This window comes from Rhinolophus hipposideros, assembly GCF_964194185.1.
Source record: "Rhinolophus hipposideros genome assembly, chromosome: 5".
Lineage (NCBI taxonomy): Eukaryota > Metazoa > Chordata > Mammalia > Chiroptera > Rhinolophidae > Rhinolophus > Rhinolophus hipposideros.
The window spans coordinates 46,010,770-46,071,717 of NC_138051.1; the positions used below are offsets into that span (position 1 = coordinate 46,010,770).

The 60,948-nt window shown below is 44.1% G+C and overlaps 1 protein-coding gene across 2 annotated transcripts; it reads left to right on the forward strand.

Annotated features, from left to right (window-relative positions):
• Positions 1–7,405: 7,405 nt before the first annotated feature.
• Positions 7,406–60,361, forward strand: GLDN (gliomedin). 2 transcript variants are annotated; one of them, XM_081048690.1, is made up of 10 exons: positions 7,406–7,794; positions 31,414–31,465; positions 38,595–38,612; positions 39,003–39,110; positions 47,517–47,654; positions 50,107–50,244; positions 52,954–53,034; positions 53,127–53,252; positions 54,303–54,453; positions 56,850–60,361. In XM_081048690.1, the coding sequence occupies exons 1-10, from the start codon at positions 7,432–7,434 to the stop codon at positions 57,325–57,327; spliced, it is 1,653 nt and encodes a 550-aa protein (XP_080904816.1). In that variant the 5' UTR covers positions 7,406–7,431; the 3' UTR covers positions 57,328–60,361. The 2 variants fall into 2 exon arrangements, with proteins under 2 accessions (XP_080904816.1, XP_080904817.1); XM_081048691.1 differs by lacking the exon at positions 7,406–7,794 and adding an exon at positions 7,884–7,993 and having other exon boundaries at positions 56,850–60,354.
• The last annotated feature ends 587 nt before the right edge of the window (positions 60,362–60,948 follow it).

Genomic DNA, 60,948 nt, shown 5'->3' on the forward strand with positions numbered 1-60,948 from the left:
CCCAACCTGCGACAATTGGCTACAAAGCACTAGAAGGGCAGGATAAGGTGAAGTGGGGAGGGATATGTTTGTTGTGAACAAAGGAAACAAAGAATGCACAGAAGAGATAAGGGGAAATTGAAGTAGTACTATGTACAACCTTGGACAGCTCCACGTCTAACAAAAACTTCAAGGTCTACAATAGGTGGAAATTTGTTGTCAACCTGCCCAACTTAGACCAAAATCATAAAAGGAAAGCAATATCATCTATTTTTATTCTCAGCCCTAGAGATAACCTGACTTGACATTCTCACCTTGAAGCACCAAAGGCTGACTTCTCAGAAAATGCAAATACCTGGTGGATATAACACAAAAAGCCCACCTAGTATTAAGATTTGTCAAATCATCTAAATGTTAGTCATAGTTCTGTTTTTCAACTACATTTAAATGTACAGTGAAAGACAAAGTGGCGTTTTTCTAAAACTCAATGCTTTCTTATTTCATTTGGAAAGGTGGGTTTAAAGGCTGAAATTTAGGTTTCTGAGTTAGACCCAGTCTGACCACAGGCCCAGTTCGATTTCTGAGTCAGGACCCAGTTTGACTTATACCTGATCAGGTTTCTAAGACCCAGTTTGACTGGCAGGTTTCTGGGCCGAGTCTAGGAAAAGAAATTCTCCAATGAAGTCTAAAAGCTCATGACTGAAAAGCAGCAGTACTGGGGTCTGAGAGGAACTTATCCATAGCTTCTCGAGGCAGTGAGGATGCAGTGCCCTGAAAGACACCTGATCAGGTTCCAGAAGAGCTGTTAATCCCAGAGAGAATTTTTTTAAATATATGTATTTCCTCAGGCAAGAGAACAGAAAAAATAAACTAACGGGAATACATCCAACTAAAAAGTTTTTGCCCAGTAAAGTAAACCATCAACAAAACGGAAAGATATCCTATTCAATGAGAGAATCTGGGATTACTTGGTTAGATCATAGGCTTCAGGAAGGCACGCATGGTATCTTGTTTTGCTCTCCATCCTATTCCTAGCAGAGTTCCTGGCAGACAGTAAGCACCCAATTTGTTGAATAAACAGATAAGTGAATGGATAGATGAATGAATGAGTGAGTGAACAAAGAAAAAAGAGAATTGCTAACTTGGTTGGGTGACTTGAAGTTTTGTGGGGTTAAAATGTAGAAATGGGGAGTTATAACAAAAAGTGGTTGGGTGGGAGATGCACATGGTGGCACTTATTAGAGAGACTTTCTCCCTAACAACTGGCAAGGAGAAAGGGTGGGGGTGGGTAGGCAGCAAACCACCATCAGAAGTCACAGCATAGCTGCCAACCTCATCACAGAGGACCAAAATACCCAAGTGCCAGGTCTTAAAGTAAATGAAAAGTATTCACTTCACAATCAGGAGGAAATGCTGTGGAATTAAAGTTGGAGTATATTCTTGAATTGGATTTCATTCTCCAGGGCCCTAAAGTTAACCAGCTGAAATCATTTTTTAAGGACCATTCTATTTAACCTTTGGAAATGGAGCATCTGCCTTTTAATGGAAAAACTATTTCTCATTGTAAAGATAGCATACAATGTTCTTGGCTTTTTTGGTCTCCAGGAAGGAAATTCAGATACCTCCCCATGTCCTCACTATATCTTGAACCCCTTATGTCAACAAAACAGACCAGATTAATAGCTAACTTTTTTTTTTTTTTTTTTTTTTTTACCAATAAGTAGAAAGTATCAGCCCATCCTGAGAAATACTAGTCAGGACAGCCTACATAGACATATATGACTCTCAAGAAGTAGCGGGAGGCTTAGGAAGCAAGAGATTGAAGGGCCCCACTAACCAACTTCAAAGCCTTTGTATTCATTTCAATGAAATAAAAGTAAATGTTATATAATGATCCAAGATGGTAGAGTAGATAAATGCTTGCCTCATCCCGTGAACACATCAAATTTATTATGCAACTAAATTATAGAATAATCAACCTGGAGAACCATGTGAAGTCTAGCTAAAGAGTTTTATAACTAAAGATATAAAGAAGCCATGCTGAGACTGGTAGGAGGAAAGGAGATATGAAATGGGCTGGCCCCAAACCTCCATGTGGCAGATGAAAATTGGGAGGGATATCTTCGCCACAGAGGTTCCCCACAGAGGAGCAAGGGATCCCAGCTCCACACCACCCTCCCCAGCCCAGAATACTGGGACCAGGAAGAGGAGCCACCACAATATCAGGCTATGAATAACCATTTCGGGGATTCCAACCATTTCGATGGGATGGAAGGCTGCGGAAAACCCAGCGGTCCTCTTAAAGGGCCCGCACTCACCTTGGACTCCAGCCGAGGGACAGTGACTCAGGGGCCGTCAGAGGCATGGGGGTAGAGAGCACACTGAGATGTGTCGCTTCAGGTGAGAGATGGAAGATAGTTGCCATTTTCCCTGTGTGAGGTCCTCTGCCAGAACATCCAGCAGGTGGGCTCCATCTTTCCTGCGTTGAGCCCTCCCCCTACACTTAAGAGCCAAATCTGAAAAAAAAAAAAGACAGAAACCATAAGAAACAACAATTCAGAAATGAAGAACACAATAATTAAAATGAAGAATGCACTAGAAGGAATCACCAGCAGACTAGATGAAGCAGAGGATGAATCAGTGATTAGAAAGACAAGGTAGCATAAAACACACAATCAGAACAGCAAAAGGAAAAAAGAACTTAAAAAAAATGAGGATAGTATAAGAGACCTCTGGGACAGCATCAGCATAACAACATTTGCATCACAAGGGTACCAGAAGGAGAAGAGAGAAAGCAAGGTATTGAGAATCTATTTGAAGAAATAATGACTGAAAACTTTTCTAAGCTGGCAAAGAAAATAGACATACAATTCTAGGAAGTGCAGACAGTCCCAAACAAGATGAATCGAAACAGGTTCACACCAAGACACATTATAATTAAAATGGCAAAGATTAAAGATAAAGAGAGAATCCTAAAAACAGCAAGAGAAAGGCAACTAGTAACTTATAAGGGAACTACCATAATATTGTCAGCTGATTTTTCAACAGAAACTGCAGGCCAGAATGGATTGGCACAAAATATTCAAAATGATGAAAAGTAAGAACCTACAAACAAGATTACTCTACCCAGCAAGGCTATCATTTATAATCAAAGGAGAGATAAAGAGATTACCAAACAAGAAAAAGCTAAAGGAGTTCATCACCACCAAACCAGTATTACAAGGAATTTTAGAGGGACTCCTTTAAGACAAATATATATATATCAAATATATGAATAATAAAATGGCAATAACTGCATACATATCTATCAACAATTACTTTCAATGTAAATGGATTACATGATCTGATCAAAAACACAGGGTAACTGATTGGATAAGAAAACAAGACCCTTACATATGCTGCCTGCAAGAGACTCACTTCAGATTGAAATATGCACACAGACTGAAAGTAATGGGATGGAAAAAGTTACTTCATGAAAATGAAAATGGGGAAAAAAAAAGAAAAAGAAAAATCTAGAGTAACAATACTTATACCAGACAAAACAGACTTTAAAACAAAGGCTATAAGAAAAGACAAAGAAGGACCCAGTAATCCCACTTCAGGGTATTTATCCAAAGAAACCCAAAACACCACTTCAAGGGGATGTGCGCATCCATATGTTCATTGCAGCATTGTTTACAATGGCCAAGATGTGGAGGCAGCCCGTGTGTCTATGGATGGATGAATGGATGAAGAGGAGGTGGTACATATATACAATGGACTATTGCTTGGCTATGGAAGGGAATGGGTTCTCACCATCTACGGCGGCATAGATGGACCTGGAGGGTATTGTGCTGAATGGAGTGTGTCAGACTGAGAAAGACAGATGCAATGTGATTTTGCTTATATGTGGAATCTAAAGAACAAAATACACCTGAAATTAATGCAAAATAATTGAATGTTGACTGTAATTGAAACATTTAAAAGGGGGGGGAGGTGAAGGGAAATAAGAGATTCAAATTTTCAGGTATAAACAAGTAAGTCATGGGGATGTAATGTACAGCATGAGCATGAGGAATATAGTTGATAATATTGTGGTAGCATAGTATGATGTCAGATGGTTGCTGGAATTACGGTGATCACTTCTTTAGGTGTATATAAATGTTGAACAACTATGGTGTACACCTGAAACTAATATAATGTTGCATGTTACGTATACTTTTTAATAAAAATCTTCAGAGAGAAAGAAGAGAAAGAGAGAAAGGAAGGGAGAGAGGGAGGGAGGGAGGGAGAAAGAGAGAGAGAGGTTCTGTATTCAGACAACAGGCCAAGTTTACCACTCATTCAAAAGTTTTGTTCCTTAAAAAGCATCAACAAAGTATGATTAGTTAATCAATCTATTAATCAAATGTTCCCACTTGGCACAAGCCCCTGTTGTGAGAGACACAGTGAAGAGAGGTCTCTTCTTAAGCATACCATAACCCAGCTAAAGAACTAAGATCTGGGGCCAGCCCGGTGGCTCAGGTGGTTGGAGCTCCGAGCTCCTAACGCAGAAGGCTGCTGGTTTGATTCCCACATGGGCCAATGGGCTCTCAACCACAAGACTGCAGGTTCAACTCCCGCAAGGGATGGTGGGCTGCGCTCCCTGCAACTAACAACGGCAACTGGACCTGGAGCTGAACGGCTCCCTCCACAACTAAGATTGAAAGGACAACAACTTGACTTGGAAAAAGTCCTGGAAGTACACACTTCCCAACAAAGTCCTGTTCCCCTTCCCCAATAAAATATTTAAAAACAACAACAACAAAAAACACACTAAGATTTGGAAGAACTGAAATGTTGGTCAACAGCACAAGTCACCATATGGGTGTCAGCAAGTTCAGATAGCTTATAGCCAACAGCATTAAGGTTCATTGAGCATTTACTGTATGCCAAGTGCTTTACATGTATTTTCTCATTAAATCTTCACAACCCTATGAGATAGATAAAATTAGAGAAGTTGAGTAACATGCCCAAAGTCACAAAGGTAAAAAGTGGTTTCAAGCTAAGTTCTTTCTGATTCTAAAGCCTATGCTCATAACCTCTGAGTCCCTGGGGCTTGCACAGTTCATGGAGAGAGAGAGAGATGGAGGCTGGCATGAAGCCAAGTCTTGATGAGGAAGAAGGCTCTGAGCTAGACCTTAAACAAGGGCAACTCTGAGATGGGCCAAAGAAGGGGAAAAATCGATGTGTGGTGGAGAGAGGATGTAGAGAGAGGACAGAGGAAAAAGTGGAAGGAGAACAGAGAAAGGCCAGCTGGAAAGGATACAGACATTTTGGAGTGAAGGATGAGTGAAGATAATCTGTGTTGTAGGTCACAGCAACATACCCCACCATCTCCTTCCTGGCAAAATATCATATTCCTACACACAAATACTTGGAGAAGGAAGTAGGAGGAGGGTTGGGTAGAAAAGGGTTGGGTGTTTTTCCTTCTTTCTGTCCCTCCCTTGGTCCCAGTGCAATATCTCGGGCACTCCACCCAGCCAGCATTATTATCCATGCCACAAGCTTTTGGAGTACTACATCCGAAAAGGGGTAGCGTCTTGGCCTGAGGTTGTCAGATAGAGCCTGCCTGTTCCAAGTGGAACTGGAACTCAATTCCTCTTATCGGCTCTGAACCGGAGAGGACTGGGGGTATGTGTGTCAGGCTACACTCACTCTCCCAACTATTAGACAGACAGCCTTCCAAGGAAGGTGGTGCTAGGTCTGTGGCATTAGCAGAGTTTCATACTTAAGCCCTACTACCACTACACACACCGTTTCACACAGAAAAACCCTCAGGCTACAGCCTTTCATTCATTCATTTGTTCATTCAACAGGTAATTATTAAATGGTCATTTCAAGCCAGGAACTGTGCCAGCTGTTTGGGGAGACAAGGTCAAACAAAATGTGATCCCCTAACCTCAGGAGCTGTATACTCCGTTGTTGATGGTGGGCATTGGTGACAGATGGTCAGGCAACAGTAACTGTCCTGTGTGTTATAATAAAGAGAAGCTCAGGAGGCTCCATCGTATTCCAACTGCTTACGCTGCAAACTGCTTGTCTTGTTCATTGCTGTACCTCCAAAGCCCATAATTGTGCTCAACACACACTAGGTGCTCAGTAAGTTTTTGCGAATGAAATGAAGATCTTACTGGGGCTGAACCCCAACTCGGACTCTCTGTGTCTTTTCCCCATTGGTCCTGACAATTGTCATTATAAGCCTGGATGGAAAAATGATAAGGGGACATGGCAATTCTTCAAATAAGTCACAGTATGTTAGAGTTGGGAGGACTGAACAAAGTTGTCTGTATCAGCTTACTCCCCTCCTAGCTATCATGTCCCCATAATTGGAGCTTTAGGGAGGCAAGAGCCATTCCCAGGGGAAAGCTGAGAAAGACAGGGAGTAAAGAGGCTGAGAAGTAACTCTGCATTTGGGGGACAGTGGCCCTTGAGGCACAGCAGGCATCTGGGCTGACCGAAAAGGGAGGGTGTTGTGAAGGGATAACTCAGGAGGCATGAGGCATCCCCTTAAGCAAGGCAGGCTAAGTAAGGTCCAGAAGGGGCCTGGCTACAGTCCCAACCCTTCACCCAGAATCAGTCCAGAGTTGTCTTGGAACATGTTCAAAGACTCCCAGCTGGGTAGTGGTAGAATGGGGCTAGAACCAGGTCTCCTGATTCCCACTCTCAAATGTTTTTCTTGTCACCCTGCCTCCTCCCAGATATGGGTCTCATGGAAGAGTTCTTGGCCTGTCAAATCCTGGAAATCTCCCTTCACAGATGACTCCTGCTTGCCAGGCATGGTTGGGATTTTCTAGTTCTGACCAGTGGCCTTCTTAACCCTCCAATGCCAACTGTCTTGCTGTCTCTATCCATCCTCCTCCAGGGAAAGACCGAGTGGGCTCTTCAGTGGCTAGTGGGGTCCTGTGACCTGGGGAGGACGGATGGGCAGCCTGGGACCCGGCGCAACAGTAGACCTTCCATGGACAGTCTGCACGTGCCTTGGCATCTGGGCATGCTGATACTTTTCTCCAGAGAGGGGAGTGTGGGGGAAACGAGGAGGAATCCAGGGACTTCTCCCGCCATAAGAATTCCTGCTGTCCGGCTCAGTCTGACCTCATCCGCGCGTCTGGTCCCCCGCAATGCCCACTGGCAGGGCCGCAGGAAAGGGAGGGAGAGGCAAGTTTGCTGGTTTGTCCGGGCACCGGGAGCATGAGCCCTGCCCGCCCCTCCTCCGAGGTCTGTCTCCACTCTCTCCTCTCCCCCTCTCCGCCCACCTGTCCCTCCGGGCGGCTTGGGCGCCACTGCTACTGTCCCCAATTCTTCCCGCCAGCCGGGCCAAAGGGCGGTGTGACTCACAGCACTGCCACCAGCCCACGGCTTGCCAGCAGTGTATAAAGGCTGCCCGGGCGGGAGGCGGCCCAGCACAGCCCGCCGGCCCAGGGCGCGCAGAGGATGGCCCGCAGCGCGGAGAGGGGCTGCGGCGGCGCAAGCTGGGGGCTGCGCGGCGCTCTGGCCGCGGTGGCGCTGCTCTCGGCGCTCAATGCCGCGGGCACAGTGTTTGCTCTGTGCCAGTGGCGCGGGCTGAGCGCGGCGCTGCAGGCGCTGGAGGCGCAGCGGGGCAGGGAGCAGCGCGAGGACAGCGCTCTGCGTGCCTTCTTGGCGGAGCTGAGTCGCGCGCCGCCACAGGCGCCCGCGCCACCCCTGGACCCCGCGAGCGCCGCGCGCAACAAGCGCAGCCACAGCCGGGACACCGCGCCGCACATCCGCGCTGAGAGCCACGACATGCTGATGATGATGACCTACTCCATGGTGCCGGTAGGCGGGGCTCCACTCCCCGTGGCGCCTCTGCCCGGGTGGGCGGCGGGCAGTGTGGGGAAAGGGCCCCGACGCCCTCTCCTCCCCCGGCCAGATGGCAAGGTGCTGCGGAGAGAAGACCCTGGGGATGTGTCCTTGGCAAGCACCTTAGCCTCTGGGATCAGTGTTCTCATCAGTTAAAAGAGGGAGGGGTGAAGGGGTAAGTCTTTCACTTCTGACGTCGTTGAGTCTGTAGGAAAATGAGGGGTATGGGCAGTGTTTTTAAGAGCCTACTTTCCTTCCTAATGTTGGACAAAATTTCACCTTCTGGTGTGCAGGAAGGGAGCCACAGCAGCCCCAGTGCACCTCTCTGGGTCTCCTGAGAGCACGAAGGCAGCATTTCTGAAAGAGCTCACACTTGTTCAATAAAGGGATTCTTCCCCGGCATAATCTAATGGTCTGGCTTTTCACCTGGCCTCAGCCCATCCCCAGGAGATTGCTGACCTAATTTTCTCGGTTTAAGTGAAAACAATCAGCCCTAATTTTACCAACCACCTGGGACCTTGATGCTGAGAAAGTTGCTCCTAGGCCTAAAGTAGTTCCAAATGGGAGAGATGATTAGAGGGCAATTTTCTTAAAATTCAATGTCAACGCTGGTGGTTCTAATGTGGCTCAAGGGAGTCTGTGGAACTCCAGAAAATGCCCGGGTGTGTGGTTCCCGGAGAGAGTGAGTAGCTTTTCATTAGGTTTTCAATGGGCCTCCATTGCACTCTCCCAAAAAGGTTTAAGAAACACTGCTCTAAAGAAAGTCTTTAAAGCAAAGGCTCAAAAATCTTTTTTCCCCCAGTTTTAAGTTTCTTTGCTTTTCCTGATTTTACCACAATAATTAACAATTACATTTAGATCACATTGCAGTTCCCCATTCCATTTTATTATCCATTACAACCACAATGGTCTTATTTCACTTTATAATTACAAAGATTTCAGTTCTATCACCTCAAATCAAGTGTGAAGAGTACTTCGGAATCCCACGTATTTAAAGATAAATTTACTTAAAGCGTCTGTTATCATAGAAGCTTTTAAATATATGAGCTGAAATATTTTTAAAACTACATAGAAGTACTACACACTGCAAACACATCTTTTGAGAGAGATCAATTTTTCCACTCCTCGCTTCACTTTTTTACTCTTAAACATTTAAAAACCTGGTAGAAGCAAAAATTTCAAAAAGACCTCTGTAAAATGAAGACATATCATTAGGGGAATTTGCTCTTTCTCTTGTGTCTCTGCTATGCATTTTGAGGGGGGGTTTTTTGAAACCCTCCAAGAAGGATACATCTGGGCATCAACATTTTATATTTTCAATCCTGCTTTTAAGGTACAGGCTTATGTATCCAAATTGCAGCCTGTTCAGTCACTAACCCAACAGAGAAACTCATTTCTATGTCATCTGAAAGCTGGATTGAACTACCATTACCTGCTCTATGACGGGTCAGAGAGCAGAAATGTCACATTTGTCAGGTTGAGAAGCATTTGTAGATTATCACGAACTCATCCCCCATTCGCATTAGGTATGCTTTGACCTTTTAGAGTCACTGAGGGCATTTCCATGCAGGCCAGAGAAAGCAAGCATAATATTGCTGGCTTTCCTTTTTGGCTTAGGGATTACCTAGAAGCACATTAAAAATGAAGGTTCCAGGGGCCCCACCCTCAGACTTATAGAATTGTAATCTCTAGATCTGGCTGTCTTCAAAAGTCCCCTAACCCCCATTTCCCCACCCTCCCATCCCCTTGGTGAGTTTGATGCAGGTGGTCTAGAAGCTACACTTTGAGAAACGTTATTCTGCTTCTCTAACTTTAACGTGCACACATATATCTTAGGTATCTTGTGAAAATGCTGGTTCTGCTTCAGAAGATCTAAGCTGGGACCTGAGATTCTGCATTTCTAATAAGTTCCGACGGATACCAAGGCTACCGAAGTGAAGTTCTGGAGACCACACTTTGAGTAGCATGGTTGTAAAGCAGTGGTTGCACACTGAAATTAAATGGGGAGCCTTAACATGGCTGATGCATAGATCCCAGTCCCAAAGAGTCTGAATTAATTGTAAGGGATGCAGCCTGAGAGAGGTGCCCACTCACCAGCAGGAAGGGCATTGGCATTCCTTTCAGATGAGAGTGAATTGCCATAAGCATCTGACTCTCACCACCACTGGGTCCCCCTTGAAGTCTCTGCTTCAGGCAGAGAAACCAATTTGATTACCAAAAAAGACTTTTTTTTCGGCAACATTCTCACCATTCACCTTTTAAAATTTTTCTCATCTTTACTGGTTTTCTCAGAACAGAGAATTATTTACATGAGAAAATAACTTTTAAAAAAGAGCTTTCCCAGGGCAACTCTAGTAGAAAAGTTGCTTAGAGAACTGTTTAGTATACAGCATGACTATCGGTGTGCACGCTTCTTATGGTTGAAGTTTCCACCTTCCCTTGCTCTTTTATACAGCACCAGTAGGTCTCGAATGAGGGTAAGCTCAGAAGGCCCCTCACTGAAGTCCCATGTCCTTAGAGACTCAGGAACAAAGAAATAAGCTGTACGCAGACTAATGTCAGCATTTCAAAAAGTCTTCCAAAATGGCTCATTTATCCATGATAAGCCTCCTCAAGCTGACAGATACTTCAGAGTTCTGTGCTTTTGGCTGAAAGCACATCAACTCAGCATGATAATTCTGGCTAGCACATTCTGACTAGAGACTGGTTGGCAGCTATAAGTGACTTTGTTAAAAGGGCAACATACTCTGGTTTCTCTTCAGATCGTATCAATCTTTTGCCTTTTAAAAAGGCAACATTTGGGGGGAGGGGAGTTCACACAATGACAATGTGAGGGCTATAAATGATAAACGTCTAAGTATTACTTTGTCTTGTGCACCTGAAACTAATACAAAAATATAAATAAATAAAAATAAAAACAAGCAAACAAAAAAACAATGAAAAAGGGCAACATAACTAATTATTACTCAAATACAGTTTGGTACAGCCAAACATATTAAATTTTTAAAAGTAAGTAGGTACTTTGGAGAGAAGCAATAAAAGAAGCCCTGGGAACCACTGAGCTAGACCAGTAATGGGAATCCAGCCAGGAACTCCTTCCTGCAGGAGATGTGCTTCTGTTTAGTCTCCACCCCTGCCCCTGCCCTCTCTCATGTCTCCTATCAGCTACTCTCTCTCATCCCATTTTCCAGGTCTAGCCTTACTGATGTTCTGGTAGCTTTATCATCTTGCCCCAAATCTAGGATTGAGCTCCCAGTAGAAAAAAACATTTTACTTCTCACAGTGTGAGCCTTAACAAGCTCCGAAAGTGTCAAAGATTCATCTGTTTAAAAAAGGAAACTCTAAAACTACTACCATGTTTCCCTGAAAATAAGACCTAGCCGGACCATCAGCTCTGATGCGCTTTTGGAGCAAAAATTAATATAAGATCCAGTCTGATTTTACTATAATGTAAGACCGTGTCTTATATAATATAATGTAATATGAGACTGGTGTTATATTAATTTTTGCTCCAAAAGATGCATTAGAGCTGATGGTCCAGCTAGGTCTTATTTTGGGGGAAACACGGTAGAAGAAAATATGAGTAACTTAATTTTTAATCTTGGAATGGAGGCCTGTCTTTCAAACTGTAACTCAAAAGCTAAAAGCAGACAATAAATAAATAAGCTTAACTATAATTAAAAAGCATAATCAACAAGAATATTTCTGTATGGCAAACAGTAACAAAAAAGAAACACACACCATAAACAACGCCAAAAGATAAATGACAAACTAGAAAAAAAAGATTTCCAACTTATATCATAGAAATGGGCTAATCTTCTGAATATATGTACATAGCGCTCCTAAAAGTTGATAAGAAAAAATACAAGGATAATAGGAAAATCAGCAACAGAAATAGGAATCCAATAGGAAAATGGAACAGATGGTTCTCAAGTAAAGAAATGCAAATGTCTCTTAAATATGTGAGAAAAGATTTCTTGATTTAGAAACGCAAATTACAACTGCTCTGAATAATTTTTACATTTTGTAGAATGACAGATCTACAAAAGTTTGACAACACATTCCATTGAGGAAGCTGAAGGGAAACAGACATGCTGTTTCTTGCATTGCTGTTTGGAGTGAAAAATGGTACGATCCATGTAAAAGGCAATTTGTCAATAGCTAAAAAGATTACAAATATATTTTCCTCTGACCCAGCAATCTCATTTGTGGGAATTTATCCCACACAACAGACTTTATCACCTATGAAATGACTTATGCACATATTCATTGCGCAATATTTGTTGGTTGATTTTAACAGCCCATGTCCATTAAACAAACTGACCTATACACCCACCGGGATACTAGGTAGCTGTAAAACAAGAATGAGGAAATTCTCTACGTACTACTATTGGAACAATCCCCAGGATATACATGTTTTAAGTGAAGAAAACAAGGCAGAGAAAAAATATATATTGTATTATCTGCGTAAGGAAGAAGAGAAAAAAATAAAGAAATTAACCAAAGTGTTTAGGGAGGTTGGGGATAAGGTAGAAATGAGGCTTTCACTATATAGCTTTGTGTATTATTTTGACTTTTGAACCACATGATTGTGTACTCTTATTGTGAGTGAAAAGGCCATAAGAACATGGCAGCTGCCATTGGGCTGGAAATAATAGGGCATGGAAGGGACTGCCAGCCTGAGGTTCATGGGCTCTGTCTAAAAGGGAGGCTTTCGGTGATTGTTGCTGTGTAAAAGCGATTATACCTGATCTTTTGATTTTTTTCAAGAGAAGTAAAAAATTTGACTTTTTTATGTGAAATCCCATGGCTTTTAAATATTGACAAGAATTCTACAGAAAAGTTTTTCAAACAACAGTCACATTGTTAGGGGCCATGTTAGGACTTCCAAGCTTAGTTTGCAGCGGTCTCGTCTTATGATCATGAGTGGTTTTGAACAAAAATGGCTTTATTTTGTTCAACCACAACTCCATGCACTACCGCCCACCAACCCCGCCCTGATTTCCCAGCCTGATTCTAAAAGGATAGTAGAAATGCTACCATCGTTATTGTTGTTGGTTGGTTGGAGATGGCATTATGGCATTTCGTTTGGTTTGGGTTTTGTTTTGTTTTTTGGCTGTTTCTAAAAATCAACTCCACATCCAGTGGAATGAGATTTCCTGTCACTGTGGGTTTTCAAAAACATGTGCTGAGGGTAGTTCCCAAGGAGGAGATTCCAGCTGTGTTTAGCAGGAAGACATTGTTGTCACAAACAGCTTTTCATGATGACTGCTGTGAAGTACACTTACATGGATCTAATGTTATCTTGTTTAAAGGGGAAAAAAATCAAATTATCTATAGTCACAGCTCCAGTTTGCATGGCTGCTATGTTTCCCTGAATGCCTTCAATTGGCTGTGCCAGGTTTTACCTCCTTTTCCCCCCTTGGACTGGGTCACTTCCAGATGGTGTAATAGCTGAGGATTAAGACCAAGGGTCAACATATGTGGCCTACAGGCCAAATCCAGCTTGCTACTTGTTTTTCTACAGCCCTCAAAGTCAGAATGATTTTTACATTTAAAAATGGTTAGGAAAAAAAATCAAAAGGAGAATAATATTTCATAACACATCAACATTATATGAAATTCAAATTTCAGTAACCATAAATAGAGTTTTATTGGCATAAGTTATGCCCATGTGTTACATATTGCCTGTGGCTACTTTCACACAATAACCACAGAACTGAGTAATTGCAATAGAGACCACATGGCCCACAAAGCCTAAACTATTTTCTGTCTGGTCCTTTATAGAAGTTTTCCAACCCCTCATCTAGACTGCGGCCCATCAGAGTGGAGGGACATTAGGGGTCATTCCTTTGGAAAGCCCAATCTACTAGATTAGGATTGTTCTCCCTTTGGTGAACCTTGGGTTTTAAGACCTCCCAGAAGGAAACAGAATACAAAACATAGCCATCCTGAGAGTGTGATTGCACTGTAGAAGGAGGCCATGGGGTGAGTCTGCCCTCAAGCCTTGCTCCTTCCAGGCCAGCTTCCCAAGTCAAGAGCAGTGAATGTTAAGTCAGCTTTTAACCATCTATTAACCCCATATCTAGGCCTTGTTTCAAACCCCATCTGTTCTCTTCAGTTGAAGGGGAGAAACTTATACCCCGTAGGTCCTACAGTATGCAGTAGGCCCTGATGAAGAGATCAGTGGCCTGATATAGCAAGACAAAAAAAAAAAAAAAAGGGCAGCCAAAGTCATAAACCTACATGCAGAGCCTGGGAGGTGTGTCTCCCTGGCCTTCCTCATAGCAGCAAGCGCACTTGGGCACTTGGGAGGTCACGCCTGACACTGTGTGCTTGGTTTCCATGTCAGAAGCTATTTCCATGTCAGTGAAGGGTGGGAGAGAACTTGAAGCCACACCTCTGCAAAGACTGTGTCTGTGTTGGTGCTCTGAACATACCCACAATCCTAACTCGTGCCTCAGGTCATGATGGTATGTTGAGGAAGACAGGAGAGAGATGGCCCCTTAGCTACATGCTTCAGACACTTGTTTCATCAACACCTATTTTGCACACATGAAATAGAACATTCAGTGTAGATATATAGTTGTCATAATTCTCCAAGGCCATATGCAAGAAATAAGTGGGTCAAGACTGAGCATCTGGACCCCTGAGAATAGGTTAGTTGTACTGACCACAGGAATGGCATTAAACCATTTGGACCTGCTCCCAGATCCTGGAGCTATTAACAAGCCCCTAGTCTCTTTCTAGCCAAAGCAGCAGAGGTGGGGGCAGCAAGAACAAGCCTACTGAGCCAAATTTGACAGCCTGTACAGGACGGATCTCCTGGGGCTTGGTGAATTATTTACTCTTTATCTACTATATCCCTGCCTCACCTTCAATATCCACTGCCACTATGCCAGGGGTAAAATGGATTTTCCCCTTGAAACTCAAAGCCACATTCCCGCACTCGAAAAGTGCTACGCGACTCTGAGGAGGCAGCAGAAACCCCCAGCCCAGCCCATTATTTAGTGGCACTTCCCACTAGATCACTGCCTGAGAGATCCTTGAGCAGACCGCCCTTTCTCAGCGACTTCCGGGCCTTCCAGTGCCAAGAAGAGGTGGTTCATCTCCTGAATGCCCGTATCCCAGCATCTCTCTGTGACTGGCCCAGGGTTATCGCCACATGGTGCTTTGGCCGCCTTTCGCCTTTGTGTGCCAGCTCTTTACTTGAGCAACCTGGGATTCCTTCTTCACTGTTAGGTTCCCAGCCAAGTTCTCTGTCCCTGGTGCTTCCCTGAGGTGTGTTATGGTGAGCTCTGTGGGCCTAGGAGTCAGACAGATTCACATCCTGGGCTCACAGCTCAGTAGCTGGTGGACCTCTTTTAACTTCTCCAAGCCTCTATTTCCTCATCTGTAAGATTAAGATAGTAATATACACTTCATAGGGTTGTTAGGAGATTTAAGGGAAACGCTATTGCTGAAACACAGTGCCAGGTATAGTCAGGTTCCCAATAAGCGCTCATTGTTGTTGTTACTAAGATTAATCACTATTACTTTATTATTAGCCCTGTGTGCCCCATGCTCTCAGCATTTTATTTCTGGGTTTACTCTTTACCTCCAGTTTTTTTCAGAATGCCAAACTGTCCGTTCATTTGTGCTTTGGCTGCTGCTTTGGGATAATATTTGGCATCTCAAAGCCTAGATTGACATCACACCAATTTAAATTATCTTGTCATTGAAAACAAAAAGAGAGTTAGCCTTGGTATGGTAACAGAGCTTCTTCAGAGGTTCAGGATTTCCTGGACCCTCACCCTTTCTGAATGGCCACTGATGACAAAGGTTGACACCCACTAACAGAGAGTCATCTTCACCCCCTTTCTGACTGGCTCAGCTGTCGTTAAATTCTGTTGATTCTTGTTTGGTGGCAGTCCTGAAAAAAGTTTTGGATGCTTTTATTTAGAAAATTAATAAAATGTAAGTGGAAGATAGAGTGAAACAACTTCTAAGAAAGAAGAACAACTTATTTGTTGGGGTCTCATGTTCTCGAGGATAATGTTACATGTGCGTGAACTATCAGAACAGTCTTTAGATCTGATAAAACACACTTATCTGAAGAAAAAAACACACACACACATATATTTTTTCTCACATTCCTCAAACTTTCTTTCTCTTCTCCCCTCAAAAAATAAATCCTTGGCTAAATCTAGTTGCCATTCAAGCTTAATTTACATGTACTTTATCTACAGACTAAAGGTCACTGTGTGAAACAAGCTGAAGCTTTTAGGTTGTAATTCTACTTACAAAGGAAGCATTTTTCAGCCCATCAGTTGCTTTTATGTAGCTCTTTGGGTTTTAACAGCTCTATATTTTAAGCAGGTATAATTGACTTCTAGTTTAACTAAAGTTCAACACAATTGTCTTTACTGAAAGGTAGAGTTAAAACAACAAGGGCAACTAATGATCATTTAAAGTGCAATTTTGGTTTGTTCTGAATGCAATAACTAGAGTAACCCTTTCGTGTACCACTAAGAAAAAGCTTCTTGTGCTCACCCAAGTGCTGGGAACTTTGGATACTCAGCCTGGAATGTATGTAAAAACTGTAAAGTGGCTGGGAATGTGCTGTGGATAACTGTGCCCAACCTAAAATGATGAGCTGGCAACTGCAAAATCATTCCCATGTTTCAGTAACTTAGTGGGTGAGTGTTGGAGTCTGGAGTCCTTTTCACTCAAAGGTGAAAAATGTCCTTTCCCTATAAGCAACACTTGAGAACCTTGGACTCAATCCCTCTGAACAGGAAGACCTTTAGAGGAAAGCCCATGATAGTGTGTTGTGTGATGAGCATCAGGGTCGTCAAGAAGAGAGAAAAATCAATCCTCACTAAAATGATGAAGGAAGGTTTCATGGAGGAGACAGAACTTGAAATGGGCAGTGTGGTTGGTGAGATTTGGGCAGGGTGAATCATTCCAAGCACAGGTGATAACTTGAGCCAAGATCTAGGGACTGGAATAAAAATTGTACCGGGCTGGAAGAGCAAGAAGCCAAACAGACCTTCCTGCCCTGGAGAGTTTGGGTGGCGGGTAGAGGTGGAACTACAGGTGACTAGGTGAGAATGACCTTGACTTTCCACTTTTGAGAAACGAATCTGATGGGCAGTTGGGGGTACTGTAGACCCTTTACCAGGGGGAGTCATGAGGACAGTGGTTTTGTAGGACTGATCTGGTGGTGTGGTGCAGGCAAGACTGGAAGGGGAGAGACCAGGGCAGGAAGAAAATTCGGAAGCTGTTGTGTTAGTCCAGACAAAAAATGATTCATTTCTGCCTAAGTGGTGGCATCAGAAATGGAGAAGAAGGTATATATCTTTGAACTATCAAGAGAGAAGGATGAATTGAACTTGGTAACTAGTAACTGGATATAAGAAAGAGAAATGGTCCATCTGGTCTGGACCCATCTAACACTGAGAGGATAGTGGCATCGTGGACAGAATTGAGGAAACACACACAAGGAGGTTAGTTTAGAAGTGAGGATGCTGTATTTGTCTTAAGACTGTATATGAGCTGGAAAGACAGAAAAAAAGGGAGAATAAAACAGAGGGATGAAAGAATATTCAGGGAGAGGAAAACATCCTGCTTCTAAGAACTGTCGTTTTCCTGAGAGACGTCTTCACAATTCTGAAAGGGCAGACCTCAGGGCCTTTATAATGAGTGCTGGAATCATAGTGTGTGCTCACTCTTGGCTCCCCTATTAGCTGTGTGACCTTTGACAAATTACTCAAACTCTCTCTATGTCTCGGGCCCCTCCTTTTTAAGAAGGCAGTGATAGCAGTGTCTACCTTAGGCGTTATCATAAGGATTCAATTCAATAATCCATGCAAAGTCCTTACCATGGTTCCCAGAACTCAGTATGTATTAGCTTATTGTTACTGATACTTGAGTATTTCTCAAATGTTTCCTTTCTGTGCTTCAGGAAATTTTGAAGGCTTATGATAAAAACAATAGAAATGGAATCAACAGAACTTGTCAGAGACAAGGATGACTTTAAAGATTGGAATCTTGGGTTCCTGGGGGAACACGCAGACCTCGGGTGCACATAGACCTCTAGAAAGAATGTTGTTTCCCAGATAGTCATTTTTTTTCTGGTTGATGGGTCCAAAAGGAAAAAAAAAATATTTCAGATATCGACTTCAGGGAAGTTAATTATACTAAGCATAATTTGCAAATATTTTTATTTAGGTCCAATGTGAACTCATGCATTCGTTGTTTCATTGACCAAATCATTTTGAACCCCACAGCAACAGCAAGTTTGTCAGACCAATGGTCACATTCAACCAGTGTTCTCGTGCTAACAGCATCAACGACTATTTTGTGAGTGAGCATCTCACCCTAAGGACCGCCTCCAAATGTTTTTTGGAGTAATCACTTGTAGACGTTCCCTGTTCTGAGGGAAGAGGGGGCTGAGCAGGAAGTAGGTTGACAAAACATCTTCACAAATGTTTTTGCTAAATACAAAGAATGCCACAGGGCAGAGTTTGGGGATAATGGTTTATTTCTTTGTCCATTCCCTCAACATCAGACGAGTCACTTAACTATCGTTAGGTACACTTTTCTGACTATAAGGTGAGGATAAGAATGCTTAGATAAAAAACAGAAATTATCTGAAGATGTTTGTTGAAAGGAACAATGTGAGCACAAAATATTGTTATTAACAGTTAGTGAAAGATTATTTCAGCAGCACTCCTGCTTCAGAAAAGTCCATTAGAGGCCTGGAGGAGATAAGTGATTCTCATCTCACTTCAAAACACTCATCTCTTTGTCCGCTAATTCCCTCTGCACTTATTTGTCTGCATAGCACAACTAAAACCTTGTTGTATACAATTTTGGTCTCTAATCTGTCACCTTTAGTCACCGTGTCCCTTTAAATATAGCTCCCTATTCTTTGCTGGGCCTCTATGAGGGATTTAATGAATACATCTTCACAGATGAATTCATCCACAACTCAACAAGTGTAAATACAAACTAAGCCCAGTTTTGAATCTAGTTTCTTTCCATGCTAAGAATTTTGAAGGTGGGTCCTAGAACACATTTTAAATTCCTTCCTCAAAATTCGTGCTACCCTCCAAATAGGAGATGGTGTCAGGTATTGGTAAAACTGACTTAGAGGCTTGCTCTACCTGTCAGAGATTCATTTATTCATTCAACACATAGTCACTGAGCACCTACTCTGTCCCAGGCACTATTGTGGGTACACGAGAAACAATATGAACAAAACACTCAATCTCCATCCTCTTGGACTTTATCTTCTGATGGGGAGGGACAGAAAAAAAAATGAAGTAAATTATTTACAATATTAGAAGGTGATAAACGTTATGTAGAACAATAAAGGGATGAGGTTTAGGGAGGGCGAAGGGGAAGATGCAATTATGTCATGTGGGTGGGAAAGGCCTCACTGAAAAGGTGAGGTCTGAGAAAAAACTTGAAGTAAGAAAAAGTGAGCCATGTGACTATCTGGGGAAGGGCCATTCAGGCATTAGGAACAGCAGGTGCAAAGGCCCGGAGGTGGGACAGTGTCTGGAGAGCTCAAGGAGCAGGATGGAGACTAGAGCAGAGTGGAAGGGAGTAGTAGGAAAGGAAGACAGAAAAATAACTGGGGGAGGAGGAATAAGGGAGTCAGTTCATGTAGGACTTTGCAAGCTATTGTAAGGATATTGGTCTTTATGGGGAGTCTTTACAGGATTTTAGGCGGAGGAGTAGCATGATCTGACGTACCTTTTCCAAGAGTCACTACGATGAGACTAGACTCTGTATATGGGCAGGGTGAGCAGTGAAAGCGAAGAGGCCATTAATTAACTCTTGCAATAATCCAGGTGAAAAAGAGTAGCTTAGACCAGGGGTATAGCAGTAGACATGATAAGAAGTGGACAGTGTCTAGATATGTCTGATGGTCAAGCTGATGGAATTTGCTCCTAGCTTTAATGTGAAGTGTGGTAGAGGAAGGAGTTAAATGACTTTAAGATTAGTACCCAAGCAATGCACAGATAGAATTGCCATTCACTGAGATGGTAGAACTGCAGATGGAACAGGTGTGAGGGGAATATCAAGAGTTCCATTTGGGACGTGTTAGCATTGAGATTTCTACTAGATGTCCCATGAAGATGTGGAAGAGGCAGCTGCCTATCAGCGTCTGGGAGGGGAACCCGGCTAGACATGTACCAGGAAGAAGTGGAGATGCTGAGCGTGAGAATAGTCATTACCTGGACACAGGGAGGCTCTAACCAAAAGTTTGTCTATTCCTTATTGAACCCAATAAGAAATTAAAAAAAAAAAAAGAGCTCTTTTCTAAACAACCAAATTAAATCAATTAACTGTATTGTGAGCCTTTTGTGCCAGAGATTTTTATCTTACTTTTCTAAGCCCAGGGCCCAGCTTATCAGGTGTCTGCCGATGAATAAATAGGTACTTCTAAATCAGTCAGAAATATCTTGGAAAGGAGTTTAAAAGAAAGCTTTTACCAAGGGAGCACTCTGTAAGTCAGTATAACAAACGATTGAGCGCCTGTTCTGGGCAGTGTGGGTACACTCTGTGGGTGGTGAGGAACAACAACGAAGGAGCCCCCGAGGAATGTATTGGCTAGTGGGAGGGAAAAGACAAATCCTCAAACACTTACGGATAATAGGACCCTAAGAGAAGTAGGACTAAAATCCAGTGGGCGATCAGGAAAGGTTTCAAGAAGGAGGCGGCGTCTAAGCCAAGCCTGGAAGGATTGTGCAGAACTTCAGGAGGAGGAAGAAGGCACTTGAACCGCAGGTGATTCATTTTAGATGGAGCATCGTTGATGTAAAAATGTCTGACAAGTCATTGCCTTCGTTCTTGAAAATTATTTTGAGTATAGAAATGAAAATATTTTTGTTTCAGAAATGTGAGTGAGATTTCCCCTTTATTGGCATGTTTTAAGCCGTTTTATTATGATATGCCTTAGTGTCATTTTCTTCATGCTTCTTGTGCTTGGGTTTGTTGAGCTTATAGGAGATACAGGTTTATGGTTTTCATTAATTTTTTTAACGTTTTCTGCCATTGTTTTTTCAAATATTGTTCTGCCCTCCCTGTCAGCCAGAGACTTCAATTACACATGTATCAGCTCACTCATAATCTGGGGTTTTTTTAAATCTTTTTTTCTCCATATGATTCATTTTGGCTAGTTTCTATTGCTGTGCCTTAAAGTGCACTAATCTTTCTTCTGCCATGTCTAATCTGTTCTTAGTCCAATTCACTGTACTTTTCATCTCATTGTAGTTTTCATATCTAGAAATTTAAATTGTGTTTTTTATATTTTTAATGTTTCTGTTTAACATATTCAATCTTGATTCTAGCTTCTTGAACATTAGGAACACAGTTAAAATAACTGTTTCATTGTCTTTGTCTACTAATTCCTTCATTTGGGTCATTTCTGGATGCGTTTCAATTGATTGATTTTCCCCCCTTCATTATGTGTCGTGTTTTCCTGCTTCTTTGCAGGCCTGGTAATTTTCTGTTGAATGCTAGACATTGTGAATTTTACCTTTTATGTGCTACTGCTTAATCAGGTACCCTTTGATTACCAAAGGAAGGAAACATACTGCCTTGGGTAAGTTCCACATGGCTGACCATCCTAGAAATGACACATTCTAACTTCATACCAAGAAAGTCCTACTGTTTCTTTAGCACTTATGTAAGAAATCAAAGGAAGCACAAAAAGAACAGAAGATAAATCCAGTTTGATTCCAGGATGCTCAGGAAGGGAAAGTGGTCATTTCTCTTTCCTAAGGAGGGACAAAGAATCTACTCATTGACAGCTTACTATGTGGAAGGTGTAGACTATATGTTGGTATTATAAAAATAAATAAGATGTATACTTCCCTTGCCCTCAAATGCTTACAGTTAGTAGGGAACAAACCAGTAACCAGGCAATGACATAAGTGCCCTGATGGGAATAGAGCAGGTTGCTGTGGGACCGCATAGGAACATCTCCAACCTGGGACAGGAGGAAAGAGTTTCCAGGAAAGCAACACCTAAGCTACAACTAGAATGATACATGATGTGAAGGAGTGACTAGAGTCTTGTAACCTTTTTCTGATTGTCAGTGTGCCCATTATAGTAAATTGGAAAACACAGAAAGGTTTAAAAACTGAAATTTTTAAATTACTTTATTTTGTAAATTAATAAGTTAATGTAGCATGTAACGTATGGAGAAGTTACCCTGTGATCCTTTTGCTTTGCTTTGTTTTTTTAAAACTTGTAAAGAATCATCAGGAAAAGAAAAAGATCCCCACCTCTTTAGGCAGGGTTCTGTTCTCGAGGTCTGAGCTTACATGAAGTTTTCTGGGGGGGAGGAGAGAGAGAGAGAGAGAGAGAGAGAGAGAGAGAGAGAGAGAGAGAGAGAGAGAGAGAGAGAAACTTGGAAGATGCTGGAACAGGCCTTTGTTTTGATTGGTACAAATAGAACTTCTCAAAGCATGGGTGGGGGCCATCTGCATCAAAAAGACCTAGGAGCGTCTGTTTAAAATGCTGATGTCTGGACTCCACACTGGATTTCCCGTGTGAGAATTGATGGAGGTCCCGCCTGGGAGTCTGCATGTAAATTGCTCCCTAGATGATTCTAATACACCCTAAATTGGAGAATCACAGGAATGGAATTAAGCCACACTGGGTGGGAGAAGGGACTAGAGGCTTGGTAGTTTGAGGTTTAAAAGAGCAGGGCCCAACTGACTCTGGGACAGGCTGGATCTCTAACACCAGGGAGGGGGCTGCAGGTATTTGATTATGGTGAAAGTATTTTTTCATATTTATTGGTAATTTGAAATTTTTTTCATTGTATGAGATTTGCTCATTCATGTTTTAGCTTATTTTTAAAAATATTTTTTCTTACTAATTTACAATGACCCTTTTATAGGAAAGTTATTAGTTTTTTGTGTATTACACACATATTTTCCCCTCAACAAAGATTATAACATTTATTGAGAACTTACAACTTGCCAAATGCTATCTTAAGAGCTGCAAGTATGTCAAAAATGTCCTTATATTGATCACAACCCTATGAAGTGATCACCATTATTATCATTCCCATTTTACAGACAGGTCATCAAGCCTTAAAGAGGTAAGTCATCCTGTTCAAGATCACAAAGCCAGTGAGTGAAGGAATTGGAACTCAGATCAGACAGAGCATATCTGACTCCAAAGCCCATGTTCTTTATGCCACCACTTTCGCCCTTACTGCCTTTTAGTTTTGTTTATAGGTCAGATCTATAAAGCCTTTTTTCTATAGGCTCTTCTCTTGCTTCCATGCTTAGAATGTTCTTCCCTACCTCGAGAATCTCAAGATCCAATAGTCACCTCTATTTTCTCATAGTTACACATAATTTCATTTAAAAGCTATTCCATTACATTTGTATGTGTTTACAATATAGAGAGAAAAAGAGCCTTTCCCCTTTAGGAAAAAATTGGCAAGAATAAGTTGTAAAATTGCTAGACTTGCAAATAGGCAATTCACAACAAAACAACTTAAAAATACAGACAGGAATTTGAAATTAGTAACTTGACATTTAGTGGCAATTTCTTCTTTTTGATGACTGGAGGAGAACTGTCTCAAGATGAGACACAGTATATGTAGATACAACACCATGTTGTTTCCATATTTGTGTCTATTTCCAACCTGGAGGAAGGAAGACCCAGCACAGGAGATGGTGGGAGACCGCGTCCTGAGCCTTTTCTGAAGGTAGCCCAGTGTTTTTGGTCCCTGAGCTGGGTTAGCCAGTTGCTGCCAGTAGGAATTCTTGCTGCCAGTGAGTCACAGGCCAGAGGAGGAAATGCAAAAGGACTGGCCATTCCAGAGAGGCAGCCACTTGAACTGCAGGCAGGACAAGGCTGAGAACCTGGGGTTTGTTGGCACGTAAGGTTCTCCCGGTGGAAGAAGAGAAAGGTTTAGGAAGGGGGTTGTAATGACCAATGGTGGCTTATATTTAGTGGGTTAGGGTGCTTATCAATTTGTATCGGTTATTTCTATAAATCCTCTGTATTACAGTTTGAATTTAGTTGCTAAACTGAGATAGTAAGTAGACTTTAGTTAACTACTTTTATTAAAATAGTATGCATTGATTTTTCAAAAAGCAGAGTCAGCTGATTTACATTCAAATCATGAAATAATATGTGTTTGTAACACCAGAGTTGTTTTTATAAGAACTTCATTTACTCCTCACAGTTGCTCCCTGGGGAAAGTATTGCCATGGTCCTACTTTGTCAAGGGGCGGGGGAGCTTGTGCAGGGCCCTGTGCAGTCAACTAGAAACAACAGTCATCTGCCTCCCCCTGTTTGACCCAGGGTCAGAGCCTGAAGAAAGCCTGAGGCACACCTGGGGGAGGACGTGCTCCTTCAGGGACTATGGTCGTGCATTTTCAGATGTGTCCAGTGTTAATAAATGTCATACTGGGCTGTTCCCCAAGGCCCTATCCCAGTTGCAAGTAATTTTCCTGGAGACATTGGGTGAGGGCGTTTGCTGGAACCACCCCTTGCAACTGGGATTGTTGAGGAGTCTTGAGCCCAAAGGAGCTGCCTCAGCTTCTGTGACTTCCCAGCCTTTGCGTGCAAGTGGGCTGGCCAAGGCTTGTGGGTAGACTCCAAATCAACACTCATTAGTTATTTGTTCAGCATTTTATTAGAGAATCCAGGCAATGACTGAGGCACGGAGAGAAGGACAGCCATGGGAAGCTGCACTCAGGCTTCGGCTCTGACAACACAGTTCAGCTCCTCAGAAACAACTCAGCAAAGTAAACGCCATAGGGATAAATTGAAACCCTCCCAGTCCCCTCCCCCACTCTCTGGAGAGTAGGCTGGCCTCCACTCCCATCCTAATGCACCGAGCAAAGGAGGAGTTGGTGAATACCATGTTTTCCCCATGGCATTGCATTTTCAATGATGTTTGAGCCTCCTTTACATGCCAGCTCTCCAGTCTCTGCCCGGCTGACCCAGCCCTAACTGGCCGTGGGTGTCACAGCTCATGCAGGCATGAAAGGTTTGTGTTATTACCCGGCAGGCCAGGGGCACCTCCATGGTTTCTGGTTTTGTAGTGATGTTGATATGAGGCAGGAGAAGGACAGCCATGTCTCAGAGGCCCTAATTGGAGAACCCTAGCCTCTGCAAGTGCCTGTTTTCTAGGGATTAGTGGAGTGTTTGCTAAAATAAAGTTATCCTAAGCAAACGGGCACAAAGAGAAACAGGTAACCACATGCTAGATATTCAGGTCCCATAAACAATGTTACTGCCAGTCAGAAAGGAATATCACTGATTAAGGAGCACATTTCCCACCCAGTTGAACTAGTAATCAATAATGAAGTATTTATTGAATACCAGTGGTGGTACTCATCCCAGTGGTGGGAAAGGGAATGGATAAGTGAATGGGGCACACAGAAAAAAAGATGAAACTGTCCCTACCAATAAGAGCCTCTCTGGTTAGAAGCCAGAATAACACACAAAAATGCGTGCCAACCATCAGCCACACAGTGACACTGGTGGGCTCAGGAAGGGGCAATCCGTGGGATGCAGGGTCTTTGGGGAAGGCCGGGCAGTATTTAGCTGGGTTCTCAGGATCCCAAGCAGGATGAACCAACACTAGCATAGGGCCCCCAGGCCGCCGATGTGGGATGGCCAGGGCTTGCTCCCTGGAGCTCACAAATGCCTTGACTTTTGGCTGACCCCTGTGGGGCTGCAAGAAGGAGATCAAGCCCCAGAATTTCACCCCCATACAAGGCAAACCTCATTCTCCTGTTGAGGTTTGCAGATTGTTGTCACCACGTTTTGGTCCCAGTGTGAATTCCTGCCTTTCCCAGAGATGAGCTGACCCCAGCTTCAGACAGTCATGAGGGACTCCTATAACACCTGCAGTCTAACCCTCAAGTACAAACAGCTGGGCCACCACACTGATAGCGCCATCTCTGCAGGCCAGGGAACCTCAGTCAATGGCAGGCTCGCTGGAGCTGTTTCTAAAAGATCATTTGCATGCACATAATAATAGCAATTTTCATAATTAAGGAGAGTCATAAAGAGTATTCAATTGTCTAAAAAAAATGGACTTTAAGTTACAAAATAGGTCAGATCTGAAAGGTGACTCAGACTTTAAAGTGTTCCAGCTAGCAGACAGGAACCTGCACTTAGGGACTTCCGAGAAACCATGGCAGGACACATTGTTTTAGCAACGTGCAAACCAGAGCAAGCTGGTGACATCGGGCAAGTTTTCTCCCTTTCTTTTTCATGAATCAGTCCTGAGAGTAAAAGGTGAAAGGAAGGGAGTTCAAGAAGGCAGCCAGCCAACCACCACCGCAAGGTTTTGTGTTCAGAAGAGCAGTGGCAGCTCACCACATTCAGCGCTATTCGTTCTGATGAGGAAGAAACGCTTTTGCAAAGAAAACCTTTCACTTCTGCACAGAAAAGATTTCTTGAAATGGATGCATTTTCAACTAGTAAAAATCTAATATTCTGTTCATATTCAAAGCAACCTAAAGGAAAAATTTGCATTTCAAGTTGAATTCAGACGATTCCTTTTGCCAAGTCTAGGCAGTATGGAAAAGTGTATGTGGGAGAAAGTAGTACTGAGCTCCGGAAGCTGTGGGTGAGCCTGGGCCAGCTGCTCCACTTGCTTTCTCTGGACCTCAGCTTTCTCATCCCTGACTCTAGCTTTCTAGGTGTTCCTCCCCACCACCCCCTTGGTGGGAGCAGAGTTTGAAATCATCTGTCTACATTTTACAAATAAGTAACTAAGGCCACTCAGGGTGACAGCTGTTGTTCCCATAAAATGTGTCCTCCAAGCTAGTGTGGCTGGAGTGGGAGATTTCCCACCAGGGCTCTCTGTGCCTCATCCACCCTCTTCCCAACATTATCGCGTTTTCACATCATAAACCCAGCTTAGCAATTCATTGTCATCTTCTCTCAAAGGAAGATCTCCCTGGGAACCCATTGATGTGCTTTCTGACTTGAACCCTATCTCCTCAGTGGAAAAGTTCTAGACCTGAAACTGTCACTGTGCGCAGAAACCGCAGGGATGGGGCGGGGGGAGGAAGTGAGGGAAATAAAGAAAAGAGGAGATGAGATCATTCTTAAGAAAAGGTGCAGCTACAGCTAATTTTAATGGATTATAACATTATTAGCATTGCGGGCAGGGAAAAATCTCTATCCTCTGTGTTACCATGACAGTTCCTACAAGGGAATCTCACCTCCCCATGGGAAGGAGTGGTCAGTGGAGTCCCACTCTGAGAATGCCCTGAATATTTCATGCCCTCATTGAAATGTAATCCTAAATTTCTTTGTTCTTTGGAGCAGTTGCCCTTTTTCCTGGGCCTGCCCACTTCCACATTTTTGGAGTATATTCTCTTTTTTTAAATAAACCCTCTGCTTGCTTGGGTTACTTGGCTTTGTTTACATGGATTAATTTTTTGGTATGTCCTGGAATTCCTTCCCGTGTTTACCAAGAATTCCCAGTTCCTCCTGCAACAAAACAGGGCGCATTTCTCTGCAGTGATACAGACAAAAGAGAGGGCAAGTTTTCCTGCTCAACAAAATGCTTCATTCTTTGGGGAGCAGGGACAGGTAATAAATAAATGTATACATAGGTATGACAATATTGGATAACGATAAGTGTCACAGAGACAAAAAGCCAGATGAGGTGATCGGGAGTAGCTTCTGGGACGACTTTCAGTCGAGGAGTCAGAGAAAGCCCTCCTCACAAGGTGACAGCCTCAGTGAAGATGAGGGCACCACACATGCACACTAGACACTGTAAAGACTGTTGTATGATAATGGCCAATGTGACTGGAGCAGAGCGACGGGAGAGAGTGGGGGGAGGTGGCCTCCAGGCAGGGCCACCTCCTGAATGGACTTGCCAGACACTCCCAGGACAGTGAGCTCTAAGGCTTCTTCCAACATCACCGTTCTCAAATCTGAAATCAAGATTTAGGAAGCCCTCTATGCCAGAAAGGGACTCCTTATTTTGACAGTCTAGATTTTGTGACTTTCAGTTTGGGGTTTTCTTATTTTCATCCAAATTCTTAATCATTATTATCAGGGGAAAAAAATGTTTCTGATTTTCTTGTGGCCATACCTTTTCATATCCGGTTTCACCTTGATGCAATCTTATACATCCCAAGTTTGTTAACAGAATATTCCTGAGTGAAGAGTAACACAATTTACTGGTAAATATCTAAGTTCACATTTAGAATATAAATGAAGCCAAAAGATCAGGAAACGAAAGCTTGTCCTTTTTTTTCCTTTCTTTACAGAATCTGGGCCTATCCAGACCAGTGATGAGTATAAAAGAGAAATGCTAATTTTCCCTATTGATGCTTCTGTTGTTTCAAAGTAATCTTTCTGTGATCCCCCAGGCAACAAATGAAGCATTGTAAAGTCTTTAATGGTTCTCGCAATGGGCAATTACACATTTTTTACACAATAAATTTTGTCAGTAGTGCAGCTGATTACATTCATTTATGAAAATGACTAAAAACAGTAGATAGAACATTTTTTTCTGTCTGGTTCTGTTCAGATAATCATCAGAGCCATAATAAAACGTGTAGTAGACCTGGAATCAGAAAACCTGGAGTTGAGCCCAGCTCATCTACGAGCCAGCAGTATGACCTTGAGTAAATGATGCCACCTCTCTAAGCCCCTGTTTTTATCTGTATAAAAGGGAGGATAATACGTCCCAATATACTTCAACCCAGAGAGTTGTTGAAGCAGGGAGGGAAGGGACACCTGCAACGTTCCCAGGCATTGGTAAGTTTCCAGCTCTTACCGTGGGGGTGGTATACACATGTTTGTTTTAATATTCATCTTTAAATTGTTCATGTACATTTCATATATTTGTGATATAATGCGATATAGTTCACAATAAATTGCTGAAGCAGTCAGTCAATACTCATTGACAGACTTGACAAAAAGTAAATATAGTATGAGTTTTCCTCTGGACCTCCTAGCAAAGAGAATAAACCTCAGTAGGAGACAAAACAATTATTCCCCTCAAATCAAAACATGTTCTTTTTAAAAAGAGTTTAATTGAAAGAGTAATCAGTGAAACGAATAAAACAAAAGGGCATATCATGCTCAGTACTGACCCATCCCACCTGGCCCTCCACCCCTCCTCACGTGAGGTTTTCGTAGATTTCTCTCCAGAAATAGTCTAGAAAGCCAAAGACAAAGAACCTTGATAGTGGCAAGAAAGAAGCATATAGAAGCATTTGTGTGTGCACCACTTTTTTACATAAATGGAAGTATGTTATACATGCTGCTCTGCACTTTGCTTTTTTTTTTTTTTTTTTTTTTTTTCATTTATCTTGGAGCCTTATGGCTTCAAAAAAATTTTTAAACCATATGGTTTAAAATATCAGCCTTATGGTTTAAAAAAATGTTTTTTCACAGTATGGTTTTAAAAAATTTCTTTTCACAGTATTTCCTTGTATGACTATGTTACACTCTATTTAAGCAGACCTCATGGATAAATATTTAGGTTGTTTTCAGTTTCTGCTCTGGCCCACATTTCCGCGACACCCATCTTCATGTTCAGATATTCTCACACATATATGAGTGCATCTGTAGAATAAATCCCAAAGTGTCGTTGATGAATCAAAAGGTAGATCCGTTTACATTTCAGGAGAGATTGCCAAAATGCCCTCCAAAGAGACAGTGTACTTCCATCAACAGGATGTAAGAGCGCTGCCTATCACCCCTGTCATATGTGCTCTGCTAGTCTTTTTTATTTACCTATTTATCAAACCTAAGAGGTGAAAATAGTATTTTGTCATTTGGATTTATTTCTTTAACTCAAAGTGAAGATAAGGCACTCTTTTTTTTTTCTCTGTATTTCCTGTTTGGGTCCATTGTCCAGTTTTCTTTTGGTTCCTTTACTTATTGCTTTGGAACAGCTCTTTATACATGAGCCCTTTGCAATTAGCCTCCAGGTTTGTGTTTCTTCTTTGTTACTGCTTGAGTTTTACCTCTTGCAGAAATCTTTAATAACTAGATAGTCAAATGCATTGCATTCCACCTACATATATATAGTATGAGGCTTATTTCCTTCTTAGAAAGTCTTTCTTACTCTAATTCCATTATACATATTTTCCTCCAGTACTTTTACTAGTTTTTTTTCACTTTTCAATTTTGAAGAATATCATTTAATCAACTTAGTTAGTGTAAAGAATGAAATCAAGATTCAGCTTTTTGCTTTCTCCCCAGATGTCTATCCAGTTGTGTCAACTCTATTTTTTAACTAATGCATTTTCTTCCCATAGTTCTGAAATGCCACATTATTTGGGTCTAAAAATTGCTGTATCTAGAAATTTTAAATTCTTGGATGGTAAATTGATAAATTAACCAAGTCTTTCCAGGCAAATTCAAGGAACCATCAAAACAATAGCATCAATAGAGTGTGCTTATCACGTGCTGGGCCCTGTTCTGAGTGTGTTGCATGTATTTGCTCATTTAATCCACATGACCATGCTATAAGGTAGGTGCTGTAAGCTTTATTTACAGACAGGGACACTAAAGGACAGAGAGGTTAAGTAACTTGCCCAAAGTCATACTTCTTGTGAGAGAGCAAAGTCATGATTTGAACACAGATAGTTTGATTTTCGAATCCATGCTTCTATCCAACACTCTGCTGCCTCCACAAAACGGAGAGCACTTTCGTGTGTGCTTCCTACATGCTGGGCACTGTTCTAAGAACTTCACATAGTGTAATTTCACTTAGTCTTTCCAACAATCCTAAGAAGGAAGCACTACTGCTATCTCCATTTTACGGACGAGCAAACTGAAGCAGAGTATAACTGGAGGATAGAAAGGGAGGGAGGAGTGGTGTGAGATGAGTCCAGAGAAGGAGCACTTTTGCTCTATCTTTGGAGCAGCAAGGAATCACGAAAGTGTTTGAATCGGGGCTGACCCGATCAGATTTGGTTTTTGTGAAGCTCATTAGGAGCAGCGTGGAGAGTGGAAGTGGGAAGGGGCTGCACAGTTGGTGTGGGAGAACCAGATATCAGATGAAGACCAGACTGCAGTGGTCCCCACCGCACACGGCCTTCCAGCGGTGACTAGGCAGTGTCCACATGGCATGAGGATTACTGCCCCTGGCGGCCAGGGACAGAGCCCAAGACAGGTGTTTATATTACTTACATTTTCAGAGAAAACCAAAGTGTCAAGAGGTTACCTCATCCCTGCTCACCCAGCTGGTGAATGCTTGCTCCTCGCCAGTAAGCCGACGACCCTCTTTACTCAGGCTCACAAATTGAGCCTGTCAGATGCTAGGGGGCCGGCTCATTACAGCCTCGAAAGTCAAATTTGGCAATTCCTTCGCCATCCTCTGTCTTTTCCCAATTGGATAGAAATCAAGGAAATTCTATTGACAATGTTGACAGATGAGCTTCTGATATCAAATGTCTTCAGATCTCTTAAGGGTTTCTCTTCTGTTTTAGGTGAACTTTTCCTCGGACTTCTGCATATTCTCCCAAAGTTACTTCATGCATTTTTATAATTGCTTTCTTGTCTGAATAAAGGGCAAGTTTGGGGCCCACTGCCTGCTGTGCTGCTATTAACCACCTTCTCTCCCTGCAGATCCGAGTGATGCTGGACCTGTGCAACAGCACCAAGGGGATCTGCCTGACAGGTAGGCTGGCCGCTCTGCTCACAGGGAGAACGTGTGTGCTAGCCCAAGGGCCGGGGCAGAATGAACGCCTCGCAACACTTTAGGTTATAAAAATACATGTTGCTTTACTTTTACCAGATGTTTTTAATGGGCTGAAAATCAATTGTAATATAAATATAAAAATGCTGATAATAATAATATTTTTGGTATTGCCATAGAAATAAAGCATGGAAAATAAATAGGTGTTGGGTAATGGGAAACGTGTAGTACCTTGAACTGGTGCCAAAGATGTTTTCCCTATTCCCATTAGTTTTTAAAAGGGAAAAGACCTTGCTAAGTGATAGAGTTCTTTTTACCTGAGAATAGTGTTCTTTTACCAGAAGTACTTATTTGCTTCCATCATACATATAGGATACATATAGCATCGATGGGAAGCTCTAGAAACAAACCGCTAAGTAGTCAAGAAGACACTGTTTCATTAGGACTGCGCTGTGTGGTGCCTGCTATGTGTTAGGTGGGACGGGTGGTTGGTCCCATGCTGCCCCCTTCTAGTCAATGAATCAAGAACAAATAGCCAGGAGGGAGGGAATCAATCTCAAGGCACATCAGCCTTGGAACAAGGAATGGCTGGTATATGGGGCAGGAGAGGAGGGGAGCGGTTTCAATGCAATTGTCTGTACCTGAGTCTCACCGAGTCCTGCATCCTGCCTGAGGGGAAGGGTGCCTGCCTCCTGCCTCCAGAACCTGGGGACAAAGTAAAACATAGACCTTGGAGCAATCACCCAATTTGTGTGTGTGCCCTTCTACCCCAGGATGGGCTGATACAGTCTGATTTCAGACACTGCGTTTCCTGCCTCTCCAAAGAGGGTATAGCATTCTGAGGAAACAGGGAGAATTTTTTTTCTTTTTTTTGCTTTAAAAGTCTATTATGGAGTAAATGCACAGCTCTCGTGGACTTTAAAAGGCAACCAAAGACTTTGGAGCAATCTGCAGCATTGTTGTGCCACCTTAGTCTATGGCTCCAGGCTCTGGGGAGGTCCCATTCACATTCCACTTGCACCCAGGGCTACACTAGTGGAGGCTGAAAAACCCTGCATGGTGTGTATCAGGTGTAAGAAACCTCACCCTTTTCTGCAGTATTTGCCCCAGTACCTCAGGTTACCTGCGTGCAGTAGGTGCTCAATGGGAGTGTGTCGAATGACTAAATCTGGGGGTTATATAAGTGATTGAATGGGGGTGGTGGGCTGGTAAGAAACACTTCCCTGAGGAACCCCGAGTCTGAGTCTGATTCTCCTTCACTTAGTTTGGCCTCAGAGAGAAAAGCTGTAATCCTGTGGCTTCTGGGGAAGCGCTAATTGAATTACTTGAGTCACATTTCAGCCCTTACAGAAAATTAAATATCTTGAGAACAGCTTGGTTCTTTATTCTGAAACTCTTGTAGCTTAAGCACCTTTCTTAAGTCCCTTTTCAGAATTCTTGCGTGTGACAGTAATAAATGCTAGAGAAACGCTCAGGTGGATAGAATTACAAGCACAAAAGCCCTGTTGAGAAGCACAGGAAAATCCTCTTCTTTTTGATGTTTATAGTGATAGAAGGAGAGCCTTCTATGTATCTAGTGAGAGAAGGAGAGCCTGTTCAGTGGATGGAGGATGGAGCTATGGAGACCACTTAGGGGAGATTGACAGGTGGTAGGGGATCCAATTCATACTGGAAATGGGTTGAGGAGGTTATTCTTTGGCACCTCAAAATGGTTTTCAAAAGCCAGCTCCTACCTTCTCCTTTCATGCCGGCTTGAAATTGGGCCTCCTTTTACACAGAAAGCTCTTCCATTAAAACTTCAGAATGAAAAGTACAAATTACAAAGTGAGGTGGTGGCTTGGTTTAGGCCAAGCTGTCTGGATTGGGGGTGAGGAGGTGACAGGACCCAAAACTGAATCAGCAACTGCGGGGGGTGGGGAGAGAGCTTTCCTTGGTCCAGAGGCCCAAGAAGACGCCTGCAGCAAGGGTTGCCAGGGCAGACCCTGGGCTTGGGGTCTGAGAACAAGGTCTAGCTTTTTACATTAGATTCATCTTTGAAAAAGTAGGCGCTTCTGACTAGTCCAGCTGTGACCATGAGACCCCATTCTTGTCCCTTTTCCGGGACTTAGCTGTGGTTGCTATGGAGACAAGGATAGATGCTGTGTAGTTTTGGGTAGCACGTGACATCTCAGGTGAAGATGAGGGCAATTCACTAGCTAGAGTAGTTAGGGGCTTTTACTGGTGCAGAGTTTATCAGATAACATATGCTTTTCTGGAGGTATCTTACCCCCTGAGCCCATATTGTCTTAGAACCCCAGAATACCTTCTGGGAGAGCAGGTATCTTGAAGAAGGCAGGTTCTTGAGTTATTCTTCATTTCTAATGGTTTACACATGTGGACTTGTTGGAAAATCTCTAAACCATAATGTTGCTGAACTGATTGTCAGGACTGACGTGCTTTAAATCTATAGTGCCCATTCTCCTTGCAGCCAGGTAACTCCAATCCAGTGATGGCACACATCACTGCTCCTTATCCTTTAACCAGGCAGACAGCAATAATGCATCACAGTTGCTGCTGACTATGGCCTCATGTCATTCTTTTCTGGTGCTCCAAAAAGCTGTACTAATTGATTAGAATTGGCACTTGAAATAAAACCTGTTTGCCATCCCTACTCTAATTTTTTAAGGTTACCATAGCCATAGTTCAAAGTTGAAATGCACCAAATAAATGGAATTGGACCAAAGCTGCAGTTTAACGGGGGCATGTGAGGGAAGATAACTTTTCAAGTCAGGTGTCCTGGACAGCTACAGTGGGTGTACCAGCATTCATAGGATGGGAACTGAGGCCTCAAAGCTGTAGCCAGTGCAACCTTTGGTAGCAAATGGACAGGTCCTTCTCAGCTAGTGCATGTGATGGGGTTCACTCAACTGGCCTCCCCAAGAAACTAGCTGGTGATCTTGGTGTTGGCAGATTCCAACCAAGTGTGAGAGCTTGCGCCCTCTCAGGCCATCCCTCCAGGAGAGCCACACATGCCTGACTCCCAGGGTGAAGGGGAGACAACACCCCCTCTGGCCAGGGCTCCTGTCTGGCCCTGAAACTGTGGCTGGCATGACCCTGAGCCCCAGGGAGTCTTTGCTGGGGTAAGAGTGGAAGAGACTCAGGACTCCAGACCTCAGACCTCAGATGTGCTTCAGGCCTGACTGTATCAGGTTTATGAAGTTGGGTCTTTCACTAGCTCTTTCTAAAGCAAATAGAACCAGACTTCACTTTCTGAAATGTTTCTATTTGAGGTTTTTTGGCTTTTTTTCTTCTATCAGCAAGACTTTGGTAAATGTGTAGCTACTTCCTCTGTGGTCATTGCTATGTTAAGCAGGTGCCTTGGATCATGCAACACTTGTTCTGACACCGTTCCATGGGACAGCAGGAAAGCACTCGGGCCTCAGTGGGGTGGAATCAGGAACTGGAAAGCCACCGAGAATCCACACCGAGAATCCTCCTCTCTCAGTCTATCTGACTTTCTTATGATACCCAGACTCTCATCTCTGCTTCTCTCTACTTCATTCTCTTCTCTCAGAAGACTGACATTTTAAATTTTTTCTTTACTGTGCATGGCCATCCAAAGATCTCTAGTTTACATAACTCGGAGCATTGTGGGTCAATTTTAGATCTCAAGGAGAAGAATCTAAGTGACTCAACGATTATCAAGCATCTAGCCAATTCTAATCGATGCTGGCTAGGAGTGTGGGGTGGGGATAGTCAGAGCCAGCGACATCATTTGCAGGGCCCAGTGCAAAATGAAAAGGGAGGGGCCCTTTAAAAGCAGGGAAAAGGGTTTCCTCCTTTCCTCCTTTCTTTCGTGGTCTCACTCTCAACCTGCTATGGAGGGGCTTTTTATTTGCTATTTAATGCCAGACTCCCTGAGGCATGGGATACTCACCTAGTGAGTACAGACCCTCATGGGCACAGGGGGCCCCACTCTGTGACTCAGGCTTGCTAGGCACACACCCAACCCTAGCCTTCCCTGCACTCATACCCAGGCCCCCAGCAGGGTGGAAGGTGGCAGCAGTCACTGATGGGGTGGGGAGTCAGGAGAACGCTCCACATTAAGGGGGCAGGGGAGCAGTCCAGGGGAGGCAGGGAGGCAGGTGGAAGCAGGAGCACATATGAACCAAGGCTCCAAGTCCTTGAAACACGTGTCTTTATCACATGGGACTTCATTTACAAAACACTTTCAAAGATAAAATTATTAAAAATTTCTAGCCGGCAACCACAGAGCGTTAAACCCAAGCACAGGGCCCACTTCTGAGTGTGGGGCCCTGTCAAGCACCTGGTGACTCCAGGAAACCAGTCCTTCATCCAGTATTAACAGAATGTCTCCGTCTACAAGTATTCCCAGTGGGTCTGTCATTCAGAAGGGGACGGTCAGGAGTTTTCTAAATGCCCAGCTGGCCCATATAAATAATGTGACATTTAACATTATTATAATGCCATATGTCAGGGGCTTTTTCCAGGTATAAGGACCCTTAGGGAGATCAGATGGACTCCTGAGAGGACAGTGGGACAGACGCTGGTCATTGTTATAGCACTCTACTTCTGAGCTCTTTGGAACTGTCTTTCTCTTCTGAACTTTTCTTTTCCATTAGCTTCAGGGCCTGGGACCTGCTGGATTCCCTCGTACGACTTTGGTCCACTCTCTCTCTTTCCTGGTGCCTCTTCAATCACCTGCCTCCCCCCAGATGGGGTGTGTCCCCTTCTCTCTCCATCCCGAAATTTGGTTAGTCCAAACATTTTAATTTTGCTTCAAAACTAATAGCTCTCAACCTTTCTTGGGTCAGAGACCCCTTTAAGGATTTGCTGATGGTGATTGACTCTTTTCTCAGAAAATGTTCACATCAGATGTGAGTGGGGAGGGGACCCAGGACCATCTGCATCCCAATCACCTGTTGTGCTTGGTAAAAATACAGGTTCCTGGGCCTCTAAATCCAAACTGAACTAGAATCTCCAAATGGGGCCCAGGTAGCGGCATTTGAACAAGCATTCCAGATGATTCTGTAGACTCAAATGACTAAGAACTGTAGCCATAGGGTGTAAGTGGATCTTTGTCAGGGGACCCTAATCGAAGTACTTCACCATAGTGACACCCTTGGCCATGGCTAATGTGTCCTAAATATATAGCTCCATCCAAGACTTTTCTCCAATAGTCCTACCACATAGAAATGGTTATTGGACTGTCCTGGGAATTTTTGAAACCTATTGTATACAGTTGATTCTTGTTTGTTCACCTTTTTTCCTACCAATCTGCACTTCTGAATTTGGTTCCATCTGTAGTCAGGAATGATGATTGATTTCTTTGGACCTCTGTCAACTATCCACATTACTCCTTTACTAGTGTGCGCCATCTGGTGGTGAAGTCATGTGGCCACAGGCTACCCAGACCCTACAAAGCATGCCATTTTCAGCAAATCACGTTTGCCATAAGAAGGGCTATACGTATCGAAAGCATACCTTCAAACACGTATTCTTCCAAGAGTCCTCACGTCTGTAAAATAGCCTCTCTCCATCAATATCCTAGGTTCCAAGCCGTCTCAGAGGCCTTCTTTGTCTCTTATCCAGTCAGACATATTGCCCTGCTCATTCTTCTGCTGAAATACCTCTTGAATTTCTAGCTTTCTCTATAATTCTACAGTCACCAACCACATTTATCCATAATCTTGTCCCTAATTTTAACTACAAAGACCCTCTGGGTATTTTCTCCCCACACCCTCATTTCTATCGCTCTCTTTCTCTCACCTAATTCCCTAGTTCTCTTCAATATCTATCTACCGAGAGGGTCTTGAATACACACTAATTTCACAGTGTCAGCCCCTTTCTTAAAAACCTATTGCCTCACAAGTACCTCTCTGCTTGGTATTCAGGTGCTGCCGCCCCACCAAGTACTTATGCAGCCTCATCTCTATACGCACCAGCTTGGTCAGTCTTCTTCCTTTCTTGTCCTGAGTCATGCAAGGTCCCACCTCTGTACCTTTACTCCTGCTGGTCCCCTGGGTGGGATGTCCAGCCCTCACCCCTGCAGCCATCTCAGGCCCATTGTTTCTTTAGTGCCCCACTTAAGTCCTCCTTCTGAAGCCCTCACAGACTGCCTCAGTACCCCTTTGGGGGGTTGCTTCTCTGTAGCTTTCTCACATTTCATTGTGATTTCAAAGTGTCTATCTTCCCTACGTATATTGTAAACACAACAGACACAGTGACCAACATTTCTGCTTCTTGGCATGTTTTGGTGCACATACATAGTAAGTGCTTGGTAAATAATGGTTGTTTTGAAAGGTCAGAAGCTTGGACTTAGGGCAAGACCTTTCCATTGCAATATTGGTCATCATTATATGTGGCCTGGAGAAACGAAAGGACCTCATCTGCTCATGTTACAACCTCATTAGTTTGTGTTCTCGGATAGAATAATCGATCATAAGATTCCTATTTGTGGAAGCAAAATCTTTTTGTTAGATTCTGTGTAAATGATTCATCTGAACCTCTTAGATTTTCTGGGTAATTACACACTAAGGAAGGTATCTGTTACCTGATCTGGGTCCTCAGTTTTTCTCAGGCTATTTCATGCAACAAAATAGAGACCCAAAGAGCCAGCTTCTGACCTTGGCATCCTAGAGGAGACACGCTGGCTGGATAAAAGCACTTGGGACTCCTCTCATGACAGCCGGACCTCAGCCCTATAATGACAGCACTACCATTTGCTGACATTTACCTATGCTAGGCTGCACTAGCTCACCTGCATTGTCACTTAATTAGTCATTTAAATTGTCATTTAATTAGGTTGATTGCTTGAGAGGTGACTGATTTCTGAATCTATAATGAAGCCAGCTCAGAAATTATTTTTGGTCTGTTGAAACTTAAACAGAAGTGTTTTTGACTGGCAAGTTGGTCTGTGTTGAATTTCTTTTAAGAATTTTTTGGGCAAATATACTGAGTTCTAAGTAAAATGCATGGGGTGGTTCCTTGGTGCCAGTAGGTGATTAGTACTTTTTAAGAGGGGGAAGGTGCTCTTTGTTTTTTGGGTATGGAGCTGGCTTTGGTTTCTTTCATCCATGGTGTCTCATCTAAATTTATTTTTCTATTGTAGGACCACCTGGCCCACCAGGTAAGAGTCCATGGATTTTTCTACTTCATGGGGTGAGAGGGATTATCTGGGTGTCTGGCTCCCCAAGATCACTCAGGAAGGACTGAGGTGGGGAAGTGGGGAGAATCTAGAGGTAACCCTGACTGTGATTGTGTTCCCCTCCTCTCTCTAGCCCAGTCACAAGTTCTCCTGTCCCCTCTCACTTGAGAATCTGCCATCACCGTTCCCCACCTTCCCCCTCCCCTCTCCCCCAGCTTCAGGCAGGGGCAACCAAGGTAGAGAAGGAAGGGAAGAAGCAGGAAAGGATCTGGAAAAGGATCTGCCCAGTTTCACTGGCTAAAGGAAATGACCTTAACTTCAATGAAGAGACTTTTGTTTTTTAATGTTCCTGTTCCCCATGTTTTGATGCAGGACCCCCAGGAATTGATGGGTTACCAGGACACAATGGATCAGATGGACCACCCGGTCCCCAGGGCCCAAAAGGCGAAAAAGGAGCAAATGGGAAAAGAGGAAAAATGGGTATTTTGTCAATTCTTCAATTACTTTCTTGTTACTTGTCTCTGTTAGCGCATTTGGAAGGGGCCAAAGTGTGTGCAGTGGGGATAAAGGGTTGCATCTCTGCATGCAAGACTGGTTTACCTCTTGCCTGGAAGCTGCTATGTTCTGCAGGGCCAAACACATACTTTTTGGTCCAACTCTCAGGACAGTTTATTTCCAACTGAAGAAGTATTGTCCCTGGGAACTGACTTCCACTCTTCCGCTTGCTCTGATGCAAGCTGACAGATGGAAGGAGCAGGAGCGGTGGCCATGGGGAGGGGGTGGCCATGGAGAGGGTTACTCCACGGGTTGTGTGATGGCTGTGTGTGCAATGCCAGTTCTTTGGAGGGACAGTTCCTGCCTTTCCTTTTCACTGCCTCCTCCTGCCCAGAAAAATCTTTGTGTTTGATTAAAAATCAGTGACTACGTCAGCTCCTGGGTTTTCCTGGCTAGAGGAATTGAAATGATTGAAATGATTCGAGAAGAATGGCACTCAGGTTGTAGGGTCCCAGATGTAGACTCCTGTCCAGGGTTCACAGAACGATTACAAAGATGTAGCTAGCATCTCCAAGGGACTTCCTCTTCCCTGCTGTGAGTAGCAGCACTGCCCTCATCCTGGCAAAGGGCCCAGAAGCACCAAGGTGTCAGGTGTGTCCAGAGGGTAGTGAGAAGCAGGGGCTCAAGCAGGGCCTGGCAGGAGGCTGAGGGACAGGCAGGAGCGAGTTCTGAAGGGCTCTGAGCACCAATCCTGGGGAGTTGTGGAGAAGGCATGAGCAGATTTACTGAAAAAAGCTGGCACATGGCATGGTGGAAGCTCGAGTGCAGGGGGTAGAGACTACTCAGGACGCTTCTAGGAAGGCCTGGCTCTCGGCCGCTGTGGAGGATGGAGGCTCCTTCACACCCTCTTGTTTATTTTCAATCACTTGGCTCTGCTACCCCAACTCACTTGAACAGGCCCTTGTCTAGAAGGTACAGGAAATTATTTCAGACAGCACAGTAACTCCTTCCAGCATCTCTGCTCTTATTCCCATAAGCAATTAAACTGAGAGCCAGTGAAGAAGGAGAGAATTGTTCAGGGTCTCTGCCACTTGGCAAAATCTACATACTCATGTTCCTAGGGGGCAGCCTCTGTGAAAATGGGCAGCATGGGCCACGTCAGCTCAGTCCTCAGAAGACTGGCAATTATAGCCAGAATTACAGAGAAGTAATGGATTGTTACACGTCCCATAATAATTATAATTATGAATGGATATCAGCGTGGAATAATGATGACCATCAGTGTACAGACATTTGGTTTATTCTGGGAAGCCCCCAGAAATGTGATCCAGTCCCGAGAATTCAGCTATGGGTATTATGAATATTATGAGGGACAACTATGAGGGGAGGGACCCACCATGCTAGCACTGGGGGTGGGGCAGATGGGAAAGGGGTGGTTTTCACAAGGGGTTGAAACCGATCCCTGGCTTTGCAGAGATGTGCTTAGCATGCAGCCATAGCCCAGTGAGAGGGGAAAAGGAAAAGCTCATTCATTTAGGTAACATGTATTTATGTGGCAGGTACTGTCCTAGACGCTGGAGATCCAGAAATGAGAAAGCTGACAAAAATCTCTGCCTTCATAAAGCTTCCGTTCTAGTCTGGGCAGATGGACAATAAACAAGATAAATAAGTAGACTATATCCTCTGTTACATGGTGCTAAGTGCCAAAGAGAAAAAATAGAGCAAGAAGAAGGGGTGGGAAGTGTGGGTGGGGTGGGGGAGGGTGACTGTAGAGCTGACTGTAACAACAGGGCGGTCCCCCTGAGAAGGTACCTGGAAGAGGTAAGAGAGGGAGTTCTGGGGCTTCTGGATGAGAGGGCTCCAGCAGAGCGTGGGAGTCCAGCATGTCCATAGAGCCTGAGGAGGCCACAGCGGCTGGACAGAGAAAATGAGAGGTGAATGTGGCCAAGTTAAGACCAGAGAGGTAAGAAGAACAAATCAGGTTGGGCCCAGACATTTGAAGAACTGTGGTTTGTACTCAGAACGAGATGGGAAAGGTTGGCAGCACAGCAGAGACCTGCTGTGTCACAGGGATTGCCCTGGCGGCTGTGCTGAGGGCGGCTGCAGGAGGGAAGGGAGAAGGCTTGGAGCAGGAGACAGCAGCAGATGAGGAAGAAGTCTTATCTCTAGGTTTGCTTATCCATGGATGTTGACCACGTCCTTGTTTTCCTGGAGATCCCATAGGAACTGCAGCAAAGACACAGAACCTCCCCTGCAGCAGTTGCCCAGGGATAGGCCTCCTGGAGTCAGCAACGTAGAACAAGAAGCTTCCACTAAGGTGGAGGTTAGAACTTAAGTCACCAAGGGCCCAGTAGGGCGTCCTTGCCCCAGGCCCCAGGAAGGGGAGACTAACCACCCTTGTAGACATATAAGGACAAAGGCTATTTAAAGAGCCTGGCTGTATGGAAGGAAGTTGTTGAAAGCATTGGTCATCCCTGGGCCAGCTCAGACTCCAGAGCAAGGGGTGGGACGTCCAGGTTACCCTGCTAACGGCTCCGGAGCTGTGCTTTCCTTCCCTACCTGAGCCTTAGGATGAATCCCATCCTACCCAGAACTCAGCCTTCTTGCAGAGGGACCTGAGCTGGCAGGGCCACAGAGGGGAAATGGCTTCATTCTGAAAGCAGTGAGTAGCCGCTGAGGGGTTTCAAGTAGTAGAGAGTGATATGATCAGCTCTGCCTTCCAGAAGCACCACTGCCACTGCTGCATGAGACCACATTGGACAAAACACACAAGAGGAGCAAGAGAGGAGGCAGGGAGACAGGTCAGAAGCTTTTCACAGTTGCAGGAAGAAAGGAAGACTGGTGGGGATGTGGAGAGACCAACCGATGGAGTTGAGTGATATTTGGTGAAATCAGCAGTCCATGGCGGGATGAATATATGGAGGAAGGCAGAGGGAGGCACTGAGACTGGCTCACAGGTCTCTGCCCTGCTTGACTGCTCCTCCCTGACTCAGGTTCAGGGAGCTTGTCAGGAGCGCAGGGTGGGATGTGCTGAGATTTGAGATGTCCCGGGAGAGGGAATCAGGAGGCCTTGGGGATGCAGGTCTGAAGTCAGAGGAGACCCTGGGGCTAGAGGTCTACATCAGGGAGTATCAGAGGCCATGGGCATGTGGGCGTGGCTGTGTGCACTTAGAGAGGGAACTAACAGGAGAGGAGAGCCTGGGTCCAGCCCTGAGAAGCAACAGCATCAAGTGACCGAGTAGAAGCGGGTGAACCGGCAAAGGAGGCTGAAGATGGGACTGAGCAGAAGAGGGTGGGAATGTTCATCAGCAAAGATTTATTGTGAAGGTTCAAAGCACTAGTGGGGAAACAAAACAGATGCAACCCCTATTCTGGAAATTTCCATCCTTGGTAGGAAGGCAGATGTTAACAGTCAACAATCTAATACATCTGTAATCATGACGTGAGATACATGTTTGAAGGAAAGAGCAGGGTGTTACGAGCTACAGGACAGAGAGAGAGAGAATCAGGAGGTCATGTCTGAGGTCCGACCTGAAGGATGAAAGGGAGGGAGGGAGTGGCCCAGGTAGAGCGTAGGACACCTGCCAAGGCCCTGGCAGCGTGACCTTGTGTTTGAAGTAAGGGGAAGTATTTTGAGGGGGATTAATGGCACTGTGTCTTTTACTGCAATATATATATATATTTTTTTATTTAAACATTCACCATATTGTTTGACCACACCTCGTAAAGCATTTAGGGTAGAGCCTCACAAATAGTAAGTGCTATATTAATGTTATTTGTTGTTGTTGTTTCCAGAAACAGGGACGGAGAAACTTGGTTTTAGACCAAAAGTAAAACTACGTGGAAATACCTGTATTCATTTGAAAATTCTGACTTAGATTTGAGGAGAATAATTGAGCCTAAAAGAGACTTAAATGTTGTCATTTTGCAACTAGCATCTTCAACTAGAAGTTTGGCATTCTGTTGCCTCAAAACCAAACATTTTCTTTCTCTCCATCTGTCTCACTTTCTCACTTAAGAGTTAATGCTACAGTGTCTTCTCTGAAAATGAAAGCCCCATAAAACCAAAAATAAACACCCTCCTCTTTATTCATCCCAGTCTTGGGGCTGGGTTTTATGCTACGCCCTCTCTCTAGTCCCCTTGCCCCCTGCCTCAGTCTGTGATAGATGTCCTGCCAAAAATAAGCTGTCCTCCCTCACCCCCTGCAGGGAGGAGGCTGGAATTGACCCGCACAACATCACATAACCCCCAACTGTAAAGATGGTGAAATGGTTTGTTTTGAATGGGTGCCATTGGGGAAGAAAAAGAACAGAGAGCCACTTCTAGTACATGAGTTAGGCAAGCAGAATCTGGCCCTTCTTTGGCAGAATGCGCTGACAGGCGTCATGGGACAAACAATGCCTGCGTCCAGGCCACACAGAGTGATAGTGTGACTGTGGACAGCTGAGTCAGGGCAGGGTGGGAAGTGCCTCACAGGGGACTTCTGATGGTGAATGTGATTAGGTAGCGGTGCCACCTGAGACCAGTGCATCTCCAGTGTGTGGCCGAGGAAGTTTCATCAACAAAGACAAGGGGAAGCTTTGTCAGAGGCAATGGTCACAAGTTAACAGATTATATGTAGACAAAACGTCCCCCACCCCTTCTTAATGAAACCTTAAAAATAATGATACACACCCAGATGAGCTTCAAAATACACCTTTAAGGAAACTTCTTTAATATCGGCAGCTGTAAACACCCACCCCTGTGGGCGCTGCCTTACAATAGCTGCATTACAGTAGGAACATTTTCCTGTTTCACACATGGTCTTTTTGAGAAAGAAAATCAAAGGGATAAGAGGACAGAATAAAAGAAGGGGAAATAGGATGATGATGCAGAAAGGCTTTTTGTGACTAGAATAAATGCCTGAAAAAGAAAACCCTGAAGTAACTAGAAGATACCATTTCCCTGAGCTTTGCTAAATCTGGGCATGTGAAACCTTTAGGCAGTATCAGTTAGACTTGATGCATTGTGCTGACTGGACGCTATGGCAACGGTCTCGGCTTTTCTGTCCTGCAGATAAGGTGCCAAATTGCCTATTTAAAATACTGACAAAAGAACGCCTTCTCATGCAGAGATCCCTGATTAAAGGTTCCTCTTCAGTGGGCAAATCACCCTCTTAAGTGAGCAAACCACTTTCCCTGCAAGATGTCTTGATGACCCTGGGCAGGGATGACCCAGACCCATGCGTTGCCAGGGCTGTTGTGAGGCGTGTATCACAAGCCATGACCCACCCAAGAGGCACGATTCTCCCCCGTGTTACTGAATCCATGGCAGAGCAAACGCTGAAAATGGACGGGCTTCCGCTCTTCCTCGCATCCTCTTCTGTTATGTCCCTAGCTCCTCTCAGTGCGTGACACCTGCCCGAGACCTCCACTGGCAGGGGCAGGGGACCCAAGACTCCCAGCTACCGCTGAATTTCATGGTTTTTACTGAGATGTTTTCTCAGGTTGGCTGAAATCTAGCAAATGTTTCTTTGTTCACTACATTTTCTAATAGTGATCAACCTTTAAAGATTCTTTTGTACACTGCTGTTTTCCTTGGGATAGTCTCTACAGGGTCCCTTGAATATGGAAGAGCAGAAACCATTTTGAATATTTACTCTCCTTTGGCATAAAGGAAAAGGTGCTGAGAGCTCCAGATTTGTGTTTTCGGGAATAATTACCTTCAATGGCAATGCAGGATATTTGAGTACGATCTGTGACGTGCTATGACATAATGTGATGCCATAACCTCCCTGTTGCTGAAAGGGTGTGAGAAGAACCAGCTGGGGGATAGAGAGGCTGTGAGAGTTGCATGGGAGGTCGATATAAATGACCTCTAGGTGCCTTCCAACCCAGAATTCTACGAGTCCCTTGGGAAGTTATATTGAATCCTATGGTGCTCGCAGGCAGTGAGGGTCGGGGCAGTCCCGATTTGGTTTTAAATCTGGAGGGAGGACAACTGCAATGCCAGAAGGATGACAAAGGGTGGGGATTGTCCAAGTTGATAGGTAATAGGACAGGGGTGAATGGGCACTTACTTAGCCACAGCCTATAAGAAGGGACATGGGGACTGGCAGGGTAATTAGAAAAGGCAGTGGATCCTAAGCCCTCTTGGTTATAGACTTTGAGAGGAATTAAAGTTTTGCTTGCACTAAAACATGCCTCTGGCTCTTTCCTGTTGCCTGAAATCTCTGCCACTTTGAGCCATCTCTCCATTGAGCAGTATCTCCAGGAGGCTGTCATCAGAAGGAACAGATGTCTCCCTGCAATAGGAGATCATTATGATCCATATTAGTTAATCCATATGGGGCAGTACCTTTGCACAATATTAGGCAATCACTTTCTGTCTCAGGGCTTCAGGGCGCCCCAGGGTCCTCATGAGTTCTAGTAGCTTTTAAACAGATGCCTTGAAATTTTCTACATAAATAATCACATCACCTACAAATAAAGACAATTTTAATTCATCATTTCCAATGTGTCTTTTATTTCTTTTTCCTTGCTTTTTAGCACTGGCTAGGATCCCCAGTAGTGCGAAATAAAAGTGATGAGAGTAGATAACTTGCCTTGTTTCTGAGCTTAGAGGGAAAGTATTCAGTCTTTCATTATTAAGGATGATGTTAGCTGTAGATTTGTCAGAGATGGCCTTTTTCAGGTTGAGGATTTTTCCTCTGTTCCTAGTTTGGTGAGAATTTTTTTTTTTTAATTAATTTTATTGGGGTGACAATTGTTAGTAAATTTACATAGATTTCAGGTGTACAATTCTGTATTACATCGTCTATAAATCCCATTGTGTGTTCACCACCCAAAGTCAGTTCTCCTTCCATCACCATATATTTGATCCCCTTTACCCTCATCACCCACCCCCCACCCCCTTACCCTCTGGTAACCACTAAATTATTGTCTGTGTCTATGAGTTTTTGTTTCTCATTTGTTTGTCTTGTTCTTTTTGGTTTATATTGGTGAGAATTTTTATTAAGAATGGGTGTTGAATTTTATGAGATGCTTTTTCTGTATCCATTGAGATAACCGTATGATTTCCTCTTAAATTGTTAATTTGCAGCATCACATTGAGTGATTCAAATTTTGGACTTTATTCTGGCATGCGATTAAATTACTTGCAGATCAGTTTAATCCTTTCAAAGATCGTTTGTAAGCATTGCTATGATGGATCCACAGCAGCCCCGACTCTCGGGCTAATTTAGCCCCAGTACTAAAGCAAGACTTTTCCAAGGACTCTCCCCCATATCCTACCATTTTCTGAGATCTCTCGGCCTGGAGTGGCGGGAATGAGAACTTTCCCTGTGCCGGCTCTGAGAATTGTGCAGTGAAATGCTGTCTGTTCATTCCTTTCCCTGTCTTACACCCTGTACAGATCATTACTCAGCCAAGAACTCAAGTTCTGAAGTTCTCTAGCAGTTTCTACACAACTATCTCCTCTCTCATGTTCTGTCTCACAAATTCCAGCCACCTCTATATCCCTAAATTCTTGTTTTTGTTTCTTCAGAACCGTGAAATTGCCAGGCTGTGTTTGGGCCCCCCTCCCTGTGCTTCTGGCTGGAAACTGCCCACCAACAGTAATCTGTGACGACCCTGTGAACCTAGCTCGTGCCCCTTCTCCCAGGGACTGGGACCCTGTGCTGCCCCGAGTGCAATGCTGAGACAGGTCATGGCGTAGATCTTGGCAATTGCTAGCTGTGTACGGCAGGACTGTAGTCATGGCACCTGTAGTAATGGCACCCCAGGAGCAGAGGCACAAATTTCACCCACTGCAATTTGTTCACACTATAACCATCCCTTTTAAATCCTGCCCTAAAGCAACTTGCTTTGCTATTTTGATTAAAAGCATTTTGCATTGGAATGTCAGAAAAGGGCACTGGTGATGGAATCAGAAGATCACTTAGCAGCATCAGTTATAACAACTGTCGATCTTAGTTCCAACTTCTACAAAACGAGAGTAAGGATTAGTGCCCAGAGTACACTCCAATATGTTGTAAGGAATAAACCAAAGAATGCACAACACAGCACCCACCGTTTAGCATCAAGCCAACCCCTCGGAGTGCTCCATCCAACCTGTGTGGATAGATCAGACTTCTGATCAGGACTTACCTTTTTCTCTTTCTGTGACTGTCCCTTCTTGTGGTTCAGTCCTCTCTTCATCCTGTTGTCCCAATCAAATGTCTAAAACTGTTCCAAAGAGCCACTTGGAAATACTATTCCTTCACGATGGTTACACTGCTGTCCTAAAATGGTTATATGTGTCAAGTATTTGGTTTTTGAAGCTGCATCACCTTGAAAGTACACAGTACGATATCACAAAGAAACATGCCAGAATTACTTGCACAATAACTAATAAATCATTGTTTTTCTCAGGGCTGCCTGGAGCTATAGGAATTCCAGGGGAAAAGGGAGACACTGGTGAACTGGGCTTGACCGGAAACGAGGGACCAGCAGGGCAGAAGGGTGAAAAGGGAGACAAAGGGGACGTGTCCAATGATGTGCTACCCACCGGTAAGAGGCTGGCGCTTGGGCCCTCTTCCAGGGTGAGCAGGCCCCGAGCCCTCCCTGGGCTTTAATGCTTTTTTCTCTTTTATGCTTTTAATGGGCTTTTTTCTCTCTTCATTTGCCTTACGAGTATGTGGTCACCCATTTTGTAGCATGTTTCAGAGTTCTGCGTTTTCAAAAAGAAGGAAACTGTGCATGTTACCCAATGTTGGCAAGACCAGATGTGGGATCTAAGCAAAAGTAGGTTAAAGAATTCAGAGCTAAACATTTTGGTTGGATTGAATTAGGATAAAGGAAGCTTCATTTTTCCAAATATTAATATCTGTTAAATCCAGCACAATCCAGAACAATACAAGTAAGCAAGCCATTTAAGATACTCGGAAAACAACTGATAGGAAGCACAGGCATTGTCTTCACATCGAAGTCGGACCATCCCCTGGCCCTCATCCTCAGCCTTTGACATAGAATACCAGGGCAAACAGCACTGCCGATCTTTTTCTGGTTTTCAGTCCTGGTTAAAAGCAGACAGTTGGTGTCTGTGGGGGTGAAGGTGGAGGTGCAGTGAGCCACAGAAAGACAATCACATAGTGGGAAGAATAGGTGATAGCTGATGGTCATGGAGGAGGAAGAGGCAGGAGAATTTTAAAAGCACAGTGCTTTGGAGACCATTTATATCATAAAAACGTCACTATCCTATTAATGTATTCAATAAATGTCTATTGAGTTTCAGAGAGCACCATTAATGAATTATGGGCTTTGCTAAGAGCTGAGACTAGGAATATGAAAATGACAGACATGACCTCTGTCCGTAAGAAGCTAAGATGATAGGTATTCAGAATGATGACCCTGAATCACTTGCCCATCCATCCATTGAAAATATACTGATCACCTGCTATTTGCCAGACACTGCGCTAAGACCAAAGCATCAAGGGAAGATGAAATTGTGTCTCGTATGCTTCATTTCATAAACAGGAGAGGTTGCTATGCAAAATACATAAAATTTAAGAAGTGTTTTGACAGGGTAATGTATGTGAATATACTTTGAAAATATAAGATTGTGTTACACTTCAGTTATAAGGGAAGTCTCTACATCTAGAATACTGCATTCTCCAATATTGAACAAGTGAGGGGTGATGACAAACCTTTGAGAAAAGCAACCTCCCTGAGTGTACCCCAATTCAGGAGACCAAGCCAGAGCTCAGTGGTCAGAGAGTAGAGAAGGCATAGGAGGGTTGATCATGTCTGCCCTGCCTACAGATCTCTGCCCCTTCAAGAGTGGGCACAGACCCACCTCCAGCCTCTGTGATCCCTGCTTGCCCACCCTAAAGAGACTGAAAACGCTTATTTGGTCTGACTGGGAAGAGGCAGCGAAAGAGACCTTAGATCACCAGTGTCAGCCCCAAACAGGACGGTAGAACTAAAGAGCTGAACAACCCAGCCCAGTGGCATCCTTATTAAAACTCCAGAACTAATGGCCCCTGTAGAGGGTGCCTCCACATTAGCTACCTGAAGTTAGAGGAATGGCTGCCTGCAGATGTGTAGGGGTGCCAGCTGTCAGAGCATTCACCCCAGTAACCTCAGTCATCCTTAAAGGGGAGGGCAGGGAGTATGAGACTCAATTTGAAGGTGGGGAAGCAGGCTCAGCAGGATTAAACTGCTTGCTCAAGGTCACAGAGCTGGACAGGAGCTCCTGATATCTGGCTGCACAGTTAGAGACTTTAAAAAATACAGATGAATAAAAACAATCACAGGGATGTAAACTGCAGCATAGGGAATATAATCAACAATATTTTAATAACTATGTATGGTATCTGATGGGTACTAAACTTATTGGGGGGATCACTTTGTAAGTTATATAAATGTCTAACTACTATGCTGTACACCTGAAAGTAATGTATTGTATGTCAACTGTGCTTGCAAAATTAAATAAAAAATAATACAGATGAGCAACATCCCCACAATTCTGATCTAATTGGTCTGGGATGGGGTCCAGGCATTAGAATTGTATTAAAGCTCTTTGGGCAATTCTAATAAGCAGTCAGGGTTGAGATCCACGGACGTCAGCCAGTGAAATGAGGATGAGCTTTGGAGTGAGCCCCACGTGAGGTTGAGTTCCAGCCCTATTCAGTTTGTGACCTTGGGCAAAGCACTGAATTTCCCTCAGACTCAAGTCACTGAGGGGTTACTACTGCTACTTCACAGAGTTGCTGGGAAGAACGACAGGGAGGAGATTTGTAAAATTCGTGGCACACAGTTCCTGTCATGTAGTTGGAACTCAACACTTGCTATGGGTGCTTCCTCAGCTCTGCGCGGACAGGCTAGAGCAGTCACTTCTGGGAGGGGTTGCTTAGTGAGCCTCCCTGCAATTGCTCATTCTCCTGTTCCCTGGTGTGAAACCCATCTCTGATTATGACTCTTTAATCAACCTCTCTCCCCTCCCCCCTTTCTCTCTCTCCAGGTGCCAAAGGTGACCCAGGCCCATCAGGTCCGCCTGGCCTACCTGGGCCCCCCGGCCCTCCAGGTCCCCCAGGGCCCCCTGGAAGCAGAAGATCTAAAGGCTCTCGGCAGCCAAACATGTTCAACGGCCAGTGCCCAGGTCACCAAACCTGCCCCAGGGAATCTGTCTTTTCTGCTTATGTCCCAACTCTTGGGCTTCACCCAGGTTTTGTGACCAGATTTTTTAAACAGCGGGAGGAGATTTTGTCCAAAGTGAGAGTTTTCTCTCACAACATGTTTATGGAAAGCCTAAGCAGTCTGTCCTGGGAATGAGGACCGGTGGCAAGTTTAGAATTCGGCCTCCCACCCCGCTCTCTTATCCTTCTCCCTTCGCTTATCACCAGACTATTCCTCTTCCTTGCCAAATCCACCATCCTTCTCCCCTGAAATCATCTCAAAGGCTAAGCTGTTCACTTGGGAGCTTGAAGGGCTCAACCGATGCTTGAGGAGATGACGGGCAAGTTCAGTTTGGTTAAATCCCCACAGCACTGCCATTGCCACTTTGAGTGCTAACAATGTGCCAGGCATGGTGCTAAGTGCATGGTTCACTTAATTCTCACAGCAATCCTAGGATATATGCATTGTTATTGCCACCAATTTATAGAACAAAATTGAAACCTCCAGTTGCTAAATAGCTTGCCGAAGGACACTCAATTAGGAAGTGACAGAGCCAGGATTTAAACCCAGGTGTGTCTATGAAACCTCTGCTCTTAGAGCGTTTTCCTTTTGGAGATGGAAATTCACACTTTGAGACTATGCCAATCAAAGGCAAGGAACACCTGATCTCTGGTAGACCAAGAGGACTTGTTCTTTGGCCAGTTTGTAACAGAGGTGGCCACAGGATTAGAAATCAAGAGCCATATTAATGGAAAATACTTCGAGGGTGATGCTAAAGCTTCTCCTCAAAAGCGGTGACCTGGGACCTACTCACCTACTTGGGCCATGAGGAGGCCCAACTTTGATGCTCTCGCTTCCGTGGCAGAGAGGAGGGCCCTGCTCGAGTGTCCCTCACACTTGCTGTGGATTTCACAGCCACTTTCCTAAACAGTCTTTAGTTCTGTTTGGTGCACTATTCTTTCTGGAAGGCATTTAGGGGGCATGCACTCAGCTGTCAGAGTGGGCGAGTATGTACTTTCAAAGTGTGCACACACACACACACACACACATACACACACCCCTAAATGGAGCCTGATTACAATTCTGCTCAGCAGTTAGCTGCTCATACGCTGGTGTTCAGCACCACCCCTTCCATTAGCGTCAGCCCTTTGTTCAGCTTCCCTCGGAGAATGAACTGAGGGGGAACCTTAGCCCGAGAGGAGGGCAGATCTGACTGAGCTTGTGGAATTCGACTTTGCAGGGCTCTGTCAGCCAGTGACAATTGGTGCCCGCAGAAGCGCTCTCCTCTGCCTGCCTGTGGACTGAGAGGCTGTGGACAGGAGTTGGGCTCCACAGTTGTGAAGACTGCTTTAAATGACAGGCCATTATCTTCCACTCTGCCCCCTAAAAATGAATCCTCGGTGGCCAAGCTTCCTGCATCTGACCTTGACCCTCTCTCCAGCCAAATTCCATTTCTTTAACCCCTTTCCTGCCCCCACAGCTTTAGAAGCAGGTTGGCACAACAGGAATTAATGAGAACCTTGTCTTCAGACTAAGAACAGGAGGGTCTCCCTGTCCCTTTCTTGTGCAAATCCCAAGTTCCTAAGTAGGAACTCCAGATGAAACTCAGAGGCAGCAGCACTGCATGTGGGGGAGTCCAAACAGATCCCTGAGACTGCTCTCATTGGGTGACAGAAGGGCTTCAGAGAAACACGGCTCCTCCAGCTAGGAAGAAGCTTGGAGATCATGGAGGGTCCCGCCCCCTTATTTTACTGATGAAGAAACCTCTCCAGATTATTCTGTGAGCTTCCTTACTGACAACAGAGCTGCTCCTTTCTATCCAGCAACCACAAGGTGATGGGAACCCATCAGACTTGTCTAGGCAGTAGGCCTGGCCTTCCCCAGAAAGCTTGATTTGCCTCAACCTGCTCCAGACCAGGGCCTTTACCCCAGTCAATCCACTCCCTGTGTCTGCGCTGACCATGTTCCTCTCCTCCTCCCATCGTGCCTCTGCCACCCTGAGCCACCTCTTTGCCAAAAGTCTGAATTCAGCTTATTTGGGAACAATGGGAACAATGACAAGAGGAAGGAGATGAATTCCAATTCAGGTGTAGCCTCAAACCAGCTATGGATCAAGTACCCATCAAAGACTTGAATCCCATAGGCCTTCAAGCAAGGCAAGTGCGGAAACGGTGGTGAGGGGCTCAGATGTTTCTGGGCCAGGCTGCCTCAAGTCTCTTCCTCTGTGATTCCTCCCACAGCAGTCCTGGAAGAAGGGGTAAAATGGACCACCGACTCATAAGGCTGCTCCTCACACCTCTACGTCAGCTTCCCTGAAAGTGAAAATCCTTCCAGAACAATGCAGTCATGATAGTAGTAATAATACCACCTGCCCAGAGAGACCAGGAAAGTGTCAGGAAACCTCTCTTTCCCTCCAATGGCTGAGGGCTTGAATGGGCTGGCTCAGGCCACTTTTTCCCCTTTTACTGAAATCCTTTTGGCATCGTACCATCTTTGCAACTGTAGTCACCAAGGAGGGGGAAAATTTGTAAGTGTATGACTTGTTTAAAAGCAAGGAACCAGAAAACTTGGTGGGCCTATTGTAAGGGATGCTTGGGCCTAGAGTCTGTATTGAGGTGGGGAAAGTGCCAATCATAGAATTACACAAATCTCACTGTGCCAACTGCATGTGCTCTGATTATTGTTGTTTTAGGTGAGACATGTGCTATCCCCAATGACGATACCTTGGTTGGAAAAGCTGATGAGAAAGTCAGCTTCTCATCCCCACGAGCAGGTACAGAAACAAAACACCCTATTTTGAAATTCAGAAATAGGATACCTCAAAATCATGATTGGTGGGCGAGTAACTTTCTCCTCTTTTGGTAGAATCCACGATCACTTCCATTGGAAATCCAACACAAGTATTAAAAGTTACAGAGACATTTGGGACTTGGATAAGAGAGTCTGCTAACAAGAGTGATGAACGGATCTGGGTGACTGAACATTTTTCAGGTACTTTCACTTGGCACATGATCTGTATCAGTTGTCATGGTATCTTTCATCTGTTGCCTACCTTCAGGTTGATTCTCTTCCTGTGTGTCTGAAATCCCTGCTAATTGGTGTAACTGCTCTCCGTTTTAGAAAGCACAAATGAGTGGGCAGAATACTTTACTCCTTTGAACACACTGATGGCTCATGACTGGGCACCCCTAATGCAGCTTATCCAATTGTAGGCAAAGTATCCAGAAGGAAACAACATAGCATTATGACTGATGGTCTCATAAACCCCAAAACCATAATGGGGAAGAAATGTCAGAGACAAAATCTCTTGCACTGTTCATCTATCTCTGAGGTTGGCACCCCCAGGACAGTACTTTTGACCGTCTTCTCAGGTATTTGGTGGACAGAGAGCCCAGGGGAAAAGGTGAAGGGCCATCTTGCAGAGACACTGCATTGGAGCATGATTCTAGTCATACTGCCCCAAAAGGATGTGGTCAGGAATTGCTGGTCGTGGTAGCAGTGATCTCATTCCAGAAAGGGTCTGGCCATACTCACTGGTCAGAGCAATACTGAGATATGGTGCTTCATTTCTTTAAGGCTAACTGATCAGCTGGTAGTGACTGCCCAGATTACCAGCTGAGCAGCATTCTGGGGCTCAAAAGGAAAGAGAAATAGTAATGTGAATTAGCAGTGGCTGCTGTGGAAGGCAGGAGGGACTGAACAACTGCCAGGTATTTGCTCTTCCTAATATAGGCCTATGTCAGTCTGACAGAACATTTTATAAACAATCTGGAGTGGGGTTGGGAGGGGGTGACACAGTTTTCCTGGGAGGGGCAAAGCTGACTCTGTGGCTACTGCATTTGAAAGGCGCTTCAGAATCCATAGGAGAGAAGTGGACTTTTGAGTTTGGAAATCTGAGACTCTTCAAATTGGACAAGGTGGCTTGCAGGACATCTCACTCCAACTTCCCTTCTTTTCACCTTCCTCCCTCCACTCACTCCCAAGCTGTGACTGCCAGACCAGAGCAGTGGTAACAGCCTTTCCCTGACTTCCCTCCTGCAGGCATCAGGGTGAAGGAATTCAAGGACCAGCCCTCCCTGCTGAATGGCAGTTACTCGCTCATCCACCTCCCGTATTATTTCCACGGCTGTGGGCATGCCGTTTACAACAGCTCTCTCTACTACCACAAAGGAGGCTCTAACACCATAGTGAGGTGAGTCACTTGGGGCCCCTCGGCACCTTCTCATATGTCCCAGACATCACCTACTGTGTGGCGCTGTAGTTATCCATGAGCTACGTGTGTTTCTATCACTTTATGTCGCCAGGGCCTAGCACACAGTCAGAGGTCAATCAGGGTTTGCTGACCGAATGAACCACAGGACAGGAGAAGTGAGTCCTATGTCCCAGCCCCTGCCTGGGATTTGCACTTATTGCTGGTCTGGAGTCAGGTCAGAGTCAGACAGAAGTAGACCGGAAGTGGGAAGGAGTGCAGCTTTCTCATCCTTTGAGAAAAGAACAAGAGCTACCTCTGGCAGGAAGGTGTCAGACCCCGAAATCAGTTTTGTTCTGAAAATCTTTGAGTGAAGAATTTCACATCACAACTGAGATCATTGTCAGGGGCCTCTGCCTTCAGATGGATCTGCCATCCTGAGGGCTCCCTCGCTAGGCCACCTCTGCTTTCCCGAGGGGCAGGGAGCTGTCACCTCGGTAGCAGGTGCCCAGGGCAGCAGCCGAGTCTTCCTGGCTCCCCACATGAATTGCTGAAGTTTTGTCATTATGGCTCGAGAAGAAATCAAGTTCTGCGCTTTAGAGGCAGAAGCAGGTCATCTTGGGCAAATCAAAGCAGTGACCTCGGTTTTGACTCTTCTACCTACTCCCTCCATGGGCTTGGACGAGAGACACCATCTCCTGTGGTCTGCACAGCCTCAGTAGAAATAAAGAGGTGGACCAGAGCCTCTGCAGCCTTCTAGCTGTAGCCCTGTTTGAAACAACAGTCCCAGTATGACGAAAGCCATGGTCCTAGGCATTCAAGACAAGAGACAAGCTCCTTGAGGGAGGCCTAGGATCCTTCTCCCTCCTTCCTTCTTCAGCCTCAACACCCTCGATGGCACTGGAGTGCTCAGGTTAGGGTGGGGACGGGCTTTGTAGTATAACGGGCAGTTAAACCAGCCACATGAGACACGTGTCAGCTGTGGCTGGAAATGCCCTCCCCTTTGCCTCTCAGCGCATCATTTACTAGCCTGCCCCCGCTTCCCAACATGTCCCCAGCAACCTCATTTGGGCAAGAGTCTTGTGCTAATAGAAAAGGACAGCGGACCCACCTCCTGTTCCAAAGTCATCATTCCACAGACATACTCTTTCCTCTCCATTTCACCTCATTTAACCCTGTGGCTCCCTCTTGCCATTTATATAGGGCTTTTACATGGGGGTGAGGTGGTCGGGGAGTTCTGGGGTGAATGAGCCCCGGAAAGAGGATTAGCCCCGTTAAGAATGAATCTTCTAACGAAGCTAACCATGCGTGATGCACTGGTTCAGAGACTTGTACTGAGGCCCTCTCTGTGCCAGGCCACAAGCTGGGAGCAGAGGGAGAGACACACCAAATTAGATCCTTTGTGTGTGGGGAGAGAGGAGCCTCATCAGGGACTGCCGCTGCTGGGTGCCAGTGCCAGGCAGGGAGCAAACGGCAGTCCTGAATTCCAGGCGTTCAGGGGAAGGCGAGCCCCAGGAGCTGACATGGGCAGGCAGGGCCTTCTTAAGCCCTCCCTCTTCTCTAGTTTCTCTTCAAACTTACTTCAGGGCTTCTTAGTTGGCTTCAAGTTTTTATGCTTCAATGCATATCCCCAGATTCACATGCTTCACATTTCTTCTGCTGCTCAATGGCACCCTCTAGTGTTTTCCTTTTCTTTTAGCCCATGTCCCTGAATTTTCATTCCTGGAATCGGGTACCTTTTGAATCATAATTCACTTTTTGATATGGTCTAAATTTGGAGTTGGTCAAATAAGGTAGCCTCCAGGAGCTGAGGGCGTGGGATTCCATGCTGTGGCTTCATTGATCCGGTCACTTACCAGACAAATAAGCTGACTTCACAGCCATGGCTTTACTACATCTCTTCCAGCTGGTGACTTTCTTCTGGTGAAATTTTTGACTTAAAATTCCAGCACGGAGTGGAGGAAGAACCCCCAAACTCGGAGTTAGAAAACCTAAGTTCAAACTCTGGCTCAGCTACTTATTTGAGTCTTCCTAGGCCAGTCACTTCTTTTACATGTTAAAATGAAAGGACTGGACTAGATCGTCCTTTGCAGCTTCTGCAACTCTAGGAATCTTCGAGACGGCATTTCAGGAGGTCAGCAAACACCTGAGGATTCTTGAGGTTAAGGAATTTCCCTGGGGTCACATGGCTAATAGGTGGACACTGAGAGGTCCTTTACACTCCTGCTGCTGCTCATAGCACTGGGATGGACCAGTAGTACGGCTGTGACCTGGGAACTTACTAGATATGCAGAATCACAGGCCCCACCCCAGTTTAATAAAGGAGACTTAAAAAACCACCCTCGTCCAGAAAAGTCGTGACTCAAATCTACTTTTTTTTTTTTTTTTACACATTTCAGATTTGAATTTGGCAAAGAAACGTCCCAAACTCTGAAGCTTGAAAATGCCTTGTATTTTGATCGAAAATACCTCTTTGCCAATTCCAAGACTTACTTCAATTTAGCTGTAGATGAAAAGGGCCTTTGGATTATCTATGCTTCCAGTGTGGATGGTGCGAGCATTCTTGTAGCCCAGTTGGATGAGAGGACATTCTCTGTGGTGCAACACATCAATACCACGTACCCCAAATCCAAGGCTGGCAATGCCTTCATTGCCCGAGGGATCCTCTATGTCACGGACACCAAAGACATGAGGGTAACATTTGCCTTTGATTTGTTAGGAGGGAAACAGATCAATGCAAACTTTGATTTAAGAACTTCCCCATCTGTTCTTGCCATGTTATCATACAATATGAGAGACCAGCATCTATATTCATGGGAAGATGGCCATTTAATGCTTTATCCTATGCGGTTTTTTTCAGCTACATTCAACCAGTGACGGGATGCATTCTGTTCCCCTCAGGAAATTTCAGTTCTCTGGTACCATTTCTATCCCAACAGAAAACTATCTTTAAGGGTAGCCAGGTACTTGGCTATCGTACTCTCATGACATGAGTGTGATGCTCTTTAAATTCAGATTCTTTAGAGGAAAATAACAGACTGGAAGTCAAAATGGCTGATACTTGCTGATTCCTCCGCAAACTAGCTGGACAAGTTACCTATCCCTCTTCAGGCCTTGTTTTCCCCACTGGTAACATGAAAGGGCTGGCTAAGATGATGGGTGAGATTTTCTCTACCTGTAGGGAATTCTGTGACTCTTGGCTATTGCTGCTCTCACCACTTTTATATATTTGGTCTTGGGTTTTGGTGTTTAGCCATGTGCAAAGCAAATTGACCTCTGAGCTGATCAGCCCGATTGCTTGAGCAATGAATTCCTAAATGCTGACTTATATTTGGTGCCTTGGGAAGCTGCACTGACCCTTTAAGGCTGCTGAGGTACCATGTTACCTATAATTTATTACCCTTCTCGGCATCTGCACCTGCTACCACAGCACCAGAATGACTATTACCCTCAGCTTCTGATTGCCACTCCAAGATTAGCAGAAGCAAGGAACAGCTACACGCCCAGGTGTCCTAATAAAACAGAAACAGGCCCTTCCAGGTTCCTATCAATTTCTGATAATGCTGATTTGCAGCTGTAGGTCATAAACTGGCTTCCAGTCTCACTGGCTTTTTCTACCACAGCTATGGATCCACTCTCCATACTAAATGCTGTGTGCATGGGCCTTAATCTAGCTAGAACTGCGGAAAGTACTTTGCAGTTTTCAGAAGAGAGTCACCATGTGGTTATTATCTAGAGCAGGGATGGGCAAACTATGGCCCTCGGGCCGCAGCCAGCCCATCAACTGTTTTTGTAAATAAAGTTTTATTGCAACACAGTTACACTGTGTAACGCATTTGGGTGTGTGTTATATAGTCTGTGACTACTTTTGCGCTATCATGGCAGAGTTGAATCGTTGCAAGAAAGTTGAGTAGTGGTCCGTAAAGGCTAAAACATTTACCCTCTGGCCCTTTACAGCAAAAGTTTGATGACCCCTAATCTAGCATATAAAGGGAGCCTGACTCTTGGAAGGGCTTACTCACCAGAGCCTATTTGGTATATTTTGTTTTGTTCCAGATCAAGAAGTGGTCATTTAATTTTTGGTAAAGGGGAAGGGTGAGAACAGCATAAAATTAAGGGGCCTTCCTAAAAGCAGTTAGTGAACTGTCCTTTCCCTAGTATAGTTTCAAAGGATGTGATCTGGTCCCCTTGAATGCCAGGAGAAAATCCAGTTTAACTTGCTCTGAAATGTCCTTGTTATGTGTATTTTTCTGCCAACTCAGTACTTCAAACATCCTTCACCTGGCACTGAGGTCCAGGCAGGGCCACTGACAGTAGAGAGGAATCTAGAAAGTTACTAGGGCCCTGCGGCAAGGGGACCTAAGGGAAGTCTTATGTAATGACTTTTCAGCAATTTGCTCTCACTGGATACATGTGTATGCTGGGGAGAGCTTCTGAAACTTTCTGACTGGCGCCAAATCCATTCTCACTGAACCTGAGTCCTGGTTTTATACTTTATTAATAGATACTTTTTAAAACTTAGGGGAATGTACAGATTCAACTATTTAAATCTCCCCACCCCTGAAAATACCTAGGCAGCTATTAGGGAATTTTTTGTTGTGTTCTCAGAATAAGGGTATTTGAAACTTTCCCTCCCCATCCTCAAGTTTTTAATTAGACTGGTTGTTTCATGTCATCACAGCTTTTTAAAAATACTCTTTTCAAATTCATGTTTTGTAAAAAAGTAGTTTCATGTTCAAGATCAATGTATCTAATGAACGCTAGTCTTCTTTTAAAGTATTGAAACAAATGTGTTGCTGTTGCTGGATACAGGGGACCTGGATATGAATATAATTTCATAGTAATAACCATATGAGCAATAGTAAGATAGACAATACTAATTGTATGTATGGTAGCAACCAAAATAGGTTAGTTATTAAATTAGCACATTAGCACATATTCCTTTTAGGAAAAAGTTTTAGAAACCCGTCTTGCTTGATGTCAGAGTTATCTTGATTCCTTAATTGTGGGTAAGGAATCACATGCTCACCACTGGAGGAGCTTATACTGGATTTTTATTTTCTATGGCAGTGTAATATATAAGGACAACTGAGTTTTATCAAGGTTTAGTGGGTCATTTTATAATATGGTTGAAAGTTTGTCCTTTTACAGAAAAGAATTAAGATTTTACTCATTCTTTCCTGCAAGCAGTAGTTGATTAAAGAAAAAATTAAAAAGGTTTGGGCTCATTGTCAATGTTTTAGGGTCAAGATATCATTTTATCAGTTTCCACTGTCACTTATACCAAAGTTGCTTTAAAGCACTTTTCCAAATATCTGCCCTTCTGATGTCAGAATCAAACCAGATAATTCTCTAATTCTTTTAGAGAGCTTCCCACTAGAAAGTAAATAAAACCACACCTCCCCCCCTCAAGGGTAGGTTGGACCCTATTTCAAAGCATTTTCTTTCAACTGATAACATGTCCTATTGAAGCTGCAGGTGGACATGGTCTCAGCGTATCACCAAACACAGGTGTTATGACAGAGAAAGAGTTCTGGGGCGAAAGTTTCAAAATGAGGAGTTCTGATCTCAGGCACCATCACAGTTTTATTCCCCTCAAGGCTGCAAGGTGAAAAGTCGTGAGACTACAATTCTTGATAAGCCACGTGTCATTTTCCAGCTGCAGAGAGCAGATTTTGGCTAAAATGACTATTTGATGTCAAACCACCTAAAGAGTAAGTTTGTGATAGGGCTTTTTCGTTTTCATCCAGCTGCTGACCTTGTGTGTCACGTTGTTAAAGGCCACAATTTCTAGTCTGTAACCACAGATTCTGAACAATTCTGAAGAACAAATAATGGTGAATGTCTTTTTTTTGGTTGTAATTTAACTTTAGTCAATAAAATAATCATCGCTGAATACAATCACCTATTGAAACAAGTGTATTGTTATATTTTTACCTCTTGTTAATTTACATGTAACATTTAAAAGAAAAAAACAACCACAAACAATATTGTGGTACAATTATATTGGTTGCTTCTGATGAAACTCTTGCAACTTGCTATCTCCTTCTGAATACTGAGAAATCATGATATGGAGTATGTTTTCTCTACAAAGGATCATGAAAAATGTAAAACTAATAACTAGAACTAGATATACATAGACATAAATACAATGCAGATTTGATAATTTATTGGCATAGGCGAGACAACTGGAAAGAACAACATTTGGGGCTAAAAATAAAAAAGTACAAATTTTAAAAACTGAATTTGTGTGAATTTGGGCAAGTCTCTTAATGCCTCAGAATCTCTGTTTCTTTTGTAAAATGTGGGTAATAGGATTACTTAACCTCCTTCGGTGTTTCTATGTGAAAGGAGAAATGCTCTGAAAAATACGTGATCCTGAATAAATTACAGTTGTTGCTGTTTAGTTCATCCCTACAGGGAACCACACTGACCCTCTTGTTCTTCTGGCTCCAGCATCATTTCTAGCTGCTGCTCTGATTAGCTAGTAACACTTCA

Bases quoted from the DNA above. Each gene is read 5' to 3' on its own strand.
- GLDN (XM_081048690.1), top strand. From the start codon at position 7,432: ATGGCCCGCAGCGCGGAGAGGGGCTGCGGCGGCGCAAGCTGGGGGCTG. The intron at 53,035-53,126 runs GTACAGAAACAA...CTCTTTTGGTAG, and splicing joins CTTCTCATCCCCACGAGCAG to AATCCACGATCACTTCCATT. The intron at 53,253-54,302 runs GTACTTTCACTT...TCCCTCCTGCAG, and splicing joins GGTGACTGAACATTTTTCAG to GCATCAGGGTGAAGGAATTC.